Source organism: Streptopelia decaocto (genome assembly GCF_964273445.1).
Source record: "Streptopelia decaocto genome assembly, chromosome: 1".
NCBI lineage: Eukaryota > Metazoa > Chordata > Aves > Columbiformes > Columbidae > Streptopelia > Streptopelia decaocto.
The window spans coordinates 21615392-21687480 of NC_138663.1; the positions used below are offsets into that span (position 1 = coordinate 21615392).

The 72089-nt window shown below is 38.7% G+C and overlaps 2 protein-coding genes across 2 annotated transcripts in view; both read right to left on the bottom strand.

The window, feature by feature from the left end:
- Window positions 1–7994: 7994 nt before the first annotated feature.
- On the bottom strand, window positions 7995–53498 carry IL17REL (interleukin 17 receptor E like; the record flags this gene model as incomplete). Its single annotated transcript, XM_082070930.1, has 17 exons — window positions 7995–8937; window positions 9929–9983; window positions 12307–12364; window positions 13470–13529; window positions 16077–16222; window positions 16560–16617; window positions 17270–17317; window positions 19629–19792; window positions 21861–21924; window positions 23988–24059; window positions 24223–24362; window positions 25111–25155; window positions 25699–25813; window positions 27291–27400; window positions 28861–29010; window positions 34360–34387; window positions 53397–53498. 17 exons carry the CDS (start codon window positions 53496–53498, stop codon window positions 8910–8912), a joined length of 1443 nt encoding a protein of 480 aa, XP_081927056.1. The 3' UTR covers window positions 7995–8909.
- A 15948-nt stretch (window positions 53499–69446) lies between these two features.
- Window positions 69447–72089, bottom strand: part of MLC1 (modulator of VRAC current 1) — a gene marked incomplete at its 5' end in the record, with an annotated part of 18706 nt that continues 16063 nt past the window's right edge. Inside the window, 2 exons of the mRNA XM_082045175.1 lie at window positions 69447–69556; window positions 71378–71545. Of these exons, the coding sequence (XP_081901301.1) occupies window positions 69482–69556; window positions 71378–71545 (243 nt within the window). The 3' untranslated portion in view covers window positions 69447–69481. The remainder of the gene's footprint in view (window positions 69557–71377; window positions 71546–72089) is intronic.

Sequence of the window (72089 nt, forward strand, 5' to 3'; positions counted from 1 at the left end):
TTAGAACAGGAAGGCAGAGAATTTCATGTACCTATTATCTATCCTCTTTTCCAAACAAATGCTTTGGAGATGTTTTCCTGGCACATATTCGGTTGTCCCAGCAAGCTGGCCCAGGCCCCAGGTTTTGCAGTCTACCTTCAGCACACAGCAAAAATGTTGCACTCCCCACCTGAACCAAAGCTGTGGTTCTACCTTCACAGGTGTCACAGCACAGCCATATATTCAGGGGCCAGCTCTCAGACTCTGTCCAAGAGACTCCTGTTCCTTCCCATGAGCTACTGAGATGCCAGGAAAAGGCAGCTCAGGACACATCAGTGTTGGGGTGTTGGTCATGACAGGTTTGTGTTGAGGTTCAGTCTCATCAGTCCCCAGAGGGAATTTCCAGCCTTGTTTGTTCTCCTCACTGTACCTCAAGCCTCTGCTTTGCATTTATTAGTGTGTAAAGGGATGTGAGTCCCTCTTCCCCTTTCTGTTTTCTGCCAGATCCAAAAGCTGTTTTGTGCAATTCCCAAATTCTGGAGATGGGACAGTACAAAAAGTCAACACCAGAGCTCAGACACACCCAGTGTTAGCAATCACCTGGTTTAACATCCTACTGAATAAGCTACTGGAGAAGCTAACTTCCAAACCATCATACCATAACCTTCAGTACTCAAGTGCATCAAGAGAGGGAAGGCTTCTGTTTCTTCTTCTGCATCACTTTTAAGAGGAAAGAGAGGCCAGGTTGCTGCTGAGGAGTCCCACTGGGCCTTGAAAACACACAAAGCCATGGTGTCCGGAGAGTTTTCCAAATGGTCTGTCTTGAAAATCAAAGAGACTGACAGATGTTAAGAAAAAAATAAACAAACAAATGAACAAACAAACAAGAAGATAACTAAGTGTCCTGGATATTGCATGGAGAATTTCACTATGCAGTTTCAGGGGAACCATGCAATTTTGGAAGTACATGTCAACACAGGTTGAAATTCCCTCTATCAGACTCCCAAATGCAGCAAGACTTCAGCCTAGGCCTAACAGATAGTCTCTTCTTTCCTTACCAGTCATTGTGGTTTGAATGTTGTGTCCAGCTTTTCACAATGAATCAAATAAATGCTAAACCTACGCAGCTGTTAAGAAATGTTGATAAAAATCACAGCTGAGAAGGTGAACAAGAATGACTAATCCAAAGCAAAGAGTACTTTGCATAAATTAAGAAATAAATAGAGGGAGAGATATTATTCACTACAGAGTATTTCCCTTTGGAGCACTCCACGGCTAATTGCAAGTCAGTGCAACTCCATTCCACAGCTTTCATTTTTGGCCCCAGCTGTGCTATTAAGCAATCTATCTGAAGACAACGGTGTCTTCTAGTGACAAAAAACCCTGAGGATGAGATAGAGGGCATGGAAAAGGTATCCAGCAATTTAAGAAGAAATATTGATGTAAATTTTTACTGCTGTAGTTAAGCATGTGTTGGTTTCTCAACTGTTCGATATGCTCATAAATTATCTAGGCACTGATATAAAACATGTGCTGATCTTCCTAAGGTATCCAAATTACAAATGGGTTTCATAATAGTGAGCAGCTGGTGATAAAATTGTAGGTGATATTCGGTGCTGATAAATAAAGTGATGTGTGTGGGAAAAAAACAATACAATCTTTACAGCTGCAGAAAACACCATTGATCCCTCCCCACCATCTTCATCCCTGCCATGAAACCGTAACTACATGTAGAATGTGTCCTATGCTTGACCACAGTAACTCTGTAGACTCATGAAAACAAAAACAACCATAATGAATAGATTGCAAAACTTTTCTAAAGCTACTTGACGCGCAGAAACCTATTGTAGTCCATATATGATATAGTCACATACAGCCTGCTCTAGGTAGAAGTGATTTGGACTGGAAGATCAGGACCATGTTCCCTTGAAATCTGACTGTATAAAGAGCACGGAGTTATTATATAACAATGCATGGGCGCCACCATATTTCACAACTTACCGTATGAAGACACAGGTACAGACTGAACATCCTCTGGCTGGGTATTCACTGCAGATTGGCACAGAGTCATATTAACATGCATGGAAGTGTTACCGAAAACTGTCTAATACAAGGGAAGTGTCAGCAGGTGTCTTTTTTTGCCTTCATATTTTGCTTAGTTAAAGTAGTAATAATAAAGCCTCTCTTCTTCTGTCCAGTCTATAAGAAGTGGGGTCTGAACAGAGAATAAAGCTGCATTTTTTTTGTAATATAGTGCTAAACTCTGATCTAGCCATAAGCACTAAGGAGGGAGATCTCAGATTGCTAACAGTTCCATGTTGTCGACAGTTCAGTACTTAGTAATTTCAGTTAAAAGCAGGCATGTAGTTGTCAGCACTATTAGTTATGGAACAGAGAGCAGGATAGAACATCACTAAGCCACTCATGAAACACTCATATATTGAGTACTGTATACAGTTCACATTATTTCCATGTAAAGAACAACTAAATAGACCTGAATTCTTCAGACTGACAAAAAGATCAGGAGGGGATAATGTATAGGTCAATTAAGCATAATGAGCATGAGAAAATAATAAAGAGAAACTGTTCATTGTCCCTTACAGCACAAGAGCTAGAGATAGGTGAATGGCATGGTGGCTGGTGACAGCTTTAAAGCAAAGACAGATACTTCACACATCACCTGCTTAAACTGTGGAGTCCCTTGCCAAAAGACATAGAAGGTTTGAGAAGTTTACATTAGTTAAAAAAAAAAAGAGTTAAATTGCGATAAGAAAAACTCAGAGATTAAAAGAAAAAAAAAAATCCTTTATAAAGTTCTTAAGATATAGACATTGAGGCTGGGGAACACTACCACAAGCTTGTCCTGGCTGTTTGCAGATGTACCTGTTGAAGGCAGAGTACAAGCTAGATGAACCTTTGATTTGACTGAGTACAAACTCTCATATGTCCATATACAATGTCAGGGAAGCTGAATGTGACTGGATAAAAATGTGAAAAATGTAGTGGCGCAGAGAAGCTCTGCTTCCATTGTGCATTGAAATCCTGGCTAACTCATAAAAAATGGTTTTGTGGACAGGCTACACAGTAGAAAATATTTAACTTTTCCTACCTCTGTCTGCGATTCCCTACATTCCCCAGACAGTGTTTTTTGCTTCTTGTTGCTCCTCCACCCCAGTTTTCCAGGTGCCAACCAGGTGGGCTCCAAGAACTGGAGAGAAAAGGCAATGTTGTATGGCAGAAAGGGAATGTGTGCCGCCAGCTCCAGCCTCACCTTCTTTCCCCAGGTTGGACTTGATTTAGAGATGATGTAAAGGGAAGACAGTCGTCCCATCACGTGATACAACATGGTTGAAGGAGGAGCATCTTTGTCACAGGACACAGTTCCAGCAGCTGTGAAAAAAGTAGATACTCCCACAAAATATCAGAACTGCATCCTGCTCTGGCTTATATTGATGGGGACCTAAAGTCAAGCATTTAGGGGAACTAGGAAGGATGGCAGCAAAAGTATGGAAGCTCATAATGGCCTGATCCAGAGGCCATCAAAATTTTTATTTTCTTATTCTTCTATACCATGTATATAATTTGTACTTTCTGGACAAAATCTGTAATTACCCACATTTCAAAGGCTGTTCCACATGTCTCATAGTCTAAAAAGTGCATTGCTTTCCACTTATCTGGAAATGAATCACTGGACTTCACAGGAGAATTAAGAGCTTTTGTGCTTCTGGGAAATGAAGTATGCATATATTGCCAAGTGAAAAATAACGCATAAGAAAAATGGAATCCATATTTGACTGGGATTTGCTCCTAATTGCTACAGTTGACTTACAGATCGGAGGGATTGGGTGGGATAAAGTCTGTTTTCTTCATGAGAATACTACGTGAGCAGTGAACGCTGTTGTTTCTGGCAGGCACAGCAATTGTTGCTGTCAAGAAGTGGTTCACAGGGCAGACAATACTGAAAGAAAGTTTCTTGTGGTTAAGTTCATTCTTCCTCTCCCTTTGTCTCACACTTCCACACACATGCACACACACACCCTTCACAAAAATTCACAACTGTGAGATTAGACATGGGATGGGAATTGTGGTTGTGAACTATATTACAATGAACATTCTTTATGTGACCCTCCCACTTTGCTGGAGTTTTTCAGAATGCCGTTAAATTGACTATTACACTTAAAAGTTTCAGTACAGACCTTAAGATATAAATAAGGGAGTGCTGCTACCCTATATTCTGAGTCCCACACAAACCTGGCTCCAGTGAAGACCTCATGCAAAGGTTCATCATTTCTGTAAGCTGGAACCAAAATCCTGGAGTATTTAATGGAGAAAGAGAAGGAAACCTTGTGAGAATCTAACTCAAATTAGCCTGTAGTGTTTGAGTCTTATAAAATACCAGAGACATAGATGGTGGCTTACTTTCTTCAAACACACTCAGTACTTTTATCTTGTAAAGATGACAGAGTATTGCTAAGTTAGAGTGCAGTCCAACTGCAGTGGAGAGCATCCACTCAGGAATCATCATCCTCTCTCATTTGAGGCAGTGACACAACAGCAGAAATTTTTGTGCAGCTATTTCCCATGATACCAAATGTCTCTGCACCAAGCAGGTCATGACAAGTGATAAACAGCCCTCACGAGTACATTTACGTTATCTTTGTGATCTTTTCCATGGAGTAAATTTTAGTCTGCAGACTAGATTGTACATACACTGTTCCAGGGCTCTTTCAAGAGCAGACTGGCTATATCCACACCCCTGAAGGGAGGGAAAATACCCTGGAGCCTAAGCTGTGCCCATGCTTTGTCTCAGATGGGAAAAGTTGGTTTGCTCCAAACTAAAGTCCTGGAGTGAATTAAAATGTATGTAATGTGGATGATCAGAACCCTGAAGTAAACTGGAACAATACATTTTCACCCTAGGGACTACAAAATGCTTCTTAGAAAAGAAAATAACAAAATATCAGAGAGTTTTGTATTCCCCAAAGACTGAGGGTCATTTCACAATAACTCTTCAGACCCACTTTCCTGAAAGTTGGCCTTGTATCACTTTTAAGTGCCTGATAAGACCTTTGTAGCAACTGGAACACATTTACCTCAGCATCCTGTTGGTGTTTGTCTCTACAAAATATTCCTTTAAGTTAGTTCCAGCTGGCTGTGACTGAAAGGGCTGGCTCCTTGGAGGCATTTCCATAAGGAAAAATAGGAGAAGAGAGAAAAATATAAACTCATTAATAATTTCATTTATTCAAGAACAGATCTCCAAAGCCATTTCTGGACTAGAGAAAGGCAAAGGAGCAAAGCTCTGAACTTCAAGAGCTCTGCTCACAGAAGAAAAGTCAGAAGATTGCTCATCACTGAGGAACTAACACATGCTTCAGCTGTAAAGGAATAGGTTCTTATTTCCCCCTGGCCGTTGTCCGACTTTGGGCATGACACAAAGGCCTAAATCCACCCCAAGGTATCCAATTCAAGAACTTGTGAGGTCTTTTTCATGTGGAGGCCAGATGGAGCTGCAGTGGAACAGCTCCCAGGAATGAAAATTAGCAAACAAAATTAAAAAACAATGCAGTAAGATGGCATCTGAAGGTTTTGCAGCAACATCTGAAGGACATAAAGTCAAGCAGAAGAAAAAGTATTGTTGTAGCACTTCTTTTTGGAAGTGGGGATGATGTCTGGTGAGCTGGCTAGCAACAACTAACCGGTGAACATTCTTCTGGCAGTAGAAGCAAGTGGAGCCTGATCATGTTGGAGCTCACAAATAAAGGTGGGCCATAACACACCCTTAAAGAGCTAGAAATGTGCCCCTAGAAAGAAATTTGAGGGTCACAAAACTCTACAGAAGTCAGCTGCCTGAAAACAGGCCAAAGGAGATTTGTCAGGCTAGATATTTATGACAGTTTTCTTCTCATCATCAACTCATAGAAACTTAAAGGAACATGGGAAGGATGCCTCAGCTTGAATAATTAAAAAAACAGAGTCTCTGAAGGAACCTCAAAAGACGTAGGTCATTAGGTTCAGCTCAGTCTCATACCTTAAATAAGTCATGACAAAAAGAACTGATTTGGTAAACATAGCTCAAATAACACTACAGAACGTATATTCAGAAAAAAAAAAAAAAAAAAAAAGCTGAAGTTTTGTTTATATAGCAAGGTGAGTACAGATGCCAGATTGCTGTCTGTGCTCTGACTTGGCCAGAGCAAGTTATCCTCAATCTGGAAACCACATTAGTGCTGTGGTCAAAATAGTCTATCCTGCCTTTCAGTAAATCTTATTAGTTTAGGCATATTCCCACAAAACTGCAGCAAAGTGACTTCCAGGACTCAGATACACATGAAATGAAATGAAAACCAAATAACTGCAGGTTGTCTCAAAATAGGGTGATTGGACTGGGCCCACAATAAGCAACAAAAGAATGGAGACTCTACAGGATTAGCCAAGTCTACAGGCAATCACACGGTGGGTTTTTGTATTTGACTGTTATTACAGCACGTTTACATGTGTGTTGGTCAATATTGCAAAACTATTGCATAGTTTGGGTCAGAAAAAGAAAACATTTTAGTGGTCAGCAGAGTGAAATTAATACTTTTAGAGTTGGGAAAGATTCTCATACCGTCTTCTTTCAGCATTAGCCTACAAATGTTTTGAATGCCTTTAAAAAAAAAAACAAAACACTTTATATTTGCAGCTGTAATGTCACAAGGACAGTAATGCACCACCTGAGTGGAAGTCCTTCCAGTGCATTACATGTATAGAGTCATCCAGTCACTATTTGAGAGAGCAGGAAGAGCTGATCTCAGGTGGAGCAGGAATTTTATAATCAGAAGAGACAGCGTTTACCTGAAGTGGTGTATCAGAAACAGGAATCTCAAAGGTCAGCTTGGGAGTCAATCAGAAAAGCTACCAGCAGTTTTCTCACTGCACAAATGCAAACAGGTACACCTGAGTCAAAGTATGGAAATACTATTAGGGATTATTTGCAAACATTGTTATAAGCACGAATGTCCTAATGGTAAGGATTCAGACTAAGTTGTCTAGGCTCCCTCTAAAACAAGTATCCAAGCAGAATGAACTAGGTTTGGGACGTACCTGTTTCTCTGCAGTGGCCATCATGGGAGCCTAGGCTACTACCTTTGAATGAATGAACACTTTACTTACAGACATGTCTGCTATGCTCACCATTCAAGCTTTCCTGTGAAGAGCACCAAAGTGATCAGGACCATGGCTGGTCACCTTCTCTTTAGTACTTCCATCACTGCAGCCAACAAGAGAAGAAATACTGCAAAGGATTTAGTGTCTGTGGAGCTGAAACGGGATGCTACCATTGAAAGCATCCAGTTTCAGTACAGCTATTGTTGCTTCAGGACCTCATATAAGCTTGTCATTGGAGGTGGTGTTTTGTCTTAGCTACACTTAGGTTTTCAGATCCTACACACCTGTATAACTTTTTAATTCATTTTCAGTCTGAGGACATATTCAAAAAGTTTATATCTTAAGTCTTTACTGCAAGAAAAAGAACACTGTGCAAATCAACCTTTCCTGCAGAAAATACTTTTCCACTGGAGGAAACTGAAGAGAGTAACGTTATGGTGCTCTCCCAGTTGAATGGCTGAATGTCTTGTTTCTGGCTGCAGCCTGGAGGGCATTAAACAAGAAGCAGATGTCAGAATAGACCAGCACTTCTATTTCACAGCCAAAGCAAGTAACTAAATGCTTTAGGAAAACTGCCTTGCCGCCTCTGCTTTTGGAGCTATAGCTCTGTTTGGAATAAGAATATAGCTAATAGATGTGCCATCTACACAACAAAGCTTTGATATCAAAGGAGCCAAGCAGAATTCATCCTCCTCAGGGCCCCCCAAAACCCTTGTGTTTCAACACAGCAGATATGTCTCTTACACCACATTTGTCTCTTTGAAAGTCTTGAAACAAAAAAGCACATTCAGATGGAAAATATTTTTTATTGATCAACTTCTTGTTCCAGACCCTCACTCCCCACCCATATTCCTGATCCCACATGAGTAATTCCACATGGTTTCAGGATTTGCTATTAATCATCTTTTTGTTGACTTTGTTTCCTTGTTACACAACAGAAACTAAGGATGTTTGACAGGAATATTCAGTGAAATAAAGGCCACATGTTTGATAATCAGTACGGTGCGTAATATTATTCTCAACTGTTGAGTATAAATACTGACATAACGGGAAAAACAAACAAACAAACAAACAAACAAAACACAAACACAAAACAAAATAAACTTCAGTTCTTTCCACTAAACTGTTTCCTTCCAGGCTAGATGGCTAGATTTCCACATGGCAGTTTTAAATAGCTATCAAACCAAAGACATGTACCTCCTCAAACAAACAGGAAAGTTATCTCCAAGTCAAACACAAATGTAAACACAGAAAGCAGTTGTTAGACATATTTAAGGAATATGGTCTGTCATGGTGAGATCATCAGAATGGTATCAGAAAACAAAGGAAATTACAAAGAAAGATAATGTAACAAAGCTGCAAAAACTTCCTCCATTCATTTCTCAAAAACTTTTGCTTGTGGTTTAAAAAAAAAAGGTTACAAATAAGGAAATCTGAAATACTTGTTCTATAGGTACACAAGGTACTATAAAAGTACTCATTTATAGCATATTGTATATAAAATATTAATTTAGAATGAAAACATGAACCTGAGTCTCTAAGTGATCTAAGACATTTTTTGTTTTGAAATACTGGGAAATGAGGAATCATAATCTAGCTTCTTTTGGACATGTTAGAATAGGCTTAATTTGCTAAATTCTTCACTCATGAGAATAATCTCACAGCAATTAGCAGGAACTACTAACATGAGAGATGACCAGTTTGACAAGATTTGCAAGTTACATCAAAATAAAACTTGATGTTGAGAAGATACTAAGGACCTTGAGAATGTGGTGTTAACTTCAGTGCAAGGAATGCACACTCTTCATTCTAGGGGAAAAAAGAGAAGAGTAAAGATTGGCTTTTTTACTCTGAAGTGTGAGAGAGTTCATTGCATTCATATATAGTTGGAGTTAAACAAATCTAACCATTTGTCTACAACTTGTGGACTGTCACAGTCCAAACAGCACTTACATGACAAAATAAACAAAACCAAGATACTTCATTCTGAATGGTATATTCTGACAAGAGAAAAGCCAAAGACTGCCTCAAAGTGAAGATGGTACCCCCTTCTCAACTACATGCCTTGCATAACTTCTGCAAGGCTGTATCTTTTTCCCATCTTTGAACAAGGGTTTTTCAGAGCATCTCTAGTCTCCTTGGAGTTCTACATTGGTCCCACCATTTTAGGTTGCTTCTGAAAGGATATCCTTAAAGGAAGAGCATTTCTAAGAGCTCAGAGTCTACCAAATCGCACATCTGTGGACTGCATTAATTACTGACTTGTTTATAACCTAGGAATAGGTGTTTTGTGAAGGATTGTGGGAATGAAAAGATGCACTGGAACAGCTGAGCAGACACATGGAATGAGTGAGAGCACAGAGGGGACTGAATCTGCCTGCAAATGTCAGGGAGAAAGCACAGGCCACGTGGTAATAATATAAACTTCATGCTCAGTAAATCTGAGATTCTTCCAGAGCTCTTGAAGGTTGTCTTGTTACTTTACAAATGTCTCACTTACACTGGTTATTTGTTTCCCTTCATCCTCTGTCTTCAGCAGAAGGCAGCTTCCTCTGATGCCAGACTGCACCGTGGTGCAACAGAGAGACAGAGAGAGCAAGAAGAGAGAGAGGACAGGAGCAAGAGATGTCTTCAGTGGGGACAAGGAAAAGAGAGAGACAGAAACCTGATATTCCTGCCGCTTAGTACAAAATTCACTCAGACATTGCTTCTGTTCATTAGAGAGAATGACTCCATGTTTTCAGGATTAACAACTCCATCAACTCTCCAAGACATTTTAGACTGTACATTGGATGGATACCTGTGTGTCATGACCTTTGCTGGGTTTCCATCACCATATGCCTGACCACGAAAACCTGAAGAAACAAGTTCAAATGCAGGTTGCCATTTTGTTTTCATTATGGTTCACACATTTATTCTCAAATTAACCGATTTGCATTATTGTGTCATTCAGAACAGAGAAGTTTTGTCTCAAATAGGTGAAACAATGTCTCAGAATGTGTGGCTACGTTAAACAGAATCCAGAAAAGTGGTCAGAGAAAAAAGAAAATTTAGGATTTTCTCCTTTCTAATGCACAACTACAGACAAAAAAAACCACAATGCATTGCAGTATAATACATTCTACATGCCAGAAAACTCTTCTTGCATCTGGGAAGAGAGCAGCCTTCATGATGGTCAGCTACACTGATTTTTTAATAATAGAAACTGTCAGCACTGGAATCCCGGTTTTGAGTAACAAAATACCTGTTAATAATATCATGGCTCTTTTGGACACATTGATGGTGCTTGATACCTTTAACAGTGATAGTTAACAATGTGAAATTTCTATTTTACAAATATGTGTGCAGTATATATTTTCACTATGCCATTATAAGATTATTTCTCAGTTACTTTGACAATTTTTATAATCCAAATTGTCACAAAATATGGACAAATCTTAGGTTTAACATTTCCTTTACATTTATGTGGATTGTTTTTCCTAACATCTTAGGTTCAAACACAATAGCATCCCAGTGTAAGAATTATCGCCTTCAGTGGCATTGCCTTTAAGCAACTTTCATCATCTGATTTCAAAAAGCTAGTGCTTGAGAAAACATTTTTGTTACAGAAAATAAGCATTTAAGAAAATGATAGTCCTTAGTAGTAATGCTTTTACTGTTACATTAGAAGTCTTACACATGGCAAGCAGTTGATGGCTCCTGCTGAGTCAAAAGAACAGAAGAATTACCTAGTTCAGTGTCCCATCTCTGACACTGACTTGTACCATCTGCCTCAGAGGGAGGTTTCAGAACACGCTTCTGGTCAGCTGACAGAGATGGAATTATCCACCCTCTAATGTGGACAGCATTATCCCAAAAATATAAAGTATGGTAGAATCCGTGTACTTAATATCCTTTATACAATAGGCATGCTGATGATGTATTACAGTTCTGATATTCTTGATATGCGCACAGTTTCTCGTATTTTTTTCTGAATCTCCACAGATCAGAACAAAAATTTGTGATAAAAAAGTTCCACATTTAAATCAAATATTGTGCCCAAAAAAGTTCTTTACTCAGTTTTTGGTGTTCTACCATTTCCATTTAATAAGCAGATCCATTCTCTCCTACTATAAGGTAGAAGGGAATTCCCAGACTGCCATCTCTGGAGCCTTTCATTATGTTACATACTTTCATCATACCATTCACATTTGTTAAAAGGAAAGTATGAGTAAGGAAGATGCATCCAGACTACATGAATCACAACACTCTGACTATTTAATTGATTCACCTTGAGTGGGCTTGTTATGAATTTTTAAGTGGAGAAGAAACCTGAACCTGCATTATGCAAGGGCTTGCACAGATAACTATGCTTAAACTACAAATTCAAGCCCCCTCCTTTTTAGTATCAGGCTTCCAAATCTGAAGCTATAGTTAACTGATGGATATTTTTTGACATCAGAGAAAATCTGTCATAGGAATCACGTTTACAATTAACTGGGAGGGGAGGTTGTTTGTGTGGGTGGGTTTGGGGAGGTGTTTTTTGGCAGTGCTCAGGTTGAGCCTTCTCTCAGCTTGACTCCTTCTAGACTTTTTAGTTCTAACCTAGTCCATCCACTCCTGCACTCTTCACCATAAAACCCAGAGCCTTAGTTCACTCTGAACTCATTATCTTCTATAACACCTTACTTACAGGGCTTGGAGATTTCGGAATATTTTGACTCCATGAGTGTATCTGAGTATACCTCAAATTGTAATAACATCTTCACCATACTCCTGCAGCAGAGGGAAGGACTACTGTCCTGTTTGCAGAGGTGGGGAATTAACAGTAGGGCTGTGCTGCAACCACTACCATGATAGCACCATGTGCCTACTTGCCAAGGATTGTTTTTAACTAGTTACCTCATGTACTGACAGCAAGGTAAATATAGGTGTGGCACGCAGAACTTGGCACAGGATGGAAAATTCTCCAAGGAAGAAGCAGCCACACAAGCTGCCCTTGCAGTAGCTAATTAAACAGTAGTTGAGGCACACGAGTCCATTGTCTGTAATGGAAGCTGAGCATATCTATTAAAAGCTCATACACAGATATCCACATTCAGTCAGGTGAATCCCACCTCAGCTCCCCAGCAAAAACACAGTTCACCTGAGATTTTCTCTTCTACACAGTCAAGACCTTTTGTTATCATTCTTACTTACCACAGTGGATATCACAAATCTGCAGTGGAACTGAATAATCTACATCTGTCCTCCAGCCCTTTTAAAAGAAAGAGTTTGGTCTTATTTCCCTTTCAGCAGAACAGTTAGCAAACATTTGTGTTGACAAAATAAAATTGCTTTATTAGTTTGCTTGAGTGACTGAATTTTTTTTTTTTTTTTTTAAATAAATGCATATGGAGACAGCTACTCAGGAGTATACCTAGTGAGTTGCAATCACTTTAAAGTTTCTAAATGATGAAGCTAATCAGCTCTCCCTTTCCTTTCCTTTCCTTTCCTTTCTTTCCTTTCCTTTCCTTCTTTGTGGAGAACTGTATTCTGACAGATAATGTCTTATTTACAAAAGAAACAATTTATGCAGGTAAACTTCAATTTTACCACACAATCTGATTTTTCACTAGGTAAAGAAGAATAACTCTCATTACCCAGAAGGCTCTTGCCAATCTCACTTTCATCATGCCCCTTTCTTCCCAGCAGCAGCAAGTGAAGCTGACAAGGACCTTCCAGGGCAGGTGCTGGAACCTCAACTCCAGCTGTCAGTCTCTCTTGCCCCAGCATCTGCTGAGAACATTAACTCCAGAGAGGAATAAACCTGTCAGCTTCATGCTCATTTTCCATTAATGTTGTCTTAATTAATTTCAGCTACGGAAATAGCAAGCAAAAACGTCAGAAATAATTTGCTCAGCTCTACTTTCAGGAGTGCTAATTCTAGCACACTGTGCACTTGCTCTGCTGTTTGCTGGGTGCCTAACCTTTTCCAGCTAATGTCAATTTTTAAAAAATTCAACTATGATTTACTTGGATCTTTTGATATCTTGGAACTTTTCATTACAAAGGAAAATATAATGACAGATTAACAATTTCCTGATGATATGCCTTTATCTGCCACTGACAAAGCTGCAAGATCATGGAGAGTAACTTCTCTGTTAATTAATCCCAACAAGAGGTGGTGGCAGCACATTAAGCTATAAATAATGCTCTTTGCCAAGTCAATTTGCACAGCGATCAGATTTGGCTGGGAGGAGGAAGCTGTGAGAGTGCCTGCTGGCTTGGTTTTGTTTGGGCTTTGGCTTGGTTTTTTGGTTTTTTTGGTGTGATAATTTGCTTATTTTGTACATAGTAGCTGGCAAAATCAAGACACACACCTGAATGCAAATTGTTGTTCCACACATTTCCCGTGACAAAGCAATTGATACAGAATCTCCCTAATGAAAAGAAAAAGATTGAAAAGTATTATTTTCCAAACCCTGGGATAATGAAAATGCATTGTGTCTCTCCAGCTCTTTGGCTTGTTTGCCAATAATACTACGTGTTCTACTGCATCAGAAAATTAATAAAATGTATATTCATTATGGAACTTTTTTTTATTTTCAGAGATATTCCCAGATCTCAGTGACCATAAGCAGCTGGTGTAGCTGGCAGCAGAGTAAGAGGACTAATGTTCCCGCATTTTATGAAGCATCATAAGGCAGGATACCCTCCCCCTGTGGCTGCTCCCACCATGTTGACCAAAGAGGATCTTCACTTCTTTTTCCTGGTATACATGAGTTGAAGGAATCATCATGTCTTTACAGTTCTTCTGGATTTACCATCACATTGCATGCTGAGAACAAGTTCAGCCTTGGGGTAAAATTGTCCTAAATGACTGTTCTGACACTTAACGTTGGATTGCTTATGGTTTGTCCTCAAAATAATGTTAGCTACTCCACTAACAGCTATTAATCCTATACTGCTTTCTTTAGTGTGGTAAACTCCTAAAATAATTTGGGGCAAACTAGGAGAATATGTCCTTTTTCAGACATGACTGAACAGGGATTACTAGGTAGAGCATGAACATTGGTTTCTGGGAACACAAAGCTAAAACTTGATGAAAACTTTGTGTATATTGTTCGTGATGTTGAGACAGGAACTCTTTGTAATTTATACGGGCTCTCATTCTGTCACAGTAGCAGAGGACATAACAGCTTTGTGCCAGAAGGAAGAAAACAGCGCTTTTTAATGCATCAGTGCCCTTCATGAAACACACACTTCAACACCTGGCTGTGATTTCTTTGTGCCTCCACCATTACCCTTCTCACTGAGCAGTTCACACAGGGAACCTTTAAAACCAGGAAGTCTGAGCTCTGCAGATTTCACGTGAAATAAGCCAGTTGCAGGGAAGTGCCACTGCTACGTGTTCACTGAACAGAGTGTTTGACAACTCTCCTACTGTACAGACCTCCATTTCTGCCAGTAATGCAGCATTTCCCCAGATATCTTGCCCTACTAGGAAAGACTTTTGATAGCAGCACCAATGCCTTCTGTGCTTTGTGTTGATTAGGCGAGCAGTTTTTCCCAGGCCTTTCCCCATGTTTATTCAGCTTTGAGATCTCCTGCAGGAGTAGTTATCATGTTCCATTTAGCATGGCCTCAGCTTGAGCAACAAAGTTCAGAGTTGGGAAACTCTACTTTTAACAGCTGCTATGTTACATTCAGCACCAGAGATGTAATGAAGACCTGAACTGATTCATTAGAAAACAAATTCAGCTTTCACTTTCCACCCCTTTGAGTGTAAGAGCCATCTACTTGTCAGCTACCCCCTGGTATATGCACCCTGCACACTGAAAGCATCAGAGCTACTTGAAAAAGTCACAGGTGCAGCATGTATCTGCATACAGTGGCAAAGAGAGACATTCAGCTGGAATGTATACTAAGAAGGGGGCAGGTGTAGGAGCTACAATGTGCTTGTGTCTTCTAAAGCACATCACTCTGCAGCTGAGTGAAGTCAATGGGCACAGTCAGGAATAACCATAGAAATCACAACATCTGCATTTCTCAATTTACTCAGACTCCATCATATGACATAAACCTGGTCAGTGTATCAGACAGCAGGAGCACACATTTAGGGGTGAATATAAGACCACTGAGAAGCTGGCTGCTGGACCAGCAGGATGCCTTTTAGCATCGTAGTCCTAGTAGCTCCTAGGACCTGTCCTGCTAATATTCTCCTACTTGAAAAACAATGCTATGGCCACTCTTCTGCTCTATGACCTCACTTTCCAGAGGGACCTCTCAGAAGATCACAGGTCAGGCCAACAAGGTAACTCTGACAGCCACAGTGCTGGACTGAAAACGTATGAGATACAGGCTTAGTTGCAAGAAAGGAATGAGGTTCCCCTTTCATGACCAGCTGCTGCCTGAAAAGAAATCTCATCCTCCCATAATATTTTCCCTCTCTGCCCCCACTTTGCTGGAAGTAGTTGTATAGTCATACAGTCAGCTGACTCAAAAAGCTAATTTGGCTGAAAACTTACCTTTTTTGTGTGTTGAGTTTGTTTCAGCAGCTGTGAGATTTAGAGTGGCTGAAGATCATCATGGATTTTATGCCTCAAGTGTTACATGTCATGATGTGAGATTTGCCAGGTCAGTTGGATCAGTGACCCATATATGAAATACTAATAGTAACATTTGCTACACACATAAAACAAATACTACACCACAAAAATGATGTTAAATGAATATTAAGGTTCCACTCAATAGTCACTTCCTTGGATGTGACTCATTTGACTTCAAGATCTTTATTCATTTCTCACTTCAGCGTGAGATCAGAATTAGAACTACATGCTTAAAAACTTTTCCAGTAATTGTTCCAGTATGTACATGGAAGGCTTCATTAATGCTTTCAAGCTGCAGAGTGGTAAATGGGATCATAAATGAATGTGGTTAGGTATGTTTAAAAGTCTTACAATGTTTAAGAAATAATATATACAAACCACGGAGACTGAATGGTGCATCCCGATAGATTCACACGAGGCCAGCTGCGTCCTGTTACACACAAGCACCGAGAACTGTGCCTTGGTTTGGGATGTGAAGAAAACTTGTATTTGTTCTGCAACTGCAGCAGCTCTCATTTTCCAAGCTGATATTAGGGGAAAAGACTTACTTTTAGATGTACAAGGTTCATGTATAATATACTCAATTTTTATATCTAAAATAAAAGCCTCTTTCATTAGTTAACTGCCATCAAATGATATGCAAGTAATTATTTTGATTCCCACTATTAATTTTTATACTCATAAATACTTGATCTACTGGGGATACATAGAAATATTAAGCTGTCAAATCTCTTTGCTATAATTTACAAGCTACAGTGATGTGAACATATCTCACTTGCTTAATGGAGAAGGCTCATATTTAGTGACTGATTTAAATGTTTTTCACAATTTAATATTATGTAATTAAAAAAAAATATTTACCTGGAAATTCTCCATGAGCAAATGGACATTTAACCCAGGAGCCTTGCTTAGTTGTAAACTGAAAGCAGAGAAATCAGTTAGGAAACTGAATTTTCAGTTTCAGTCTGTGGCTACAGATTTAACTAGAGATGATCAGTGCATTCCAGAAAGTTGTAGAAGATGAATTCACAGCTTTCCTGCTCTATAGTATCTTCCAACCCTAGATTTGAATTAGGTCCCCCAATTCTTCAAGTATTATTACACATACTTATTTTACAGAAACATGTAGTTCCATTGACTTAAAGTAATCTAAAATAAAACAATAATATGCCTTTATTAACCTTATGTGGCATTTTTTTCTCAACTAGAATAATAGAAGGTACTCTGGTAAATGTAGTGTACAAATATTTTCTATTATCAAATATTAACATGGAAAAAATTATACACTGAGTGCATGCTTCAGAGTTTGCATAGACCTAAAACATTTTTCCTGCTTTTCTTAAGCAGAGAAAACAGAGGGGAAAATTTGACCTGTGTTCTACCTATCACTGCTGCTGCACTTCCAAGGAACCTCCTTTTTATCTAATCTTTCACATTTCCTTCATTCTTACTTCCCATTTATCAGAGCTATGAAACAAAGTATTGATCCTAAAGAACATTAGCAACTCATTTTTTTTAGAGCTGACAGAAAGAGGGCAGTTAATAGGTGTTTTAAAAAGAAATACTTTTACCTTCATGCAAAGTCTTGGGTGAGTGTCCACACGAGAATATTTAACCTGCTTGAAAAGAAAGCACTCAGCGTTAGCTAGTTTTATTAACTAGTTCCACAAAATCAATTACCTAAAATTTTCATTTTTAGATTACTGAGATAGGAACTGGTTTGTTTACATCATAAATATCACAGGAAGTTAATCACATAAAATAGTAAGAGTAGAAATAATGCTACTTTGGATTACTGAATAATTTGCTTCTTTTTCTATGTAACATATTTTTTATAGTCAGTCTGGCCCACTAGAGGTAAAGTAACTGATTCTATGGTGGCTCGTGTGCAAAATTCTGATTACACAGTCGTCTTGTTTCAGTCCCTTATTTTTCATCAATGACTCAGCAGAACATTTAAACATACACCTAAAACTGTTGTTCCACCTTCAGTTCAGAATTTTTTCAATTTTCCATATCCCTATTCCAGAAAATACTTAAATATAAACTGAATTTTAGACATCCACTAAGTGACCTACAAATTGTTTATTTCTTGATTAACAACTGTTTACCCACCAAATGCTTCACCATAATAAGCCTTGTCTCATGTAAAGAATTAGTACCCAAAGAAGCACTCTTACTTAAATAAACACTGTTGCTCAGGTGACTGAGCACAACACACGGTATTGTGACCAGAGTAACACCTCTTTCCTGTAACTTTTTGGAGAAGAATATAATAGATGTCATCAGATATGTCTACAATAGGGTCACAGAAGACCGTTCTGTAAGAGTCCACTCAGATATGGAGACAGCCTTGCCATCAACAGAGAAAGTCTCAGCCTAATTACAGAGAAGTGTTATATATAATAGCTTTAAGGCCTAAATCAGCACACGTGCATAGTATTAGAGTGTGAGGCATTGTGTGGATTTACTGGGGAAGCTGGCACTACCTGAGAAATCTCTGCAGTAGTCTCCAGCACACTATAGAGATGTTCTTTGGGAGTACAATAAATGCACCAAATTCAATACCAGACCTTGTAGGATTAATTAGAAAAAAAGGGAAAAATAATTCATTCCATTAATATTAATATGCAGTCATTAAATGCAATGAGTAAATACAACAAAGCACTCATTGTCTGTAATAAACTAACTTTGGATTGTGTTCTGGGTAATATGGCCGTTACCAGCCAAACCTCATTTTAGCTTTTTTAGGCTTTTTTTTTCCCTGCAAGCAATGAGTTATTCTTCTTGTCAGTAGATGACAAATCCCACAGGGGCTGCTCGCATGTGTAAAATTAAATATATTTGGTTTTGCAATATCAAAGCTTTGTTGTAACCCATTAAATGGTGAATCTGAACAACCACTAAACACTTGGCCAGAAGGTCCTAATCAAAAAAGGCATTCAACTGTCTTGAGTCAGCCCTTCCCAAATCATGTCGTCAGAATACTACTCATAAAGTTTCAAAAATTAAGAATTTGTATTTCATTTTATTTGCCTTTTCTGTTGTTACCTCAAATTTACTGACTTCTCTCCACTATCAGGAAAGCCTGAAACCTACATTTTAGGATGAAAGCCAGAATTCTAACCAGCCTTATGAATCCAGTGCATTCAGCATCATGAGACTTCAGATGAAGTATCAAGCAGTTCAACATACATCGATTAAAACCCTTTTCAACTTTAGAATGCAAGTGCTGGAAGAACTGAGGATCTGAGGAAACCCATAATTTCAAGACATGAGACCAGGCTGATAAAGGCACTTCAAAGAGATTTAGATGGAGTACAAGACAATTGTGCCCCACCAAGGTACCCCTATGTCTCCAGTAAGATTTAAAGAGATGTAGCTTCATCTCACATTTTATGTGTCTAAATGTTAAATATCCAAATCTTATCTAATGACAATAGACTCTTGTCATAGTCAGTGAAGAGAAAGAGGTGCCTTCAGAGAGAATTTCCTCTGACTTTTCTTATATGCCTATCTTCATATGAAAGGAGTTGCCCTCACCATATATCTGTTTTACTTACTTTAAAGAAAATCTGACACAAATAGCATAGACTTGAACACCTCTCTGTTAGACAGCAAAGTCAGGGCAGATGAATTATGCCTTTACTACAAATGAAAAGCAGACCCTATTTACCCCAAAGAATTTAGCAAACATTACTAGCTTCACAGTCATCTCCACTTTTTATTTCTTAAGAGTGAGTCAGTGAGCTCTTTGAATAAATCATGTGGTTAGTGTACAAGTACAGACTACTATTGTGGATAGTTTTAAGTATCAGAGAAGAAGACAGGAATTTTCAACTGCTCTTATTCCAAGGTCTAGCTCTTCACATTATGTCCTTGGTTGTGGCCTTCAATCTGGCAGTTTGAATGAATCTGCATAGTTCTTACTTTCTCAGAAGAATTCTTGAAAGAGTTCTGTATATCTTCACAGTGGTCGTTAGATTTCATTAACCTGCATAGGTTAACCATGACAAGCACAGGACAGGCTGGCTCCCAAGCTAGCGTTTGTGTTGCTGGGTTATATACAACATTATCCCATAGTGCCTTCGTATCTGCGTACAAAGAGTGGAAACATAATTCAAGATGTCTAAAAATTAATCAAAACTGTTCATAAATCTGGTACCAATACACGTGCTTAAAAACAAATGCATTGCTTTTCCATTTCCTTGTCATTTTTACCGATCAGAAATGCAGTGTTTCACACTGTAGTGGTATAAACCTTGAGTTCATCCCACCAAAGTCCTGGCATTTACCAGAGGTACTCAACCTGCGATCTTAGTCTTAGCAGTCTCCCACTGTGGTGATAGACAGACAGGCATCCCCAGGGCTCTCAAGGAGGCTGCACAAGCTCCTGGAAGTGCATTCTCTGCCCATCAGTCACAAGGGGAGTGTAACACAAGTACATTCCTAACCAAGGACCTTCAGTTAACCATGTATGGTAAATTGGAATTAATCTGTACATCAGTGACTCAAGGTCATGGTACTGGAGACTCAGATTCTGTTCACCTTGTGTAGGACTTACATGCACACAACATGCATGTAAGAAGATAAATTCAAGCCCATAGCTGAATATCAAGAACTCTAATGGCAAACAAAGATGTGCAAGTAATTAATAATAAATAAGTTTTGTACAACTTTTATGTAAATCTTCTTTCTATGTACACTGGGAATACCATAATTTCAGAGCTGGTCAACATGTATTTGGGGATCTCTTAAGAAGGTACTATTATAAAATAAAAGCTCTCTTATTTATTTGATTGGTCAAATTAGTTACTTTGTACTGACTTTTTTTTCCATTTAGCTGCATGTGGATGAGAGAATTTCTAGCATGAAATTCAAACTGATATTTCAGTTCACAGGAAGTAACTTGTAAGGTTTTACGTTTGTCTAATAGTCAGAAGTAGGAGAAAAATTTATTCTTGCAACTGTTTGTGAAGCAAAAACTTGAAAACATGGCCAGGTGGATGCTCAAGAGGAGTGAACAAACAACACCTGTGACTAGAAAATGTAGCAAAGTGAAGAAGCAGAGTCTACATCAGAGTGGAAACACCAGGTGTCCAAATTCAACTCCTATCAAGCATAACAATTCCTATTGATATTGCTTCTCACAGAAATGTCCTGAAATAAAACCTTTTCATATTTTCTAATAGATAAGTTCCAGACCCTTTAATTCTGCCAAGCCTCTTGCTGTCATAACTTTGTGCCCCAATATGTATACATCAAAATCCTGACATTTTGTATGAAGTGGACATTTTTATTCTGTTTTTTTTAAAAATGCTGGAAGTTTTTATTCTTTGTAAAAATCCTGTTTGTAATAAATGGACATGTACTATAAAGCTAATGTTTGGAGAACATTTAACCTGGCTGCAAAGTCCTAGTTCCCAACAGTTCTGACAGTTTTCACAGTTACACTTTGAATGTTAAAGGAGTTTGGATATGTTGTTATGGCTTGATGCTTTTATTCTCTCTCTCTCTCCTTTTTTTTTAAGTCAAATACTAAAAATCCCTTAATGGGCTTCTTAGCATAGTTTGGGGGAAAAAAATGTTGCATTTATGGTGGACTTAACACAATAAAACACTTTTTTCAGGCTCTGCTTTTTTCTATCTGACTGGTAAAGCTTCCACTAAAGGCCTTTATATTTCTTTTTCAGCTTTTTCAGCTGTCATCTCAGACCAAACTCTGATTTTGCTGGAACACTTTGTGTGAATAACTTCCCGTTAAGTATGGGTACTCCCATATGCAGATAATCGTCTTATTTTCAGATCCCTGTTCCCCCCTTAAGTTTGGTGTCAGATACCCTCTTCAAAGCTCTTCTTGAAGTCCTCCTCTCACATCAGCATTTCAAAGCTGACTTAGTGGCTTCTCTTCCTTCTGACCAGTTTGCATGTGACTTAAGAAAATGTGGGAAATTATTAGAAAGTTACTTAGTTTTTACATTGGCATAAAATTTCTGAACAATTTGGTCTGAAAGTAAGTTATTTTTTCTACCCAGCATATAGCAAACCAATGTGACAATTTCCTTGGAGTTTTGCAATGTATGATTTTCAACTTAGATGAATTTCAAACTGTGACATACTACTGGAGCTATGGAAAATCAATCATATGAAGAGTAATCACACAATACTTGCCATTTTCAAAGGGGCAAAGTTGTATCCTCCGTGCATCTGGAATTGCCAGCCAACCCTACAACTCAAAAAGTGGCCATTAGCTAGAGATTCTCAGATCCATCCATTTTTAACATTTCAGACATAATGTGACAGAAAATATTTCCATCAAAGATAAAGATGCTGTGTTTATTAAAAAATCTTTGCAAGCAGGATCTTTAAAAGGATGTTTTGCACTAGATATATTTTTTATTTTTCATCATTAGGGTGATTTGAGCTGATGAACTAAGGTGATCGCTTCTATCACTGTATTCCTACTACATGTGAGTCACATATTTAAAAGCCCAATTTCATTTAGAAAGTCTTCCAGTTTGATTTTCATTAAGTTTCTTACAGTGTCATCACTTTCTAGGGGTATCAAAAGTCATTCAAGAATCATAATATCAGATCTCCTTGCCTTTGTTATGGCAAAGGATGTATCCTTAAAATCTGAGGAATAACAATTCAATCTGCAAGTGTATGCGCATGGCTGTTACAACACCCTAATTATTTAAATTCATCTGCAAATGTTTCTGTTACTCACAGTTTCCATCTACTTGCTCAGCAAACATATTGTGGCATTCCCTGTGTATGTGCTATGTCTTTCCAGTAACCTCATACCTTTCAGAGTGAAATGAAAGAAAAACTACCTGGTTCAAATCATATATTAAGGGATGTGATTTTAGGTGCCTACATTGTACACATCTGAGTGTGACTAAAGTGCCCAAATTACTCTTACAGTAACCGTATGAAGATCCAGCCAATGCAACCAGCAGAGTCTACAGTGCTATCCGAGACATCCCAAAACAGCCATCTACATTTGGTCAGCTGAGTAAGTGACTGCATTAACTAGATATCCATCAATGACTATAAGAGTTTGGACATCCAATTAAAATGTAGATATCTCCATCTGAACATCTACATTTAGGTATCTTAATCCACAAGGTAAATCCTGCCCCAAAATTCACTGAGAAACTAGTTCACATAGTATCTTGATAGCTTACCACGATCATTTTAAATTGGTTTGGTGACTTTTTATTCCTGATAAGTGACCTTTCTGATGTGTATTTAGATAACAAACACATTTTCTCTTTGCACCTGTTTTACCACGTTAAAAAAACATGTTCTTTGGATCTCCTTTATAAGACAGTCTCTCAATTTCTGACCCATTCTTGATTTTTTATGTACATCTTCCATTTTAATTAATCATTCTTGAATATAGATACAAGAATTGCCTACAGTATTTCAAAGAAGGCCTTGCCCATACTTTCCTGCTAGCTTGGAATAATCTAAATCACTGGACCCGCTTTGTTCACATTTACATCATGTAAGCATGTTAGTTTAAGCATATTACACTCAGATCTTTTTTTCTCCACTATTATTTCTAAACGATGACCCACATCTTAGAGCAAGAATTATTTTATTTGGGCAAGTGTATGAACTTTCACCTCATACATTACTCTTCACCCTCCTTTAGTTATTTCATATCTGAAGATCTCTAGTCTCTTCCATTTAGCCTGACCCTCTTCCATTTTGATTACATCCCTCAGCTGTATTATCAGTAAATCTCATTAACATGTTCCCATATTTTGTGCCCTTGTCATTTACAAAAATATTTATATGAGATGCTCTAAGTGTGGTCCTTAAAAAATCTTCCTACTAGCACAGCCCTATTCAACAGTAGCTGAGTTAGCCCTCCAGCTAGGTATTATCTACCATACAAATCTTGTTCTCATCCCCAGCTTCCCCAATTCTTCTTTTGGTTTCTCATGCAATACTAAATCAAATGCTATGCTGAAATTCAGTCAGATTAAATTGTCTGTCTTTTGATTTCTCATTAAAAAATCAAGTTAATCTTATGTAATACTTTCTATAAATTAATGTAAACTGTATCACATTTCCTTACTGTCTTCATGTTTTAATTAGTGTTTCCTAAAAAATCTCTTCTACATTTACAGAGTCATAAGGTCAGACAAACCTTAGTCAAAACCTTAGGTCTAGAGCCTTTTTCTACAGATTTTTTTCTCCTTTCTTAGCACAAATCGCAGATAAAATTTCTTTGCTCTGAAACACAAATATATATCAAATTCCAGACTGTATTACCTCAATGCAAAGACAAGGAAGTAGCTGTGAATATTTCAGAGAAACTGATTTAAAAGATTCCTTCCTTTTTATCTGAAATAAAAAAGACGGTCATTAATCCAAGACAGTAAATTACTTTTAACAAAGCTAAATAAAGATATAGAAGGCCATTTCTTGTAACTATGACCTCAATTAGCATTTCCACCTACAAGTCACCCTCCACCAGTTCAACAAACTGCTTTGAGCTTTAACTTACCACTGCAAATGCCCCTATATCTTCACAGGTAAACCATTTGTGACACAGGCGAATGTAATAATCCTGATCTCCAAGAAAGCTGGATACATTCACTGATATGATTTTCCTTGCCCTGTCTACGTTATAATCAAACTTCCCAGCTGAAAAAAAAAACAAAATTCAAACATGAAATTTTCACGTGTTTCTTTAATACTTTATTATTTCTGATTTTGTTATTTCTTTATAAAAGGTATTATTATTTATAAAAGGTATAGAATGTATTTCATGACTTGATGGAGATGAAATTCAACATCTATAGATTATTACCTAGGATGTTGGAATTCATTAATTTCATATCATGATATTCCCAAAAGTATTCTTATTTTACATGATGCAATAATTTCCATGAGAATAAATTTCAATTTATTTATTTAAATTAGCACTGGCAATACGGAGAGGCCAGGACACCTAAAAATTGTACCTCAACCATAGTACTCAAAATCTTATGTAGTTTATGTACGAATACTTGAAATATACACACTAATACTACTACAAAAGCTGATTATCTTAAGTTTGCCATTTCATTACTTAGAGAATATGTTCAGTTTTATGAGATCTGTCTATAGAAGAAAATATAAAACCAGCAATCCAAAATGCATGAAAAGGACACAACCTTCTTTCCAAAAATTTAAATATTAAATAGGTTGTTAATATCTCTATGTGTTACCTAGCATTTCCAAATCAACATAAAGAAACACAATTTCCAGAACACTACCTACCAATTACATAGTAGTAGTGGTAGTCCTAAATCAACATTTTTTTCCCTGCTTATTCAGCTATGAAAACATATCACTATATAGGTCACCAGAAAAACCTCACAGCTTTAAGTTACGTAGAAGATCAGCTCACCTGAACAAGATGGAATGTATTTTCCCACATCACTGTTTCGGCAATCTGTGAAACAGAACCAGAGTTTTCTTCAGTGCTGCTTTATTTATAGAACTGTCTAAATAAACTACCAAATTATCCAATAGCTTCCCAACAGGAAACATATGTCTTATACACCTCTTTAAAGGCAGATTTATATCCATTCCTACATAAAGAGCATAAAAGTACCCTTACCACAAACAGAGATTATATCATAACTTGCCTTAAGGACCTATCTCACCTGCCTGGGGTTTCTACTGGAAAACCTCACCAGCACTTTAAGGTGGCAATATAGGATATAACACTGCATTTCTTTAACTAGCACCTAATAATAATTTACATAATACTAATAAAAATAATAAAAATATAGCAAGTCAAACATTTATATGCACAAAATAAATAATGGAAATGTAGAGTACCACTGGTCCTGGCATGCATAATCTACCATCAGTTAAACCAGTGTATTCCAGAACGTGGTTTGGCATCGCATTTGGGGTTTTTTGGTTTGTTGTTTTTTTTTCTTTGAAAAGATGTTTCTTGAAAACCATCTGGTTTAAGATGTTTTCCTACCTTCCACATAGTACTCCTGACTCAGCTTGACTTCACAGTAATTTGGTACTGTTTTCATGGTCACATAGATGTGTTGTGCTACACTGACTTCAATGCAATTGAATTGTATCTGTACCTGTTTAAAACATTTAAAAAATCAAGTTTGTGCATGACTTCCAGAATACATGAAAACCACTGATTATCAGAGTTAAGCAAGCAATATTATTTGTTTAGATTTATTTATATTTACAAGGAGCATTAAGTAGTCTCAGATATTGTAGCATTAAGAATGTAGAAGAAGCAGATAACACTTAATGAGAGGATTTCAAAAAGAAAGCATCATTACTTCTAATCCAGGACGTTGCTATCTTCTTCACGTACAGAAATCCAAATATATACAAGCTATCAAATAATCCTAAAAGCATACCCAATGCCTATTGAATTTCAAAAACAAAAAGGTCTTTCATACTACCAAAAGTCCAAGTTTGAAGGCAGTTTACAAGCATAGGCATTTGCAGAAGAGGAAAAAAATGTTTGTTGAAAGATTTAATGGCAATTTCAGGTAATTTATTCATTTCAGTAACTGTTTGTGAGAGAGAAAGTAATTTAGAAGACAAAAGGTGAGGTCCAATTATAGCAGGTCACTCCCTCAGTGATATCAGAAACTACTAAATTCCATATACATTTTCATGCTGGATATATTCCTGTTTGGTACAAGCCATTTGGAGGGTAGAAGATACCTTATCATCCTAGTCACTGAACTGAAACTAAGAAAATTTCATTAAATATGTTTGTCAAGTCTCGCCTATGAAACTTACCTTACTCTGAAAGCTTCCAATTGTTTATTGCTGGCCCTGCATTGCCAACAGAGACGTTTGATCACCACATGGTACTACAGAGGGTAAACTGCAATTACAGTTTGGGAGAGGAACTTTGTTTCACATGTGCAATCAATATAACATCAAGTAACAGATTTTGTATGGGTTTACTAACAGTTATCCACCAGTAATTGAAAGCAAAAATTCATCTCTTTTAAACAGTTGGTCAAGGATGGTTTTTTAATTCTTTTTTTTTTTTTTTTCCAGTTGCAAATTTTAATAACAAGTACTTCTGGGTTTCATTAAGTAAAAAATGATACTCTGCTCTTGCAATTATTACCACGAATTTAGGACAGATGTGCACAAGTGCTTAGGCACTTGGCTGTCTTCTAGATGTTTAAATTCCATTGACATGGTTAGACGTAAATGAATCATATGGATGCACTTAAAATCCCTGTGGCATTGTACTTCCTATCAATTGGAGTTACAAAAGCTTCCCCACAATTTGGTAGGCACAGAATCAAAGCCAGCAAGACTGATATGAAAATTAGGCTTTGGAGAGGCACCTTCTCTTGGAAAAAGATAAGTGGAAGAAGTATGAAAATGGCAGAGAATTGAATTTATGGGTTATAAAAGGACATTTTTCTATGATGTTCCATTTCACAATGCTAAAACATACATTTAATTGCAGTTTTCTGCAAAGTCAATAGGAGAAGAAAATGAGAGAGAAAAAATATTGTTTTTTCTAAAGGTTCAACATTTAAATGAAAAGCAACCCCAAAAAAGGGAGTTTACCTTCTTTCCATTAAGGAGCTTGCTTTTTTTCCTAGTGAATCTTATATTTGTGCATTGAGATTGCTGTGTGTCCAGTGAAAAAGAACATATTTCGAGCCCACGGATGTTTTCTGAAATCACAGAATCACAGAATCACAGAACATTAGGGATTGGAAAGGACCTCAAAAGATCATCTAGTCCAATCCCCCTGCCGGAGCAGGAACACTTAGATGAAGCTACACAGGAATGTGTCCAGGTAGGTTTTGAATGTCTCCAGAGTAGGACACTCCACAACCTCCCTGGGCAGCCTGTTCCAGTGTTCTATTACTCTCACTGAGACGTTTCTTCTCAAATTTAAGCGGAACCTCTTGTGTTCCAGTTTGAACCCGTTACCCCTTGTCCTGTCATTGGTTGTCACCGAGAAGGGCCTGGCTCCATCCTCATGGCACTCACCCTTTATATATTTGTAAACATTAATGAGGTCACCCGTCAGCCTCCTCTTCTCCAGGCTAAAGAGACCCAGCTCCCTCAGCCTTTCCTCATAAGGGAGATGCTCCACTCCCTTAATCATCTTTGTTACCTTGCGCTGGACTCTCTCCAGCAGTTCCCTGTCCTTCTTGAACTGAGGGGCCCAGAACTGGACACAACATTCCAGATGTGGTCTCACCAGGGCAGAGTAGAGGGGAAGGAGAACCTCTCTGGACCTACTAACCACCCCCCTTCTCATACACCCCAGGATGCCATTGGCCTTCCTGGCCACAAGGGCACAGTGCTGGCTCATGGTCATCCTGCTGTCCACCAGGACCCCCAGGTCCCTTTCCGCTACACTGCTCTCTAAAGCTGGTCTCTAAATGAGATAAGAATAGATTTCAAAAACATCATTTGAGCATCTTTAAGAAAAACAAAAAATAAATTAAAATATACCATGTCATAAGCTTTTTTTTTAGGTGAAAGGCACATGTATTTTATCTTTGTTAAAAAAGGGGCATTACATATAACACATGCATGGGGCTGGGAGCAAGGTTTTAATACAGATAGCTATACATTGAAGTTTTAATTATGCAAATTAAAATACTAAAATTATTAACTCTGAGTGAAGCACACCAGGAAATATCTCAATGGTAATACATTAAGCACATGAGTGGCAGGATGTTAATAAAAATAGACTATGCCCAAAAGTTTGAGTGCTTTCATTCTATTTTAGTGCAGAATTGTAACTTCAGACACATAAACTGTTTCTCCTGTTGGGGCAGTCGCCCATGACTGAGTGACCAGGCAGACAAAATTACCCTGTGTGTATACGTGCACGCATGTCAGAGCAAGAAAGAAAAGGGCAGCAGTATGCTTGGGGTACTGGTAGAGGACAAGTTAAGTCTATTATGTTACAAGTAAAAATTCAGTTGTCTTGAATTGATTATGTTAGTTCTCATCCCCTCAAGAATGGCCAGGGCTTTCACAAAAAAATAGCTTTCTGCTGTAATTACATGAAAACAATTTTGACACAAATATTGCAATATGGAACAAAATTTGGCTGAACAGCTATAAACAAAAAAGTAAACAGAAATTATTCAGTAGCAAATCTGTTTCCTACCATCCAGACTCAGAGTTCCTTTAATGTTCAAATGAAGAGAGCATGGGCTTCCTTGGACACATTTCATCACTGTTGAGATCTTCATGCTTTTCAGTACCATAGAAGACAAAGATGCAGGCGCATCATGGCAGAAGCTGTTAAAAATGCCACCTGCAAACACAAATACAAAGAAAGAGAAATCTCATTGTGCATAGGATATCTGACCAAGTGAAATCACCAAAGGTGAAGCTTCAGCTCCACTGAGATCAATAGCAAAGCCAGTACTTTACCTAAGACTTCCCACATGGCCAACTGAGCTGGTGGGCTTTGCTAGCAAAGCAAGTAGGGGTTGAAAAAACTGCATTAGAGATGGGGTTTGATAATACATTTCCTGGGTTAGGGAAGTGTTGACCCACAAGAGGAAGGATTCACACTTGAAACAGTTAAGGCTATCAGAGTGAACTCAGACTAACAGTGTTTTTAAATAATCAGATCTGCTAGATCGTATCTAGACTAATAGTTTATTTACACTTTTTTCAAAACCATTACTTGTATATTGTGAGAACTCTCATAGGTAGTGTTTTAATTTTAGGATTGGCTGATGGTCTCAACTACTGTTAAAATATTGTTTTCACACAAGAGGGCACCATTGCATTCCTAGTAGTGGAAAAATCCCTTACACCTACAGGATTTCCTTGGTTTTTAAAACCAGAAGAGCAAGAGCACAATAAATATTATCCAGGCCTTCTTCAAGGTGTAAACAGTAGGCATGGAACACAGCTACTGTGTCTTGTCTTATTTTCCTATGCAAATTTAGTTATCCCAAAACCTAAGGACATCTGTTTGCACAGCCACCTTCTGTAGGCCAATGCAAAAGAAAAAAACAGTCTTAAGGCCCCAGTGCTCATCAGTTTGCCATATTTAATCTCTTTCTGCTTCTCAGACTGCCCTGAACAGAAATCAGTTATTTATTTATGAATTGAAGTTGGCACAGTGGATCTAATCCCAGGGAATTCCTTGGGCTTCTCTACCTCACATACATTGTTTGTAGTCCCAAAAAATAAGAGCTCAAGAAACCATCAGAACAAATGCCAGGGATTTTTTTTTCCCTTGGTTTTGTGGTGTACAACGCAGTGTACTTCATTTTAGCTGTAACTACATCATAGCAATTTTGAAATATTTCTTACCCTTCCAACTTGAGTACATAGTACGAAAGTTAAAAGATACCCAAATGAAACAAAGCATTTCACATATTCTCCACCTGCCTCCCTTGAGACAGGCTGGAAGAACAAAAAAAAAATCTGACTCTTATTAGTCATATGGCTGAACATAGTCCTAGGAGGACTTTGGCTATTTTGGGGAAGAACATAGTACAAAACACCAGTACCATGATACTGTCCTTGCCACAAAATACAGGATAACACTCTTAAATCATCAGGAAAAGGTGCATTCCTCAACATCTAGCCAAGAATTGTTGTCAAGCACAGATGCCCATGAATTCACACAAAGACACATCCACAGTTCTCACGGAAGAAGGGTAGGATGTGGAGGAAGAAGGGCAAAACTTTGCCTTACTTCTCCAACTCCTCCAGTGAAGGAAAGTGCTCTAAATGTAAAGACTGAAACTGTATTAACCTGCACAGGACCTCTTTCTATGTTATGAGATCCTCACTTTCACAAGGTCCAGTTGCAGCTGAAGCCCCTTGCCAGGAACTGATATAGGTGGAGTGTGAAGATAGACTGACATGAATGTGGTACCTTGGCTTGATTCTGTCAGGCATTAAGGTGCCCTCACACTTGGTATCAGGAAAAATAAACCCTGCATGATACATATCAAAAGTCAGAAAAGACAAGCACTTCACACCTGAACATCCACTCCATTATCTTGTGGTTTTTTTGCCATTAAGCATCTTTTGGAGGCAACAGGATATGCTGATAAAAAACAAGTGGAAAAGAGTGGAAAAACAAGGACATTTTACCTCAACTGACACTGAAATCAACACTCAATTATCTAAGGTAATATTGGCAACAAGAGAGGACAGTTTGTGCTAACCAAAGAAAAAGCACATGTCATCCAAAATACACAAAATAGAACTTAAGAGCAGTAGAGTACAATGACTTTTGAAGAATTTGTAAACATATTTCCACAGAGATGATGCAGCCTTAAGAAATACAGTGCACAGCAGCCAGATGTGAACACTATATTCCGTGTTCCAAGAGTGGGTGGTATAACAATCCTTAAGAGTTATTGTACAACACCCAATCAATCCACTCACAGTCAACTGGGAAATTATTATATTGCAGAACTACCTGATAATTGTTACTAATAATGTGATGAGTGATGATTAGTTTTAGCTCTGACTCTTTGCTCAAAAAATATATTCTCTTGACTGCCTCGTATGACATAGAGTTGTAGCAACCAAATGGCATCTAGGAGCAACTCTTTCTGCTCATTTCCTTGGTTATTGGTGTAAATTTCTTCATCCAGGCCTAATCTTTCTTATTCCCATGTCTATGTAGAAATAATTTAAGGGAAGAGCAATGTGTATATATATATATATAGTCAAAGCTGACAAATCTTCACAAAGTATTCTCTTTGGGTGAATTTTACTATATTATTTGACCCTACTTATTTTTAGGAGAGACTGTCATGACTTAAATGAATTTGGTCCCTAGTTATTACTGCCTGAGTTATGGTATTGTCAGATGTAGCAGGTTTGGAACTATCTCAGAAGAATCCTAAGTCATATCTAGGTGTGTTACTGTAATTGGATCAGTATCAGGCAGCTGCACACAGTTTTAGGGACTATGCTCTGTCTGTAAGTGGGGACACAGTCTTCCTTGATTGTGGTTTCTACCTTCAAACTGAGAATAAATAAGTATTACACTGGATAAAATGAAATTACTCTTCCACTTTCAATGTTTTTCCATTAGTTTTATGAGGCATTTTGAGAATTGCAAAAGATGCAGCAAAACTCATTAATAATAATTTAAATGGACCATAACATGCATGAGGATATTAGTTTTGGATCACAATAAATATATGATACAAGGAAGAGCTGACAGAAAACAATTTTCATTCTATAAGTCATCACAGTATGAGTCTCATTTCTGACTAATTCTTCAGTAAGCTCTTACCTTATCATCTTTTAATCCCCCCACTTGGATAGTTTCCTCTGCAACACACACCTCTTTTCTTTTCTCACGAGTGGTATGATCTATACCCCAGAGGACATAAAGAGACATCTTGCTACACAAACCACCTGTGGAGTAAATCTTGCCTAAATTTTATGTTTATGAATTATAACTGTAATTAGCCCTACGTGAGAGAGTGATTGTTGCTGTAAGATTTCTTAAGTATGGACACATGTTAGCCCAGGCATAAAGAACCCAAGGCTTATTATTCAGCGTGTAGACACTTTCCTTGTACTCTTGCTATCAGCTCAACCACAGCAGATTATTTTTTAATCTGATGATGCAGCAATCAACCCAGAACTGTCATGACAGCAAAACACACCTTATGTACACTTGGATAATAGTAGCCAGAGATAAGCCATGAATACACAATAGAAATGATTAGATGGTTAATTTGCAGCCTCAGGCAAGAAGATGACATTGAAAAAGAGCAAAAAAGTTGCAGCAAAAACCCATTAATGACAGGCCCAGGCTAACACCCAATAGAAAATCCTAACTGTTTTTTTGTCTGATATTTCTTTCCTGCAAGAATTTTAAGAATTTGAATGACAGTGCTACATCTGTGAGCACATCTAAAGCACACTAAAATTGCTTCACTGGAGCATCATTCCATGAGTATAAATTACAGTGGCATTTCAAACCTATTTGCATGTGATTTACCACAGTATCTGCTGCATTTGTGCATTACAATGATTCAACAAACCTCACAAACTAAATATACTCTCCTAAAATAACCATATAGCACACTTCAGTTAATAAATACCAAAATTTGCTACTTAAAAAGTACTTACACCAATTATGAAATTGATTAAATTTCAGGCTGAGAGCCTCTCTTTCATGACAGATTTCAATGCACAGTAAATTAGAAGGGTTTCACAGCTGTACTTTCAGCAAGTATTTCAAACTTCCAAATAATGGACAACAAGGTGATATACTGTGCCAAATGATGGAAATTAGTATACACCCACTGTTGCACAAGTGAAGTAGGGTGAAGACTGAAAAAATGTTTTTTCATCAGTCCTATAAGGCTGAGTCATCCTACATGTTACTTCTATTAAAGATAGCTGATAAGTCATTTTCAGGCAGCAGGGAAAACCTACAACCAGCTCTGTTTCCCATACATCATGTTTCGAGATAAGGATCTTTGGTTTACAAACTTTTCAGTGCAAAAAGTCTACATCCAGCTGATAGCCAAACGTCTAGTTTAAGCTCATGTGCATCATCTAAGCATCTTTGGTAGCAAACAGGGAGAGGGAACCCCTCTTGCCTCCCTCCCAGCACATAATTCACCTTGTTCTAAGGTGGGTAGAATGAATCATTACCTCGTGGTACCTACAGTGAGTCTCCACTATCTAGATCTGCATTTGTGTAATACCCAGCACAGATTTTAACTCATAACCAAGTGTCCTTCCCTCTGAGACGTGGGGGAAGGGTTTGGTTTCCTCAGCCTGGGCTGCCAGATGGCATGGAGGCATGCTTCAGCTAGGCAGAGCAGAGGTCAACTCCCATTTCTCTCTTCTTCTAGGACTCCTTCCACATAGTTTGTGTAACTAGCAGCTCAGCTGCCTAATCCTAAGAAGTCTAATTCACAGTCCTTGAACCAACAACCAACAGCTCACTCTGCTCACTGGCAGAAGACCAGAGACTTTATTCAGGTGGGACTTTGGACTGCCTCCCTTCCACTGCCATGTCCCTTCTCTCTGCATCAACATGTGTCCCACAAATGACACACTTTCAGAGTAAGACTCATGACAGCTGACATTCAGCTCACGCCCCATGCCGCAGCATCGGCATCTCACACGCTCATGGCTCAGTGCTGCAGCTTCTCCCTTTCTGTGGACTCTCTGCCATGGGGATGCGGGAGAGGCACCATGGAGACAAGTGATGCTGAGAGCTGGGCCTCCAGCAGCACTGACCTCAGGGAGATGCCTGCAAGGCAGCTGCGTCTTGCTCCCCTGTCAAGTGACAGTGTGCACTGGAGGAGCAACTGATGGGGGCTTCAGAGTTCAGGTAATCCAAGAGGCTGTTTTATTACTGTAGGCAATAATAATAAATAGAATGAATAAACCATGTCAAATAAATAAACAAATTCTCCCAATGACCATCTATGGTAAGGAAGATCATAAAGCAACAACGCACAGTCATTATTAACCTATTCTTTATCGGAACTTACCAATTTCCAGTGTTTCATACAAGGAAACTGGTGGGAAATACCCTGTCATGACAGTGATCTGATGTCACCAGGAAAGTGGATTTATTATCAGCAATGAATTATCTTTATTTTTCAAAAGCAAATTAGTAAAAACGTGAATGATGTATACTCACTGGAAGGTTTGCTTTTACAATGAATCCCCTGCAAATAGAAAAAAAATATTATAAAAGATGAGGTAGCAATAAAAACAAATATTGCTAAGTTATTGTACACAAACATAAACATACATTAAACAAGTATACATATTCAAAGTCCATAGCATAAATCATTTTCAAGATAAAAAAAATGATTTTCAAACACAGTGAAAATGCATATGACTACTGCATATGACAGCCTAATACGTAGAGGGACACAAGATCAGCATTATCCTTCTTTTCACGTATTTCTGATGAGGTGTAATTGCTATAACAAGTATAACAGTTCCAACAAATACAGACATCAATTTGCAAGGTACCATCATTCACACCGACCAATAGCTTATTTATTATTTTGTTACCATGGACTGCTTCATACCAGGGCAAAGAAAGCAAGTGATTTCTTTGGTGGAAGACAGCTAGAACACTTCTGAATATCGTATCACTTTCAGAAGATCACACTTGGCCAATGGAAGGAAGTATCATAGTAATTGCAAATGAAGTTTAGAAACAAGATTTGCCTTTTTACTCCTGAGAACCATCTGGCTCCAATTCCTGAAAATTAAATTACTCAGGCACAGTACTTACCACTGTAAGAGGCGAAGAGAACCCAACACTGAGATTTTAAAAAGTTGCCAGCTATCTTTCAGACAGACTGCATCCATTTTCCCAATAAAATAAGCCCTTAACCACACGCTAACATTTTTGTAGAGTATAAAAACAACAGCTCTTAATTCGAATACTATGCATGACATTCTAAAGAAAAGCTATTACTTAGCCAGCGAATACTGTTTTCTCCTGTTCTGGCACTCAAGTTTCTGACATATTACTTATACCAGTATTTCTTTGTATGCAGCATATATGTTCCCCTCTGCTTTCCTTTAAAACCGATGTCTCATTCACAGACACATACACTTTTGTCACACCCTCAGAAGGAGCAGGCACCACCCTGTCTCGTCTCTTCTTGGGTGGACTGGGAGCCCTCCGTTCTTTCAAAACATTTTAGGATGTTGTCAACAAGCGAACAACCTGTGAGTTTTAGAGCCAGCAAAAGTCTCTCAGTGGACACTGGGAAGTTTTCAAGTTGTAGAAAAACACAGAGGCTGCAGCCTGGGTAAGCATTAGCACATCATAAAATAATTATTGCTTGGTCTTCCAGGAGGCTTTCATCCACAGGCAGCTCTGTCCTCCTCATGAACACAGCAGGAGAGCAAAATCCTGTTACTGCTGCAGGCGAGAAATGACAGGAGGTTGGCTACCCTGTGACAGCTGCCTAGAGTACCCAAGAAGTGTGTTTTCTGTCCTTCATCACTGCTTTTAAGTTTTTTGTTAGATAACTTTGTTTTTAAGGAAGGCCTTTGGAAAACCAGTGACCAGTATTTAACCTGTATTAGTTCTCATTCTTTTGTCCTTTTGGCACTTCTATTTTTAATAATCACTTCTGGAGGTGAGTTGTCACCTTTTACAATTGGCAGTTTGTCACTATTACTCATAAAAGTTTAGAAGCATAAAAGGTGGTATTTTAAACCACTTTTTATAATAAGACACAGATGGTCATGTACTTTCATAGACTGAAGATTATAAAAATTATTTGTGACATTGCTAACGATATTTCTTTGGCTGCTGCTACAGAATACTACAACAACACTCAAAGAAGTAGGCCCTGTTGCGATAGGACAAGGGGTAATAGTTTTAAACTAAAAGAGGGGAGGCTTAGATTGGACATGAGGAAGACGTGTTTTATGATGAGGGTGGTGAGACACTGGGATGGGCTGCCCAGAGAAGTTGTGGATGCCCCATCCATGGAAACATTCAAGGCCAGGCTCTGAGCAACCTGATCTCATTGAAGATGTCCCTGCTCATTTCAAGGAGATTGGACTAGATGATCTTGGAAGGTCCCTTCCAACGCAAACTACTCTATGATTCTATTACTCTCTAAAGGAAATCAAACTTGTTTACATAACTCTTCTAAAACTGGGGTACTTCAATTTCAATGATTTCATAAATTCCTCAAATCCCCCTTGAAGCACTGAAAAATGTAACTGATGCAACTCCACTTCTGCAGTAACGAGTTCATAGAAATATTTGTCATTTATGAATTATTTCTGCCTTTCCCAAAAAAGCTTCATTGGTAGTTTGCTGATTCTCCCAGTGCACATTCATCAATAGAAAGAAGACTGCAGCTTTCTGAATAATTAAGTGCAACATTAAACCAATAAAAGTGGAACATGCCAGCTCATATAAAACCCCACTGGAATTTTAACTGCTGTTTCAAGGACCTCCTTTTGAATTATTTCTAATAAAACCCCACTGGAGTACACAGAAGGACAATTTGAATTTAGTCTCTTTACTTGAGGTTCCCCACAGCCTTAGGGAGCGGAATAGACAAATACACAAAATGACTGCAAAAAAAATTGAGTGAGTGAGTTAAGGAGCGAGCTTTCTTGGTGAGAAAACCTAACTGTTGGATGAACTAATTACTGAGACACTGCTTACTGGAAGAAATTAATCTCTCATGGGGCTGATAATTTAGCAAATTACTTCTCATTTTGCAGCCAGACTATTGAAAATATTTTGGTTAGGTGGCTTGAGAAATTTTCCAATTCCCACTCAAAATTTCTTAGAATATCATCTTTAAGCTAATTTCTCCAAGCATTCTTTCTGGTTACAATCATGGTACAAACATACATTAGGAAAAAATCAAGATCCCATTGAAGTAAACAACAAAAATCTCACAAAACTCAGAGGATTCAGACTTTTACTTGGAGAAGGCCAGTGTTTTGGAGCCCCTGTTGTGACACCTGAAAAATGCAAATCATATGTAAATAAATTAAGTTATAAATGTAAAAAAAAACCTACCCACTTCTGTAGGGCTGTGAGACAATGCAGAAATCCTCCTATACTTTCTAGTCTATCCTAATTAAATCTTGTTTTTCACTATTGCTCAGATGAATCCTACCATCTGAATACCTTCCAGTACCATCTTACATTTATTTGCTTATCTTCTCCATAGGAAAACAAGAAATGTATCCATCAGTGATTTCTGTTCTGGTAGGGAGATATTTTGACATTCTTGGGCACTTCATTTTGTTCTGGGTGAAGAGCTGTTGGGAAGTTTTACGTAAATAATCAAACATTTGCACAAACATTTGCCAGTTACAGCAAGCATTTGGTCACAGCCTAATTCCTTTCTTTCTATTAAATGTTTCTTTTTTATTGTACTATGCCAGGGATATGTGGTGCAATTTTCTTTTATAATCATTTTGCAGAATAGTCAAAAGAGACCATTTGTCTCAAAGAAGGACTCAAATACATTAATGAAGCTCCTCTCCCACTTTCCGTACCTTTTATTTTCAGGAATTTTCAGTGATGAATGCAATAGAAAAACATAACACACTAAAACCAGAATGGAAATTTTCTTCCCCTTTCACAAATGCCGTGGGTGTCTTTTATGCAAAAATAAGATCCTGAACATGATAGTACACTTTATTCCTATACAGAGAGCATCTTTGATTCATATCTGCTTAGGGAAAGAACCTAAGCAAAATATTCTTACACAATGCAGAAACAGTTAGGGATTTTCCTATTTCTCTAGGGTTTTCCCCATTTGTGATATTACTCAACTGTAGCTAGAGGTTATCTGAGCAGACACCAACAATGCGCAGCATTCTGAATAGAAGGTGTGGTGCCAACTTTTTAGCTAGCACAGCAACTTCTCCTTAATCTGACCCAATTGTAATGTCACATTGTTTTATTTAAAGACCATAGGGAAGAAAGTGAGATCAGCAGACAAACACTTGGATTTGGGGGCACAGAGAGTATTTTCATGAATTTAAATTGCCAAGGAAAAAAAAACAAAGATTAGATGTGCTTCCCATTTCCTCTTATATCTCCAGGCACTGAATCAAGCACATAAGTGTGGAAACGATACCCTGAATGTTCTGTCATGCAGGAAAGATTCTAAGGCAAAATTGGGTTTTTACAGTCTACCTATTAGTTCTGTTGTACCTTGTTCATAGCAGAGTTGGTGGCAGCTCTTCCACAATTCCATAAGGAATAAGCCCGAAAATGCCTTAAAATGTGTTCTTTAATTGGAATCTTGCTGTCAGACATTTAACATTCATCCATTAAAATGCCTACATTAGAGTCAGCGAATGTACAGTGGTCAGCTTTTCACCCTTTTGAGAGATCCTCGGTGGCAAAGCTATTGCCCACATTCCTACTTTATGTTCAACTGTAAAACAGGGCAGAGAAAAAGGAACATGACCATCTTCTGACATTTCCATCTATTCCAACAATTTCTGTTCTTTCACCACCATTAAAAAATACTGTCTTAATGTGGTGTGGTCTTGCAATAACCAATGTGCAAATTGCAGCCAAAAGGCTGATAAAAGTGATGAATCTAATCATGTTCTTTTTCATTTCCAGTGAAGAGGTGATGCTCTGCAGAAATCCGTCTTATTCTGCACACAATTAGAAAGGATCTCCCAGATCACTGGGTCTAACCCCCTAATAACCACAGATACTACATCATTTAATTCCTTTCAAAAACTGGTGAAGCTTCATTTTAAAATCAGTCAGGTTTTTGTGTGCACTGCTCCAATAGCCGAGGCTACTCCAGAAGCCCTCTTCTCTAACAGCACTAAATCTTTTCATTTCTAACTTGAACACAGAAATGGTCAGCAGCTATGCATCTTTAATGCATCTTTCCCAATGGAGTGACCAGAACCATACACCATTCTGAAGACGGTTTCCTACGAGGGTTCATTTGGAGCCTTGTAAAATGGTGATATTTTTTGTCTCATTTGGGAGCACCACCACCACCATGTGAAATCAGTAGTTATCCTCCAAAACAGAGAGGGAGATACTTACCCCTTTCTATGTAGGCAATCTACCAGCAGCCTTCTTTTCTCCATCTGCTCACCCCATTCAGTTCATGAAGGGAAGAGCCAACAGATGCTGGGTCATAAGAGTCCTAAATGATTTCTCATGGCCTCTAGTGACAAACTTGACAATGCTAATGTGATCTCAATCACCTCCATAAAGAAAAGGTCTTTGAGCAGTGGACAGCCACACACAAAGTGTTATGGATCTATACAATTTAAACACTTCGGATGGAAACAGAGAGGATTTAGAGCTGCATCATAAGAGCTCCTCTGACCATAAACAAATGACTGTAATTTCTTCCTACATTCAGTCCCAGAAGCTATCTAGGGGGAACTTAACAAATGGAAAAAAACGAGTATGCTTTAACTTTTTCCAGCGCTATTTTCATAGGTGAAGGAGATAATGGCTTTGCACTTTACATGATGCTGGTGGGGATTTGAACCTCGCAGGACTTTTCTCATTCTATTCTTCTAAAGATCACCCCTGTATTTATCTTACCAAATGTAAGGAAACAGAATTCTATATAGCAAGAGAAAACACGGAGATAATAAATACAAACAATATGAAAATCTAGAACTCTTAAAAATTCGTATTTAGTATTGCTGATACAGCATCTCAAAAATACCTTTTATCAATAGGAGCAACTGCATTTGTTTTGATGTCATGCCTAATTACTTTCATTGCCAAAGTAAAACTATCTTACTGATGATCCTTTTTAATTCTTGGCAAACCACAAGGTTGCTCTTCAACTTTGACTGACAGTGCGGTAATCAGATACATGTGAACAGTGTGCAATGGGATCAGCTAAGCAACAGCAGAATGAAATATTTGGACTGTCATCCATGCAGAAAAGAAATAGGCACCTGAACTTATGGCAAAGCATTATTTTGGACTACTTGAAACTATTGCTTCTACAATATGGCCTAGATATTGCTGGAAATTTTTACAGAATGCTAAAAACAAAACAGAGTCATGCCTATACATTATTCAGCTCTGAGCCCCTCTGTGTGCATTCCAAGCTGAGCAAAAATGAGCCCATCACATTAGTGCAGTGCTGAACTTGAAAGGATAAGTACTGCTGAGAAGTGGGATGTTAAGCTCAGGCTCAGTATAGTGCTAACAAGGTCACACACTTATTGAATTTGAGCTGGCTTGTGTCCAACAGAGCAAGGTAACATCTCCCTGTTTTAATGACATATTAATGTTTTCTCAACTAAATGGTGAACTGATGATGAACAAACATGGAAGAGATTATTTGGTTTACTGCTTCAGTAAGGCTCCACAGCAGTCTAAAGCATAGCCTTGTACCAGCTGTTGTTTCCTGCACCGTTTGCCATTTCACATGTATATGCAAATGTATGGACCTGTCCTCCACAACCTGCTGATTGTCGCAAGGCCAACACTTCAGCTACAGCCCAGCAGCACCTCAGTAGTGCAGGAGCAATGACTAACATGAGATCCTCAGGCCCCTTAGATGTTTGTCCTTCGGTTTATCAGCAACTATTCAGGCATAACAGAGATTTCTGTTTTCAAGTCAGTATGTTCTTCCTCCTGTACCATATTGATGCAGAGGAATCCTGTTTCCATATTTTAAATGGACTGTCCCGTATTTTGTCTGGACCGCATGTGGCACATAACGTTTTCTGACCATCACTGTGGCTGCTGGATCCCTTTTACAAAGACAAACAAGTGAAAGAGTTGGCAGCACAGTAATTATATTTCTGGGAACACTTTGCAGTGATGTGCATTTTTCCTATAAGTGAATGCATGGTCAAAATAATATTGCTTTCATCCTCACGACTGGGAAGAAAATTTCCTCCTTGTATTTTTTTTAAGTGAATTGTGTGTAAAAATCATGCTGTGATACAAAAACGGCCTACACAGAAACCACTTGATTCATTAGACCAAAAGGAGCTATGACAGGCTGAAATAAAAGCTGCCTGTTCTATTGTATGCTCCAATTCCAGGACAAGAAGCAGAATTTGCTTGAAGCAACACTATACTCTAGCTTTTTTTTTTTTTTCTTTAGAAATAAAAACAACAACAGAAAAATAATAAGACAAAAAAGTCAATAATTTTCATGTTACATTTCCTAAAATACTAATACAAGTTGTTAACAAAATAGAATTGCATACAATAGACAAAGTAAAATTAAAATGGACATTGAATGCCATACCCTCAGCTGGTATAAATCAGAACAATCCCATACATGGAGTTCCAAAAATTTCAGACCACTCAGCTACTTGAAAGGACAACTAATCCACCAAATCAGCACTTCTAGCCTAACAATGAGACAGGGACATTCTAACACAGCATTAATGATTCTTCCAATGAAAGACTGGAAATTTCATACAGAGTATGATAAAATGGAATCAAACAAATTTAGAATGGAAGGGGTCTCTGGAGGTCATTAAGTCCAGCCTCCTGCTAGATGCAATACTGTCACCAACATCAAATCAATTCAGCCATTACTTTGGCCATTGCTTGAAAAAATGGAGGATGCAGAGTCCATAAGCTCTCCAAACAACCATGGATATCCCATGCTTCGAGGTTAGGACGGTATAATGATCTCTGTAACACAAAAGAAGCTGCAAGAAAAATTTAGTTAAGATCCCTCAGCAGCACTGACAGAACTGAGACTTGGAGCCTCAGAGGTGACTGGAATCCGTGGGCCATGAGATTGCCACAGAAGAGGGATAAAAAAAAAAGAAGAACTGAAGTGAAGTTCATGAGAAGAGACCCTCCAGGATAGAAATGCTCCTGTTGCTGCTGGAGGAAGTGGCTATTTCTTTTGGAAATACTTATTTTTCTTTTGGCCTGAAGATCTTTTCCTATTCAATTTACTGTCTTCTTATACATCCTCACACTGTTGCTCAGTAAAAGAGGGAATATATTGTAGGCCTGGCTTCCCAGTGCTCTGGCACACACAGTGAAATCCTCACCAGTTTGCTCTAATAGACTACTGAGTTTTTATGTTTAGAGTCAGTCCCAGGAGCAGAACAGCACTCTGCCCTACACTGTGACCTTTATAAATGGTAAGTGCCATCCTGCTCACATTCACAAGTTGTGGAGGACTACGGTTGATTGAAACTCTTTCCACCAATTTGAATGAACTTTGAATGAGATCCAAGTGGGGAAAAACTTTTTGCCTCTACAAATTTCAGCTTTCTCCATGAGAAAACTGTCACATTATTTCCAAGTAAGGCACTTCGACTGTGCGGATTTTGCATTACTACTGGTAGCGAAATTAAGACAAGGTTTTCCATCATTTGCAAAATAAGATTGTCAACCAAAAAGAGGATTTCCATACCTGAAACATGATTTAAGCAAACGGTGGTAATCTCGGACAAACGTCATGATCTATAATACCTTATTAATTGCCCCCTCTACACTAGAGGCACATAAGCTTATTAGGCACCTATCTCCTTTTCTGGTCTGAAAGCTCCCTGGATACATGTAGTTTGGTGTCTAGTTCATGACCAAAACAAAGCTGTAATGTCAAAAGCTTTTTGGGAGAGCACACAGTCACTTGTGAGATACCTGCATCCCCCAGTGTAGCAGGTGGCTTGAGCAGATTTAACAGTCATAGGGGTCAAACAAACAAAGCTCACGCCCAGCTTCTTTCAAACTGGAAATATTAGAAGAAGGAAGCAGAATATGGGCATGTTCCCACTTTAATACTCTAGCTTCCATGTCCTTGTCTCAAGGGGCAGCCAGGTTCAACATCCTCCTTAGCCTGAAGCAGTTCTAACCCTAAATTGTCTGTTTGCCACACTGCCCAGTATACAAGAGGGCTTCCCAGGCCTCCTGTCAGAGCAGCAATATTGTATAGAGAGGAAATGCAAGAATGAAGGTCTGAGAGAAGGACAGCCAAGATACAGCTTAATTTTTAAAGTAGAATGCTTTCAACATTCAAATGGGACATCTGTTTCCTACTCAGAGGTCATTTACATTTTATTTTAAGCAGTCATCACAAAAAAAAAAAAACAACAGAAACTGCAACTTTGGAAGAGTGGCTCTTGGCAAGTGCTCTGAATAGAGAATGTCAGACTGGCTCACAACTCAGGTTCCTGGGCTCTGGAGAGTGGAGCTCAGACTAACTCAGTGCTTAACTTTTTCCCTTGCCTAACCTGGGGCAGCACCATGCTGACCATGCAGGTTTCTCATACTGTCCTGAGAAGTCGCTAATGCTTTCTCATGATCTCCATTTAATTTGTATTTAATAACCTGGAATCATAGGAAAAGAGCAGGGTCATAGAATGGGTCGATGTTGTACAGATACTATCCGGAAATGTTGGGGGCAGAGAGCCTTAAAAAAAAATGAACTTGTTAATCTCAACCTTGCCAGCACGGATCACAAAGTCGGAGTAAAATTTAGAACATCGAAGCACACTTGCCAATAACGTATTTTAACAGTTTAAAGACTTTAGAGAGCACGTCAGGGCTGAGCCATAGAGAGAAATGCAGGAGCACGTTTATGGTTTTTGTAGCTCCCATAAAAATGGTGTTTCTCCCTCTTCTCCTTAAACAAAGAAGAATCTCAAACCTAAATAAACTTGGAACTACCCTTGATTATAGCTCTTCCTGCTGAGAAATATTTTTAAATGTTGACTTTGGTTTTACTGTAGCCTTAGCTTATGTTGTAAGGCTGCACAAATGATTCCTCAGGCCATCTAGAAGCACTGGTAGAGTAGTAGGGGATGGCAATCCTGAGAGGCCACTGCATTCCTTCCTGGTGCCACAGCATCAATTAATGAACTGCTTCCATTAAAGACAATGATAAACATGCCTGAGTCACTTTAATTGTGCTTGCTTGAGTTACAGAAACACTCTAGCCACAGCTTTTTTGCAGCTTTATACTTGAAAATTTTTGAAAGAGAGCATTACTTCCTAACTATTCATATTTGTATTCTTATGGCACCTGAAAGTCTTAATCCTACATCAGAAGTCTTATAGCACAATCTCTGCATACATACCCTATCAAGAGCAACAAAAGCCAAAAATACCTTTCCCTGAAATAGCTAGCAGTGTGAGTACATGAAAAATCAAAAACCATTCAGAATTTGACATGCAGAGAAGGCCTACTGGAAACATCTGTTCTGTGCATTCCAGCTGAAACATTTGCAGTCTGAGACAACCGATATAGAAGCTAGTTGTGAATTAATTAGGAAGACTAAATCATATAAAATACAAAATAAAAAATAATTACTCATAAAGTCATTACACTGTCTATTTAGCTTTTTACTGTTAACGCATAATTTTGTGGGAATTTAGGAGTGGGGAGAAGGAGGAAAAAAAAACAACAAAAAAACTGTGGAATAGTCATATAGTTTGGCTTCACCTTCTGTATCTTCTGCATACTGTAGTTGCTAAAGTTAGCACAGTCCAGTTAAAGGAGGCAGAGGTCCAAAAGAAGGACTTCCAAAAAGGCAAGATTCCACCAACTTCACAACAGCAGCATTGTTTCAGCTGCCTCTCCTCAACGCTCTGTTGTCTCTAGAGACAGCGATAATTCCTGGGCATGGCCCCAGCTTCATAAACCTATCAGTGTTCAGTACCTGCATATGTTGCTTCACCCCATGTCTCATTTTTAATTATAGCACTTACTCAATGAAAAGCACCTATGGTACACACTTGCCTAAAAAGTGTATGTGTTTTTTTCTCCCTAAGTGGAGGAGAAAATAAGCCACAAAGGCAAACTGAATGGTTAATGCAGATGTGACCACGCTTTAAAAATTATTCTATTGTATGTAAATATAATATACTGAAAATGAGGGAAAAAAAATAAAAGAACACCTACTACCCACCATTATAGTGTCATGAAGCATGACACTATAATGCGAATTGCAAAAATAAATGTAAAAGAAAAAAAAATTGAGGAAAAAATATAATATAAGGTTTTCAAAATTTGAAAAGTAATGAAGAAATCTGCCATTGCAATCGTGGAAGGAAGAACAGCAGGTCAGGGAGATGAAGGGGGAAAAAGATTGAGGAAGTTTGCATATGTAGGGATGAAAGCAAAAAACAAAACTAGAGACAGTGAAATGTATTAACTGCAATAAATTCTATTTCCTCAAAGTTTTTCCAAGAAAAGACAATGAATGCACTTCTAGTAGTGTATGATGTTGTTTCTATGATTCATACTTTCTGAAAATGTGCAGGCAAGTAGAAGCAACTCCAAGACGATCAGTTTTCCAGAAATTATTGAAATTTACCATATGTACTCAAAGCGACTAAGTTGAAACTTTTTCTTGCAAGAGAAAGAGCCACAGATAATCTGCAAAGTAGAACTAAAAGTCTCTTCATTTTTCCATAGACACTCCCTGAATAAGATTGTATGTCCCATAGCTTTTACGGTGAGTCCCATATTTCACATGCTGAAAGGGCACAGCAAGAACACAGCAAGACGGGTCTTAGAGTCTGTTGACTGTTCCAAAGGAATTAGTTAATTATGACTCAAAAAATATCTTTAGATCCCACAAAAGAGAAAATTATGCATGAAAGCAGAGATATTAGGGTTAGAAAAGAACTCAAGATGCCATCTACAATAAATTTCTGCCTTAGGAAGAACAATCTTTATCAGAGACATATCCAAGAGATATTTGTTTAGCCTGCGTGGAGATCTCTATAAGGTCTGCAGGAAATCTATTCCAGTGCTCAGCATCATTTGTTACAGTGACTTTCCATCTTATTCATGACCTCAGAAATTCTGGCCCACCAAATTCCTACAGTTGTGAAGGCACAATCAAGGATGTGATGTGTCCATATCACACCTGAGTCTACATGAACTTACTGGTTCTGTGATAATTCCTAGCCAAGTACTTCAGAGCTGGTCTGGAACTTCCTCAGCAACACAGTGCTGTCCAGGGCATATTTTCTGTTCTGTGTTTTTAAGATGTCAAATAATTTCCTGGCCTTCAAAAAATGGCAAATTAGTGTTAACAGAGTCAGGGAAAAAAAAGGTTTTACAAAGACAAATATTTTCCTGAAAGTATGAAAACTACTATGAAAACACCTGTGTCAGAGTTGATACATAAAATCTAGGGATCTTTTGTGGGGATGATGGTAACAAAACGCATAAACCTTCAACTGTGGGTTCCTGGTTTGAACAGCCTGGTAGCCACAGCACAGCTTGTGGGAATTCATGGCTGCCAGAAATTAAGCTATTTTCAGTCAAGGATAGGAGGAAACTCCATTCTTAGGTCCAAGTTCCCTTCCTATCTGGTACTGAGGCCTAGTTTCTCAATACTGAGCCAAAAAGCCAGTGGAGAATCCAAAGCTATCCTCAGAAATAAGTCTTTTAAAACCTTTTCTTGGTTCTTCTCATTTTTGATCATTCCTGGTTCTCTTCCATGAACAGACATTCTGGCAAGAGAGGAAGTATGGGACAGTATAAACAAACATGACAAAGTAACAGGTACAGCATTGCCAGCTCCAGCAAATGTACAAATTGAGCTAATCCCAGACTTTACTGCAACAATTCTTATTGCAAGAATTCTTACTGCAAGAATTCTTGTTAAAGTTACTACCTCTCCTAGAAAAATTGTCCTGCCTATATTTGACAAAATTACAAGTAGCTTTCCAACTGCAAAGCAGTCAGTCAGACAGCAATATTCTGCAGCTGCGGAGAGCACCTATTCTGAAATCTCAATATTCACCCCAGAGCTCTGGGTCCAAATGGAGCTGAAAGGTATCGTCCTTCCTTTAGATCAGGGCTGAGAGAGGTTTGTGAGATAAAATTCACTGCCAATAATAAAGGTCAGCTGCTCCCATCTCCTGCTGAGCTTGCCTATACATCCTTATTTTTTAGCATTTACCTCCAGCTACAGATACTCATTGCACATACTTATGTTGCCCTCTGACAGTGGTGAAGCTTCTAGCACTGCTTTGTGTTTCAGCTTCAGGACACCTTGTCAGTTCCAGTTCCAACATCTGTTAATTTTGTGTCCCCAGCTTTCACGACTATCTGTAGTGCCTCTGCTCTTGCTGCTCCAGTGGTTTATCTCTTTCCACACCTTGTAACCCTTTTCCAGAGTTCTTGAGGAAGTGAGAAATGAGAAAGAAAGAAAAAAAAGCGCTATTGTTGCATTTTTGGCAAGTTCTGAATTGCAGAGCTTTCTCCATTTCTTTTTCTCCTGGAATAAGTGATGGTAGATGCTCTAATAATGAGGAACACTGGAGAGTTTTTAAGTCCTTGCTTGTACCTGCCACTGGCTGTTTTCTTCTCAGGGAGTGAGGAAATGGGACGGCTCCCAACCAGCAGCATAGGACAGAGTATGAAATATAGAAGCTTAAGTGTCTCGTGTCATTGCCAAGCTATTTTTTACCCTAAAAGAGCAAATGTAAAACACAGTCCAAGAGATAAATCACCTAAGCTTGCTAAACTGCAGGTCTCCTGACTGCCATCAGAGAAGGCAAGCAGTAGCAAAAGGAAGGCTTGAGAAAATGTGGGTCTGCTGCTGAATGAGGTGGGTGGCCTGGTGACAGAGGATACAGAGGAGGCAGAGTTACTGAATGATGCTTTTGATTCATCTTTACTGCTAAGGTCAGCCCTCAGGAATCTCAGACCATGGAGGTAAGAGAGAAAGTCTGGAGAAACAAAGACTTTCCCTTGGCTGAGGATGATCAGGTCAGAGATCATTTAGGCAAACTGGACACTCACAAATACATAGGCCCCAATGGGATGCATCCACGAGTGCTGAGAGACCTGACATGTGTTATTGCTAAGCCATTCTCTGTCATGTTTGAAATATCACGGAGACAGGTGAGGTGCCTGAGGTCTGGAGGAAAGCCAATGTCACTCCAGTCTTCAGAAAGGGCAAGAAGGAAAGTACAGTCCAGTCAACCTCACCTCCTGGAAAGGTGATGGAACAGCTCATTCTAGATGTATCCTCTAAGTATGTGGAGGAAAATAATGTTATCAGGAGTAGTCAACATGGATTCACCAAGGGGAATTCATGCTTGACCAATCTGATAGACTGCTCTGACTGGCTGGATAGATGAGGGGAGAGAAGTGGATGTTGTCTATCTTGAATTCAGCAAGGCTTTTGACACTGTCTCACATAACATCTTCATAGGTGCAGTCAGGAAGTGTGGGTTGGATGAGTAGACAGTGAGATGGATCATGAACTGGCTGGATGGCAGAGCTCAGAGGGCTGTGATCAGTGGCACAGTTTAGTTGGAGGCCTGTAGTTAGTGGTGTCCACCAGGAGTCTGTGTTGGGTCCAGCCTTGTTCAAACTATTCATCAATGACCTAAATTAATGGACAGCATGCACCCTCAGCAGCTTTGCTGATGGTACCAAACTGGGAGGAGTGGCTGATTGTCCTGGTTTTCTGACACACCAGAAGGCTGTGCTGCCATTCAGCAAGACCTGGACAGGCTGCAGAGTTGGGCAGAGAAGAACCCAATGAAGCTCAATGAAGGCAAGTGTAGTGTCCTGCACCTGGGGAGAAATAACCCCAGGCACCAGTACAAGTTAGGGGTTAACCTGCTGGAAAGCAGCACTGAAGAGAAAGACCTGAGAATCATGGTGGACAAGAAGTTAACCATGGTCATGTGTCCATGCGGCCAAGAAGGCGAACGGTATCCTGGGGTGCATTGAGTATGACCAGCAGGTCGAGGGAGGTTATCCTGCCACTCTACTCTGCCCTGATGAGGCCACATCTCCAGTATTGCGTCCAGTTCTGGCCTCCCTAGTTTAAGAAGGACGAGGAATTACTGGAGAGAGTCCAGTTGAGAGCTACAAAGATGATTAGGGGCCTAGAGCATCTTTCTTATCAGGAAAGGCTGAGAAAGCTGAGTCTGTTTAGCCTGGAGAAGACTGAGACGAGATCTTATCAATGCTTATAAATATCCCAAGGGTGGGTGTCAAGAGGATGTGGTCAGACTCTTTTAAGTGCTGCCCAGTGACAGGATAAGGGGTAATGGGCACAAATGGAAACACAGGAGGTTCCATCTGAATATGAGGAGAAAATTCTTTACTTTGAGGGTGCCAGAGCACTGGAACAGGCTGCCCAGAGAGGTTGTGGAGTCTTCTTCTCTGGAAATATTAAAAAAACACCTGGACACATTCCGGTGCAACCTGCTCTAGGTGAACCTGCTTTAGCAGGTGGTTGGACTAGATGATCTCCAGAGGTACCTTCCAACCCCAACCAGTCTGTGATTGTGTGATATCTAAGCAAATAATTTATATTACTCTAATACAGTGATTCAACATGATTGAGCCCCTTAAGTATGACTTGTTTGACTAATGAGTACTTAACACTTAATTATATTATTCAAAGCACTTAATTAAAACACATAATTAAGATACAGGAAGGTCAGCACTATTTTGTGCTCGTGAAAACTGGCGAAAGGAAATTACTCGAATAGGGCCACACAAGTGAGTCAATGACAGGCAGGGATGCAAAACCCAGGCTTTCTACCTAGGGCATGCTGTCATGGATTGTATTGCATCTCAGCATATATTAGCAAAGGCTATGTTTTATAGTTTTATGCATATCATTGCATACACAAAAAAGTCTGTGATAAATCATCTTCCTGTGTTTGGACTTCATGCTGTATCTCTCATTCTGAGGAAACCAGGTCTCCAATCAGTCTCTTAAGACACTTTCCACATCTAAAACTAGTTTTTCAATAAGATTTTAGAGAACGACTGAATCATGTCACCTGGATTATCATGTCCAACTTTTAGAGGCTTGAGATTTCTTTTAAAATAGAAATTGCTCACCTTAAGAATGAACACAGAATGTCGATTTATGTCAGCTGAGTTAGCAGCCTAAGGGCTGTATTATCTCACTGGTTTTGCAGTGGGTAGTATTCAGCCAGAATGGTCTGATCTGTGGCATAAACATTCAGTAGAGAAACACCGCATAGTTTGACTAAGAATAGCATGAACAGGCAGCAGCTATATCAAGAATCTGCTGCCAATAACCTTTATAATTGGAGGGAAATCCCAGATTCAGTTTAGGGTTTCCTTCTTTACCCATGGACTTTGGAAGCATCACTACATTTAATGGCAGACAATACAAATACTATTTCATAATTTTCTGGAGATTTTTTTTTTAAATGTAGGGCTCTTGATTTTTACCAGCTGTTGAATCAAATTTAGTGTAAGCCTGTTGCTTTGTGTACAGCCTGCAAACAATGTGGATTGTAAAGTGAGTAGTGCACAAGCCCAATTTCAATTGCAGGCTGGGATTCCCCAATGTTTTACAGGGGAACTTGGTTGATAATTGTGTTTGCTGTTGGGTGAGGCATGGAGACCAAGCCATTGTATTTAACCTTTCAATACCAGAATATCACGCAAGCTCTAAAGCCAAGCCATTAAAATAAGGAAGGAGAAATCAATCGTAAGATATAAAAGCTTGGTTGTGCCTTTGCCATTGCTGAACCCACAACTGTATATTTTCATGCTGTTTAAGTCTTCACGTAATACTTGTATAAACATCCAAAGTCCTTTTGATTTTTCTTTTCCTGTACTGGATAGAAGTGCAGTTTGTGCTATAGTAATGAAACCTGGATATTGCCTTATACAGGGCAATGCTAGGATGTCTTGCTGAATACTCATGGTAAACTAAGAACGATCCATCAAGTTGTAAGAAGATCCAAAATCTAAACAGTTCAGTGTAAGGGTTTTTAGGTCCCATACCTGAAAACGGTTATGCCACTATTTCCCTCTGAAGTACAACCAATGCTTTACTCAGATCAGGATTGCACAAGAAGGTCAAAATTGCTTGCAAATATTCAAGGGACACATCCACCTTAAATGGTAGTCTGCTGGTCAAACTCAAGAGTTATAGTTATTAAACCTATTCAAAACCTTTTGAGAACACAGATATTTTGAAAAATGCAGAAAAATGCAAATTAATTGCTTTTCATTCCCCTGTTGCTTTATGAAAAACCACACGGCCTCAGGGTTGACTCTGCAGAAGAGAAATCCACTACAAAAAATATGGGAGAACTTTGTAAAGAAAAAAAACCCTTTAATACTCACTGTAGCCATATCAGCTACAGAAAACTTCTTATAGTTTTAAAATTACAATATCTCATTATAACATTAAACATATTGCTTGAAAAAAAGCCATTGATTCGCTACTTTGTGATATGATGTGCTATAGGAGAAGGCAAGAACACATATATTGCACATGGACAAAGATAAATTGTAACCCCTGGTTAGTGCCCCTATGAAGACCATTGAGTTATAAATTATGGAGAAGATAAACTGCTCGCTTTTAAAGTAACTGAGGTAGAAATGGGATTGAGGCCACAAATTGTGGGCAGTTACATAGGGAAATTGAAGTTACTTCCAAAGGACAAGCAAGAAGCAGTTTTCTCTAACAAGCTAGTCATGAGACTTTAAAGTTCATGTAGCTAAAATGCTTTGCACTAGACTGAAAATGCTACGCTGGCAGTAATTTGTCCCATTGAGACCATTATTGCTCCTAATGAGAAAATATTTTTGTCCTAAAAAGCCATTAATGCATTCAAGATTCTACTGAATACAACTAGGAGAAACATTACACAGAGAACATGAACTGAATCCTATCTTGAACATCACAAATGATTGATTGAGTCATTATATTGGAAGCAATGTATTTCCCCTGTAAATTAAAAAAAAACTAATAATAAAATAAAATCCACACCTTTCTCAGTTGTTCAACCTTCAGTATCGGAAAAGTTGTAAGAAACTCTTGAATGCAAATAAAGGGCTCCAGCCTACCACCCACCAAACCTCGGGGCTGTGTCTATATCTCAGGCATCCTGTGAATCAGTGTTCCTAACATGCACACCTAACATATGACAGAGAAAGATGCCCCTTAAGGTCCCCAGAGGTAAATCCTGAATCTCATCGGAAAATGTTGCTATTGGTTTTTTACATGCTGAGTCTGATAGTCATACACTATTTGGAGGAATAAATTAGAACAGAAAATCATTTCTATTTTGAACTCTCATTGCAGCAGACCAAGGAGCATAAATTATTTTAAATGCATGTGGTTTTGCATTAATAAACATAAGCACATAAAACTTCTTGAAAAGTGCTCAGATATGTCTAGAGATTAATATCTTATGACTATATCTTATTATTCTAAAAGCATCATCTAAATTGATAGAGACTACAGAAATTTAATACAGGAATATAAAACAAGTTTAAATATAGAAGGGTATTTTTTCCCTCAATCTAGTATTTTATAAGCATCTTTATTCCTGATATTTTCTAGGATACACACATAAAATATAGAATAAATTGCTGTAACATGTACTAACTTAATATCTTAGTAGTACCACAACATTTAGATAATCTTCATTATGTCTCATTGCCTGTCCTAAACACTGACATCTTCAAGCAGAAGCCTGTACAGACAGCCAAATTCTTTTATGCCATCAATTCCACTTCTCCACAGCAAGCACAGAGTTATCATCCTCTAATAAGACTGGAAGTCAGATTCCCTATTATTTTATCCTTTTTTAATTTTTTCAATTTAATTTTTTCAATTTACTCCAATTTTTACAGTTTCAGGATGCCAACAGAAGCAGAACATCTCCATACTGCCCCTTTGTGGGCATATTTGAAACATACAAAATTCAAAGCTTTTAAAGAGATGGTTTGGTTCACACTCCACATTTATGCACATACATAAGTCATTAAATTTAATACTGCAGTTACATTCTTCCCACAAAATGAAAAACAGAGTTCACTCTTTCTCACACTTTATTCATTTGTTCACATGAAAGTCAATGTTTCATATATTCCTAATATAATTAGCAATTCTGAAACCTCTCAGTCCTCCATCCCTCATCTCTTTGGCACCACTGCTGTTGTAAAAACTGACTCTCCAAAGTGATTAATATGAACTAAATCATTTTTTTCAAATACAAAAGACAAATAAAAAAGGGTACTAACAACAGCAGCTGGAAATAGTGCAAGATACATTTCCTTACTCCCTCACTAACAGTCATCTTTGCCACTTTGGATACTTAATTCAGAATGACAGGAATGTGACAGTGAATGTTCAGGACAGAATAAATATTTTTCCATTTTTGCTTTCTTGCATTTCTTCCAATTATTTTCACAACATACAACTACTATATTAGTAGAGAGCAAACAGGAACAAGTAAGAGATTACCTGAGAACATGAAAGTCCACATTCTTCAATCCTGGGAATAATCTGACAATCAGAATTCCAAAAAAGAATTATTAGAAGAATCTGACCATGAATACTTATCATCCTAAATTAGGGGGAAAAACAAAAAAAAAAAAGGCAAAACCTCAGAAGAAACCTTCTACTCTGACAATTTTCTCTCTCATGCCAAAACTTTAATATGAATTTTAGTCCCTCCCACAGCACCTCTGAGCTCCTCCCTCTAAAACTTTCCAAAGACAGGAAATTACTAGTTGTGGGAAATATAAAGCATGTTCAACTCATTTATTATGTTCTGTAGTGAAAAATGGGAAACGTGAATTTCTGACAATCACAGTAAAAGCCTTTTGCTCCTGGTTTTCATCATGTCAGCTTTAGATCAGTTTTAGCAAACTTCTTTTCCATACATTTTAAGTATAAGTGGGATTTTTTTTTTTCTGGCTCAATGTACCAGGCAGGTTCACTGGGATCCAAATGCATTCTTGTGTCTACTTACTTTTCTGTTTTTCTCATGCACTGAATAAAAAGAAAAACAGCTTTGCTCAGGTGGTAGTATTGGAAGACTGCTTTCTTGGTTTTCATCAGCAGGAAAACCGGATTATTTTACCCTAGAAATCTATGCCTTGAACTTTTTTCGCCTATTATTTTATTGTATCAGCAGGAGCCTCTTGTTCCATAACCCGTCTCCAGCTCCCTCGGGAAGTATGGATGCTTTGCCACAGAAACTGAACACCAGCCGCTCTGAAAGCAGAGCACAAGTGAGTCACAACTCCCGATACCTGTTGGCAGAACAAAATGCTCAGGCGAGCCTTTCTGGGTGCCACCTGGTATAGTCCCACTACCCCTCACAAGGAACAAGTATTCCCAAAACACACTCTGTGGTTCATACGGAGGCTACATGTGGTGTTTTGCCCTCGGTGGAACAGGGAGTTATTCCTCCATGTAGAGGGCTTGCTCACAACTAAGAGAAGCATCTTTCAGTAGGACAGTGCCAGAACCCACTTGCAAAACCTTCGAAAGAAATACACAATTAACACCATCTGCCAGGATCTGGCTTTACCAATCTTTTTTTTCTATAAACAGGTAATGTCTGCCAATATACCTACTATAATTGTATTTTAGATACTTTCATGTGGGTCCACTTTGTCAAACTTCCAACAAGACTTTATTTTTGGAAGACAGAGAGCAGTATCAACCACAGTACTGAACAAATCGTTATTTAATTATTTTGGTTTAAAAAATAACAAATTTTGTCATCTATACATAATAATACACCAGAACAAAGATCTGCTGGTCCACTCCACTGTGCCAAACAGGTTCAGTAATGGATGCTTAAGAAAAATAAGAAAGACGTTTAAATACACTGCTTCCATGGATTATTTTAACCTATATGTTGCCAGATTCTAATGATGTGGATTTTAAGGATTTCCTGAACTGAAAGCCACATGCACATCACTGCTTTTAATAGCTGCTTCTGTATCTTTCTTACATGAATTTGTACAACAACTCTTTGCATCTATTTATCCTTTTGATTTTCAAAACTTCTCATGGCAATGAGTTACACAATGAAACTATGTGTATTTGCTTTGTTTTGATTTTCAAACCGCCTCCAAACATTTCAGCTGGGTTCCCCCCTTGTTCTTACTTTAGAAAAAATAGAGAATATTCATTCTCATCTCATCTTTGCCAAAACAGTCACGATTTTACTGATTTCTAGCAAATCTCACCTATTCTTTCTAAGATCAAGAGTACATCTCTTCATTTTTGCCATACCCTTTTGTAAAATAGGTGGTCCCACACACAATATTCAGAAGTGAACAGATCAATATCATTTAAGTAACAGCATAGTGATGTTGACAGAATCATCAGAAGCATGAAAACCCTCTACCAAAAAGCAATTTTGACTTGCCTTAGTGTATCTTTTACCAGTATGTCGACTGCTGGCAAGGCAGTTCAGCACACAACACAGGCAGTGGTTTTGCATCTTCATTTCCACTGCAGTTTATGGGACCCTATAAAATCCTGTTTGATCACTGTTTCAGATATTAGTATTATTCTTTGGAATTATTTGTTTTAAACTTAGATCTGAGACAATTCTTCCAACTCACCCTTCAGTAGGTTCCCTCATAATGAACTCTACTGCAAGCAAGCACTTAATTTTTTTACTGTGCCATTAAAATTCCTTGAGAAAAAGGTGTCATTTCATATCTCCACTAGTCAGCTCCATAGATGTTTTCAGAGGCTTCCTTCTCATCTTTGGTTTAAAAAGGATGGTATTGAGCTTTCTTAAAAATATTGCATTAGGAGGTGCAAAAAGATGTTTTCTTACAGGTAGAGATCTTACATACGTACTGTCCTGAGTTCCCCCTATATTACTTTTAGAGCAGCTCCTTGTCACTGGAAAGGCTCTACCCTTTCAATTGTTGCTTTTAATTTCCTTTTGGAGACCTATTCATTCCATATATTTCCTTTTTTACTTATACACCAGCATAACACAGTTTTTTGGACATTGAACTCGTGCCACTATTGAAGAGCAGCTTTTTGAGTGGGTGCTTGGAAAGGCACCAAGCGTTCTTGCTCTTCCTATGGGGTCTGTGACCACTCGCTCCAAGCAACGGTCATTTTTAGTGTTCACAAATTTAGTTTCTGCATGAAGCCCTGAGGTAACGCTCCTCCAGTTTCCACAGAAATGACCAATGACACTCACTTATTCTCTCTTACTGTTTCTGGTATTTCTTAGCACACATCTGTCCCCTTCTAAATAAAGTGGTTATCAGCACTGCTCTAGCAGTATAGCATTGCTATGTGGGAACAGAGTCCAGACAGTCTCTGTAAAAACATTTATTAAGTTCAGCAGGCAACAACCTTATTGTTATTTACTTTATTTGACAGTAAGCTTTTTTAAAATTATGTCTAAACTAGCACAAACTACTTTACCACTCCTACATAATTTGTATCCTGGAATTACAGTGTTCATCCACTGTTTTTATTACATCAGGTTACGGAACCCCCACTAGGCAAACATTCCCACTAAAAGCTGGGCAGTATAATAGATCCATACCATGGTTTTTTGAAAAGTGTCTGTTACGTAGGAGCATCTATGAATGTGAAATTTATATGGGCACTAGCCCTTCAAGGCGCTCTGCTCAAATGGGTCTCTGATTCTTTACAATTATTCTTGAAAATAATTTATTGATAACAGATTCCTTATATTCCTTGTACCTCACTACACCTTACCTACATTTTAATCAACACTTGTCTTGTGTTTGAAGTTTTTACTACTTCATCCCTGAAGAACAGATGACAGCAAATTATATACTGTCCTGCTTCTACTGATGCTCCCTCCATCTTAAGAATAAACACTCAAAAAATACCTTCGATAGGAAGTGCCTCCTTATGCACTTTAGTAATATAGACACTTTGAGCCCTAAAGCTTTACGAGAGCACTAGCCAAGGTTATAGAAAAGCCAAATTCTAAACATCTCTCAGTCCAAGAAGGTTTGAGTCCAAATCTTGCACATTTCAGGACGGTAGCCTGGCTACTCGGGGGGTTTTTTTTTTAAACAAATGCAGAGGTAGACCCTAGAGAACAGCACAAAATCCGGTATTTCCCATTCTCCATCTTCTCTTGGGTCAAGCCTGATCTCTGGACCACCAGCCCAGGTCCGTTTTTCATTGCTCTCTGGCTTCACAAATTTTGCATGCTTGGCTACACACTTGGCCCATTTCAAAAGCAACCACTAATATATTTCCACCGTTGAAATAAAGGTTAGGACAGGTGTATCAGCTGAGCATACCTGAGCAGCCAGATATGGATTTTGTGGCTTGTTGTGTAGGAGTTTAAGCACAGAACTCCACACAGATTTCCTTTGTTGAGATGAACATGTCAGTGCCTGGGCGGGAAGGCAAGTTCCTGTCACATCCATCCTGGAGAAGTCCCGGACTACTTTGGAGCGCAACAGACACATTCACACTACATTTTGCAAGAGTATCCTGTGGTACAGCATTACATACTTTCAAGTCCCACCAACACAGGCGCACATATATCATTATTATTATTATTCCAGCTGTCTTGAGATGAAGGGCCATGGCCAGCACAGTCCCATGGCTCCTCTTTTAACTTAGTGTGCAGTCGTCCTGCCTGCACCAGGCAGCAGACATCTTGCCTCAGGGCCACTCACACCAACCACAGGACAGCTGAGTGTTTATAACTTAGCAGCTTCTTGTCATGTTGGGCAAGCTCTGGAGCGGCGCCGTGTGTGGTGCTCCTGTCATCACAATTACATATTCGCAGTGATTCACAGCTACTCAGGAGCTGCACTTTTCCAGGAGTACATCTCCTGTACAGAGCGAGCCTGCGTGGGCACCAGCAGGGCACTGAGTCCCACAGAGCCACAGCACAAGTTGGTGGCACAGGAGCTGCCCAAGTGTTCCTGTATCCAGCATGAGTTCCCTCAGTGGAGTGCATTGATTTGGTATCAGCATGGTAAATTGCCTGGTATCAGCTGGTTTATGTTCACTAATACACTCTGTGGAAACACAGTGTTTAACATAGTACAATCAGGATCATTCTCAAAGATGATGAGCATGGGGTTTCTGTGTCTAATTACTTTGGTTTTAGTTTCTTCTGTTGTCCTAGTTGCTCTGCTTCCTTCAAGACACTTGTTTTACTATTAAAACTGCATTCAGTTTATGCTTTCCCTTTATGTTTTTTCTGAATCTTTCATTTTTGAGAAAAGGATAATGTAAGGGTATGCTGAAGGTGAGAGCAGCTGCTTGATAAGTAGACATAGTTTTGGCGATGGCAAACCTGGACTTAATAGCTGGTAAGAAGGGGAAAACAAGAGGAACGTGAGGATTTGGGAAATTTGAGAGAAGCCAAAACTCAGCAAAGAATGTGCAGGGAAAGGGGATCAGAGAGGAACAAAGTGGGAATAGACAGAAAGGAATATTCTCTTACAGGCACGAGTGACTTCAGTGTCCCATTTTAAACTGAAGCTGTTACAGCAATAAAACATTTCTTAGGCTTTAAAACAATTTCCAGAATGAGCTCTCCTTGACAAGAATGAAATGCTATATCCTCCATACCTGTTTCCAGAGAAACAAAAAAAATTTCTGCATCATTGCATTTTTCTTTTTTTTTTCTTCCCCCCCTTTTTTTTTTTGACTTTTGAGAACAACCTTTTTTGTATTTTCTTGTACCTGCGTATGTAATTTTTCTGTGACTGGGGCTGAGGGAAATTTGGTTGGGCTGGTGTTGTTGTCAGTCACCCATGGTTTAAAGTCCTGCCCAAGAATAAAATCCGATACATTTGACCCAAAACTGGTTTTCCTGAGTTCAAAAATGTCCTGAGCCGTCTTGAAGGTATAGCAAACCTTTCTGGTTTAAAAATGAGATTTGAGCTACAATAGGAATTTGGGACCTTTACCATGCTTTCCTAATACTTCTTCCCTCATCACTACAGTTACACTGTAACTATTAGGTTATAATTATAAGTGTATAAGGTGTAAGATGCTGCCACAACAACAAATTCAAATTGCAACCATTTTGGTTACATCAGTGGAAAAACAAACAAACCAACCAACCACAAAAAATACTAACAGTACTTGTGGCTTAAAAAACATATTCACTACTAGCTAATCCTTGGCTACTTCTAAAAACAAAACAAAATATAACATTACTTAAGAAATACCTTTATCTATGTCTACATCTCTCTTGTGTTCTACTGTTGGCATTTAAACGAGTCATTTGAAGGGAATACAGAAGATGCTGTATTCCAGAAGTCCTCTAAAATAAATCACATTATTTTAAGTTCTGTTTCACTAAATCTAATCAATCCATCAATAATTGTAAAGGATTTCCATTGTCTCACTGCCCTCTGGAAATGAAACACTGGTAAATCAATCTTTGACTATCCCTCAACCTAGTACAGAAAACGATACTCAGCTTGGCCAGTGGACTGGCACCAGCCTTCTTGCTCTGAGGCATTTTTCTGAACTATATTAAGAGCTAAAATTAAAACCCTGCCAAGTTCTTTTTCCTTATGTCACCAAACATGCATTTATTTGAAATACGTTTTAAGAGATGGAATGCTATTCACACGCCACTTAAACTACTTTAACTTTTACTTTGAAAGTACTATATTTGTGGGCTTATACATTTGGAAAACAGTAAATCTGTGCCCATACTTTTTGAAGCGTTGCATAATGTCTTTGGTTTTATACTGAACAACAAGCCTCGTAATGAAAAGGAGGAAATTAGACTCTGGGGAAGTCCAGTGAAACAACCCATTATTCTGAGGAATTTTTTTTTTTTTAGGGACTGTATACACTTCCTAGAATGATTCTATGCACTGTGGCCATTTTCCACTTCAACAACAGTGAGAATTTAGCAGCAATATGTTGCCTCTAAGAGAGAAGTGATCGTGCCCCTGTACTGGGCACTGATGAGGCTGCACCTCGAACACTGTGTTCAGTTTTGGGCCCCTCACTACAGGAAAGACATTGAGGTGCTGGAGAGAGTGCAGAGGAGGGCAATGAAACTGGTGAGGGGTCTGGAACACAAGTCTGATGAGGAGCAGCTGAGGGAACTGGGGCTGTTTATCTTGGAGGAGGCTGAGGGGAGACCTTATCACTGTCTACAGCTACTGAAAGGACGTTGTAGCACGGAGGGTGTTGGTCTCTTCTCCCAAGTAGCAAGTGATAGGACAAGAAGAAATGGTCTCAAGTTGTGCCAGGGCAGGTTTAGATTGGATATTAGGAAAAAATTCTTCATGGAGAGGGTTGTCAGGCATTGGAACAGGCTGCCTGGGGAAGTGGTGGAGTTACCATCCCTGAAGGTGTTTAAAAGATGCATAGATTAGGTTCTTAGGGACATGGTTTAGAGGTAGACTTGGCAGTGCTTGGTTAATGGTTGGACTCAATGATCTTAAAGATCTTTTCAAGCCAAAACAATTCTACAATATCCATTTGGCCAGTTTGGGTCAGCTGTCCTGCACCCCCTTCCAGCTTCTGGTGCACCTGGCACAGCATGAGAAGCTGAAAAGTCCTTGACTGCTTAGGAATAACCAAAACACTAGTGTATTAGCATTCCACACCACTCCAAATCTCAAACACACCACGATACCAGCCACTAGGAAGAAAATCAACTCTTTCTCAGCCAGTCCCAGGACATCCACTGAAAGGATGCCATTTCATGCTCTGATGATCAGATAGATTAGCCAATTCTAGCTGCTTGCTCCTGCAAAAGAAAGGCTTAGTCTTTCTTACCCCTACTTCCCTCAGTCCCAGCCCTGCTCATCAGATTACCTGCCAACGTGATTCGGCTTGTTGGCCTATCAGAAAACTCATCCATCCCAGTGAACTGAACAGATTCCTTTGGGTCAGCTGGCAAGTCGGCTCAGATACACAAGAGCCTACAGGACAAGATGGATGCATGGCTAGAACCAAGTGTGGGAGAGGTAAGGAAGGGTGTGAAACTGCTCCTTCCATAAGACAGCCTGATTCCCAAACAATAATTAAAACTGGTAAGCACAAGATTCTCCAGCATAATTGGCATTCCTAAAAGACAGAGCAGTTTATCAAAAGACAGACCTTACCTTATTCTACTACTTAATACCTTCCTAATTCAAACGATCATTTTTCTTATGCACAATCAACCAGTTTTAATTCAGAAACAGACCTAGTTAATTGAGCTAAGTATTTAAGACTTGCTGCCTTCTAATTGTTAACATGAATGCTTTTATTATTAAGTAGTACATCGCTTGTAGTTTGGACTCCTCCCACTTAATTTTAATATTATCTAAGATGTGAGGATTCACATTATCTCTGAACCAAAATGTCCTCTCTCCTTCCTTCCCGGCTCTTTCCCCTTCATATTTAGTCACATAATTTCACTCTTCCCTCTGCCATTGCACAGACTCTCGCACTCATTTCATCAAAACTGAATTAATTCAATTAATTCAAGAAGAAATAAAAATGTGTTTGCTGCATTAGTGAGTTAAACAAGCCTACTCTGAAATGAAAGGAGCGCATAAGTAGACTCGAGGTAAAATAAAGGCGGTGGTGCAGGCAGGGAATGGATGCTGGGGAAGGTGGAGGACATCAGGTAGAATATAACTTTAAATTTTAGTTCAGCAGTTAACTTGGTTCAAACAATGTCATGAAACTACAGCCTCAGTATGTAACTGATCTCCTTTGACTCCCTACAGAACAGAGGAAGATAATATCTGAAGCCCTCGGAAAGTCCTTTTCTCCCATTACACTGCCTAGAGACACAGCCTGATTTCCAAACCTGGGTACTAAAATGGAAGTAACCCAACAAGTCTGACAACATGACCAGAAACCACAACACAGTGCTGAGGCAAGTCCCAGAGCTGGGGGGCCTCAGCGTCCTGCCACCCAAATGCCACTTACACGGTGCAGGACAATCAGTTCAGGCACTTCGTACATACAGGAATTTGGCTGAATGTTGGCATGCTTTCTCAAAACAACAGGTCCTAAGCCAAGAAAAGATTTAAAGCAAAACAAAACCTAACCCCTAGAATTCCATTATTTATAGCTGATCTCTTCCTTTTGTCCTTACCCCTTTGCCATTGTTACTTAAACACTTATTTGGATACTAAAATTGCAAATTACTACTCAAGCCCTTAAATTATTGTCTTCCATCTGAAGCCAACAATACAACTAACTTGGAATTCTGAAACTGAATATGAATAAGCTACTTGAAGTTTCACCATACATATTTTGCTTTGTGCAAAAACATTTTCATGTAAAAATACAACACAATGTACTGAGTTTACTCTAGGCTTACATAAACCAACTTTGCTTCCTAATGCAGCTGAAATTTAGATGACCTGGAAAAAGAAAAGCATTTAAAGGCAAGTTCTTAGGAACAAATTTCCCTAACATGGACTGCAATGCATATCGTTTGCCTTTTTTATCAGCAGACCACAGCTACAAGGGCAACTAAGTACCTGAAATACTTCATTCCTTCAATTTTAGCAATAAAAAAATATTAATTTTACCTGATTTGGTTTTCTGCTATGCCCACAATATGTTTCAATCACGGCTGCTTAAAGGAATAATGCTAATGAGTGAATTAGAAGTCATTCTTACCTAAACAGCTGCACTGCATTTAGGATTTACACCATTAGAAAGAACACAGGCTGAAGCACCTTGTCCCGACCACTTGTTCTCAAATGTGTGAGGACCCCAGCTGCCAATGAGCCTTGGTGGCATAAAGTAACATTCAAATACTGAACCCTCCTCAGTGCAAACAACCACAACAAGTGACAATAAGTAGACCAAATTGCCTCTGTGGACAATAATGTTATGTGCAGTTGTATGAAAAGCTCCCAGTTCTCCACCCCACTGTATATTAAAAACAACTCAATCATGCTACCAATTGAAAATGCACTGCTAAAATCTTCTTGGATTACATAAGGACTACTCTTCAGTCTGGTGACTGTCCTATTTTTATTTGTTTGTTTGTTTGTTGAGGGTACCTTTGGGGGTAAGGGATTCTCTTATACTCCACGACATCTCCATGAGTAAGATTATAGCACACCTTTGAAGTCCCTAGTGCATCATTACTAGGACAGACTGGATTTTAGAGAGAAATTGATACTCTGTTATTAGATACTAGATCTATGGATCAGATTACGAATAGAATATATATTGAAGCATATGGTCTGATACAAACATAAAATGGAGGTTAACACACAAGAGATGCTGCACATGAGGACACCAGCAGTTTCTAGAAAGGAACCCTTGACAATCTGGAAGGATTGGAATAAAAACTCCTTTCCAGATATCAAAATTTCAGCTGAAGTTAACAAATTTTTAACACCAGGACCAAAAAAAAAAAGTAGAGTCACCGAAAGAAGGAGAGCTGCTTCTCACCATGTCCTCCTTTCTCACCAAATCTACGAAGGAAAACTCTTTCCTTGAAAAGCAGGGACCGCCAAAGGACACTGACAGAGGGAAGTATGGAAAGACTGGCAGAACGGCAACTATCAACAGTGATGCTATGTAGCCCTCAAAAAACAGGAAATCTAGGATATAGTCCGAAAATGTCGTAAGCAGCAACCATGATGACTTCACACCATATCTGCTGTCCTGCGCTGTAGCATCTCAATCCTTCAGTTGAACTGAGGGTGTGGGATCACATTGCAAACTGAATAAGGAAACCAATGCAGCTTTAAAACTTAAGAACAGTGGTTTTGTGCGATTTGAGTGATTTGCGGTTTTTTTAGGCAGATTAGTTTGAAGCATCACAGGTGTCCTGGTGGAATTCAGTGTAGCAGCAGACAGTATGCAGTAGGTTGAAGTTTTGATGCTATCATTTTTCCTTCCCATTTCAATCTTAAACTTTGTATTTACAAGATGCAGATAAAATCATTCTAATTTTATGTAACTTTTAATATAAATCAGATGTTGGAAAGAACAAAAAAATAAATACAAAAACTCCAAGATAAACCATATTGAAATAAATTTAGACTCTTTCCATTTACTTCAATGGAGATGGGTAAATGAGCAGCAGAAGAAAAGCTATAATCTAAACCAGGATTGCTGGCAAAGAGTACGTGCCCTCAGAACTGAGCCTGAGTGAGTCAAGGCCTCTGTCCAGAAAAACAAGCTTAAGACTAGCTGATATTAATCCTGGTTATTTGTTAAATGGTGAGCCCAGACACAACCAAGAACCAGTCACAATCCCTGCACTGTCAATGGGGTCCAGTGGCAAAGACAGGGTACACCCCACACAGAGTGAGCAGAGGCAGCAGGAGACGCTTCCACCAGCATCGCCCCTCTGGTGGCACCTCAGAAAACAAGCCATGACAGGGCCACCTCACAACTCAGCCCCTGCAGAAGCCTCTTGTAGCTGCTGGAAAGCAGAGCTGGCAATACAGAAACCCATTTCCAAGTTCCTTCTGGACGCCCAAAGTCTGATGGCATAAAGCAGATAACCACGCAATACAAAACAGCAAATCATCCTATGCATACAGTGTTTTAACACCTATTTTCCCTTTCCAGAACATACAGGTGGTAAGAACACCTTAGAACTCTAGATATCTGGATTTCAGACTCCATGGATCACAATAAGCAGAGGAGAAAAGAACAGGGCCCGTTTAAACCTAAACAATCTGCCCTCTGTTTGGGGAAATGGCCACTATCAAGCACCCATATAAAAGGTGTTTCTTGGAATTAGGAGGTACATCAGATTTTAAAAATGGTGTCAGGGAAAAAATCGTTCAAAAGAAAAAATAAATCAGTTTCAGTTTTAATATTTTTTCTCCAGAAACAACAGTTTCTCTTTACAGGACAGAAAAGAATATTTATAACCTGTTCACTAAAGGGGTTATAACTTTTGAATGAGTGAAACAAAGTAGGAAATAAATGTTAAAAAAATACTCTGAGGAAAACTCCGGTAAGCATTACATAAGGATATTTTATACATGTAGATCTCTCCTGTCCTGACAAAGAAAGTAGGAAAAGCAATTTTTGCTTATATTTGATGGTCATAACTTGATATTAAAAAACCCACTGATTAGAAATTAAACTATAAACTGTTTTCACGGACATTTCTTTCTTCATTCCTTAAAGCCAGCAGGCATAGTTTTCCTTATGCATGAATCTGATTCATTGTAACACATTCAGCTCTGTCATTGTTATTTCACTCCTTGGCTGTTTTCCCTATAAATGTAGAGGCAGAAAAACAGTTTACTGTGAAATATCTCATATGAGCATTGGACAGGTAACACTAGATAAGGGAAAAAAATAATCCAAAACTCATCTTTTGAAGATACTTTATCCAAGATACTACTATTCATAAAATGGTGATATTACCATTTTCTCCTGTCAGTTTCTTCCTGAGGGACTTCCCACTCAGTAACAAACAAAAGTACTTCTAACATTTGAAAAAACAGAAATTATTATAAAATCAAATCAGTTGCCAGGGAAGTCTGACTACTCCAGTATCTGAAACTAATTTAGATTTTATTATTTTGATCTCATGGAAACACAAGACACAGATCACAATCATGCAATTTTTCATTTGAGAAACTCTTTTAATTCTAACTATAATTGACAGTGATCTACACACAACTGATTACATGATCAGTTTAAATTTGTAATTCCTGGTACAGGTCATGTATTATACAAGTCCAGTTTTTCAAATGAGGAATGGAAAAGAGAAGGGGCACATGACCAAGGCAAAACACAGGCAAGGAATGTGATGGGAAGGGACAAAGGAAGCACTAACAAGAAAAAAGAATACTCTGTTGATCTACCTCTAATGAGGTAGAAGTTGGTATGAAGTCATATCCAAGATCTTAAAGAGGGCCATGATGAGTTTGCAGAGCCTGGCTGGCTACCTAAATTAGCAGGGAACTATTCATTTTTTAAATTAAGTAATTTTCTGCCAGTTTAATCAGATACCAGCCATGGCCAGCACAAGGGAAGAGGCCAGAGGACACAACCCCTTTCAGCACTGAGTTACATCAGCTCATTCACCTTATAAAAATCTCCCATTTCAGCTGCTGGAGACAAATGGTAGGAAAGATCTAAAAACCTCATATCAACTCAGAACTGTCCACACATAACAGACATGTCCATTTGACACAGAGACATTGCTGGACACAAAGAGAGGTCTGTATTCTGGCTGGGGAGGCAGTGTACCACTTCTTCCAGATGGCTCATTCCAGCTGAGCATGCAGGGTCTTTTAAGCCCAGGTTCACAACAGGAGCTCAGGTCCAACAAAACTACAGATAGGCTGCTTTTCTAACCATAACTAGGCATGTGTCTTAACAGAAAAATGGTAGAGAAAAGGACCAATGGTGAAACGTCATAAACTGGACCCTAACTGCAGCTTTCCTCATCTGTTCTTAGAAGGCACATTACTACTAACAACAACAATACAAAAATATACCAGTAATCAACTGTGTGTTCTTGTGCCTGGTGAGATGCTACAAGAAATTTGCTTGCAGAAGGAGAGAGGATTAAAAAATGCTCTTAAAACTGCAATTTTCCCCCCTGCCTTCCCAGCTTTAGCTAGCTAAACTGGTAGCTGAGGAAGGATCCATGCACCAGGTGCATACAATTTTACTTTTTCAGAAGACGCTTCAGCCAGATTTATTTGTTTATTTTACCTAGGGCTATTTTTATGTTTGTTCGGTTGGGTTTTTTTCTTTTGAGCTAGGACTGATGGTATAAACTAAGCAGTAGCCCACGGCATTAATTCTACTGAAACCCAGCAAGGTAGGAAAGGGCACTCTCCAACTGGTTCCAAGCACAAACTCTTACAACATGGCGAATATACTTTATCTCATCAAGCTGACCTCAGAGAGGGACATGATTTATGTCCCTTGAACAGGTCTCCCAGCTGTGGTGTGGAAACAGACCATCAGCACACCCTAACTAAAACTATAAGCAATCAAGATGTACTCCAAGTCAAATACCAACACACAAAAACACTTGGCAAAGAAGGGCTGACAGTAGCAGGGGCCACAGGGCGTGTTGCTTTGAATTACAAAGGCATTTAATCACAGAGTGAGATTGACAGTGAAACTTTCTCTGCCTGAGAAAGGCTTTTCAAGTCAGCAGTCAGCCCTACATTAATTATGGGTTTAAAAGCCTGCCTCTTTCCTCCATGATTTTCTTTCCTGCAAGGGATGAGAAAATTCAGCCTCCAGGGCGGTATCCATGGTGGGGCTCCCAGTTTACTGGGTGTGCTGGGAAAAGTCCTGGCACCTGGCAGATGGTGCAGCCCCCGCTGTACTGAGCAGGTTAGGGGGGAGCCGTGGCCGGGCAGGGAGCTCGGCGTGTTCATCCTCACTGGAAAGCAGAATCTATGGCTGGTGGCTCTGTGGTGACTTTTTAAATTCCCATCTATTCCTTCCTCTTGTTAATCTAAGAAGACTAAAAAACCTCAGATACAATCATGTAGCTCTACCATTACTTCAGAGTCAATCCAAATTCAAACTTAATCATCCCGTTCAGCCTATTCGGTTTTCCTCTTTTTGATGATTGCTATTTTCTTCACTTCTTTTTAAAATAGTTTAGCTGCCCAAAAGAAAGGTAAATATCCCCTATTATAACCTGTCCTTAGATTCTTCCTAGCCACTCCTGGCAGCAAAACAAAAATCAGTAGCTGTTTAAAAGTTTCTTATTGTTTAGAGGAGAGCACCTCAAACCATTTGACTCAAAATGAGGTAAAAATCCCTCAGCACCTTGAGTATGAGCACTTTGTGGAAAGGAAATTCCTTCAGAATGCACAACTTCCCATTTATTTATTTTCCAACCATGGTTAGTAATAGACAAAATATGTACTTATATCCAACCTTCTGGATAACCAAAGCAAGTCATCATTTGGCAGAAAAGATACAGATGATCTCCTGAAGATACAGATGAAGTTAAACAAAGGCAAGTGTGTTATCATATAAAAAAAAAAGCAAATCCTTAAGATACATCTCACTATTCTACACAGGACTCCCTCTTTTCACTTTACTGTGACCAGTTTCAATCCACATGTGAGATGTAGAAAGTTGTTTGGAATGCTTATTTGTTTATTTTAGGTACAACTGCTGCTATTTCTTTGTGACTTTCAAAAACAGTGTACAATCAAAAATGTTTTCTATTTATAAAAACGGTAAGATTGTAGCAGACATGGTACTATTTATCTGCCTTGTTGAATGTCCACACAAGTACCACCAACAGAGGCATGAGATTTGGCAATATTTAGGGAAAGACCAGCTGCACCCTCTGGATGCTGATGTAGCAGATTGGACCAAAAAATACACTCTTTTAGGTGAACAGAGAGGTTGCTGTATACATGACCTTAAGAAGCACTGATCGAAACCGGATAGAGTATTCTCTATGTATTAAAATGCCATAAGAATTGTCATCTGTCCCAAAAACAAAAGAAAACATGCCATTTATAGCACACCTGAAGGCTTCCACGCTGTACATAACTTCATAATTCTTTATTTCCCCTCCCCAAAAGCAAAGAGGCAAGCTTTGCCGCATGCTCTAAACAAATGTTTTGGGTTACTTCAGATTAAAAAAGAAAGAACTTCAAAGTCTAGAACCTTTCAAAAACCAACAGTAAAACAACAAAACCAGAAAAACAATAAAAAACCCACCAGCTTGTCAGCAGCAATCTTCCTGGTTACACCAAAAAGCCTGTTAAAATGAAAATTCTTACACTGTTTGACATCTACATGATCAGACACATAATTCAGCTAGGAGGAAAAGGCAATCTGTACAGGGGATATCCCTTGTTTAAAGGCACTAGGTTCTGTCAGCTTTAAAGATAGCTAGGAAAATAAATGAAAAGTAAAATGCCTAAAAATACATTTTAATATGTCAAAAAAAAACCTTTTAATATCAGTATTGTCTCCTGTTATTTGGCTGATTGCTTCAGTTTGTTATTTTTTTGTTTCAACTGGTAGATTTTGTGCCTGGCTACTCAGATAAAGCCCCTTCCCCCTCTAACAAACGAGAGACAGAAGCTTAATGGGAAAGAATATTCTGCTTTCACATCTGCAATCAGAATGTCAATCCACGTTATTGAGTTTCCACATAATAAAGACTTTTATTTACATAAAAGCAATGAGATGCAAAACAACATTACAACTCCTACAAAAGTGAAGTATAAGCAAAAATATCAATTATGACTTGTACTCATAACTTTACAAAAGCATTTAACAGTTACATTGACTGCATAACTGCAGTTATAACAATCTCTTGCAAATATACGAAGCCCACTACATATTGTCATATTTTACTTTGCCATCAGCATAAATCCATGTGACTTAATACCTTTCTCCTAAAGGTATCTTCTAAAGCAACACTAGAATACAGATACCAACAGAAAAGACAGACGTGTTAAAAATATTATCAATATATTTCAAAATTATTAGAAAGACACATTATTTACTGTGTTATTCCTTGGCTCCTACTGCTGTGACTATTTTGCTGTTTATAAACTGAAAAGTTTTTAAGCCTTAATTCAAACAGTTGATTTACTGTGTTGGATTGTACTGTACTGGCTGTATTTGCAGAATCCAAACTACTGAGCCATCTGCACCACAACTGCTTTCCAGGCTTTCTCTTTGTCGAAATCCTTTAAGGTATTATTGGAAACCTAAAAGTAAACAAATTTCAGACAAATGGAAACATCAAACAATGCTTCGGTTAAAAACTGAAGTTCAAGCAAATAAATATCTGAGAGAAGCTAGGAGAATGTAAAGATGACTAGTTACAGTCTGAGCTATTAAAATATTCTATACATTGTAAATTGTATAGTTTGCATATTGTACACATCTATGATATAAAATATAATAGTGAAAACTGTAGAATACTTGAGACATTAGGTCAAAGAAACATGGCCAAATTTCTATTTTAGACATGTTACTTAGGACATTTTTTTAAGATTTTTGCCAAAATGTGACTGAAGGCCCTAGCATCTAAATCTCTAAACCCAAAGCCAGAAGTAGGCCCCTACAAAGCAAGTGAAGCAATATTTATCCACATACATGCAAGCAAACTAAGGTCTTGCACAGAAACACGGACTTCTGAGAAGCCAAGGGGACCTACAACTTTACCTGTAATGTTATTCCTGTGTTTAAAATACTAAAAAGTAAGCAAAAAGGTATTGTTTTTCTGGACAAAGTGTTCCTTTTAGCGTTTAACTCACACCTAATTTCCCAGTGACTCACAAACTAGGCATACTTACATAAATCTAATAATCCCCAGAAGAGATCTGTTTAGACATGCCATGACATATGCTCCAAAATGTGACTTGCAGCAGCAGAAGTGCTGCTGTGCTTCATCTTTTACACAGAACATAACTGTCAGGACACAGATCCAGAAAATAAGCCACATACACTGAATGTCCTCAGCATCCTGAGGGGACACAAACCCACAGCTTCCACTTTCTATTACCAGCTGTACAATGACTTGACTGAATGTCAGACCCTGCTCCCAATGCTTTCTATCCAGTGCTGTTTCAATGCAGATGCTCCTTCCACGGCAGAGACTGAACCCTGGACTGTCTATGCTGGGCCACACAGTAACCACCCAGCTAACGTGAGTTCTTCTCTCCCCATCTTTAAGGACACAGCGCTTGGCTCTGTACAGCAAAGGGGAGGAAGGCCAAAGGGCTACACTGCTCTGCTAGGAGGTGGTTGTCGTTTCAACCTTCACAGGCATGAAGAAAGCTGGGTTCCCCCAGTCTCTGAAGTAGCACTAGTTAGGACATGGAGAGATCAGGGATTCCAGGCACTCTCCTCTGCACACGACTTCATACTGTCCAGCACAGGCAGCCACTCGCTCAGCCTGCCCTTTGCTGCTCCTGCACTCCAGGTTCTTCACTCTTTCTATTCACAGTTTAGGGAACTTAAGAGAACTAACTCCGCTTAGTAAATTCTCTGCCCCACAGCAGGCCTTGGAAAGGTACAACTGTAACAAGTACTCTCATTGCACAGCCTAAAACTTCTGCTCACATTGAAAGGGATAAATCCATTCCTCGGCTACCTCATCATCAGAATATGGTCATGCGAGGCCCATCCTCTTTCCTATAACTTCATTCTGACACATAAATAGCAATTATGGATGTGCATCATTTGGTGTAGGACTACCACTGTATCTTAATACAATGATAAACCTCGTGTCTAATTGGGAGCCCACACTAGAAGTAAGAACAAAATGGGGCTTTAACTTTTCAAATGTTTTTCTCTTAGGAGGACTCGTCACAGATTTACAGATAATGAGTTTGTCATACCACAATTATCATTTAACCAGCAAAATGTTTTCTATTTATTACAAAATTCACCAGTGTATTAACATATTTACAGTTTTACAGAGCAGCTTTTAATTCTGATCTAGATTAAGCAATGTGAAACATTATAAAAATTATATTTTTAAATACAGATTTTTAGCTTTTATAATGGGCATAAATACATACCTCTGGTGTTCTGTATTCCTGTTTTTTAACCTGTGATGCTGTCCATGACAAATCATGTAGTTTCATTTTTGTCTTGTAATTTACACACTGTATTACAGTTCCAAGAGTAAGGCATGCCTGAATTAGCAGCATCAACATCAGAAGCAACAGGAGTACATCATAAGATTGCTGAAAATAGAGACATTAAATATGTTGTTAACTACCAAATAAAATATTTTCTGACATTCCCATCCCTTGAGATTTGTATGTAGATTTTATTTTTTAACTCAATTATAATTTACAGTTTATTTCAGCATGAAGTTTCAATGAAAATTTGAGTGTCTGAGTTTGTTCAAAGTAGAACAGATCAATAATTTTTTACAAAATGTTCATTTGCCAAATGATGTTTTCCTCTAGAAATAGAACACAATTGAGGTAACCACCCTCTAAAATATAGAACCTCACTGCTGGTCCTGACCTGAGTGATGTCGCAGCCATGCCTGGGCCTGGCCCCGTGCCTTGCTGGTTCTGACCTTGCCCTGCTGACTTGAATTCCTGGCTCATCCTGGATCTCCCTCACCACTATGGACTTGTCTGGCCATCACTGAACTATTGGCTGAACCTGGTTACCACAGTCAACCTGCCTTGTTTTTCTTTTTGTGGGTACTGCAGGACTACACCCCTTGCCAATGAGGCCTCAGGCCTTGTCTGCCACCTTGCTGTCACCTTCCGT